Source organism: Ambystoma mexicanum, chromosome 8, assembly GCF_040938575.1.
Source record: "Ambystoma mexicanum isolate Mex_15411 chromosome 8, UKY_AmexF1_1, whole genome shotgun sequence".
In the NCBI taxonomy this organism is placed as follows: domain Eukaryota; kingdom Metazoa; phylum Chordata; class Amphibia; order Caudata; family Ambystomatidae; genus Ambystoma; species Ambystoma mexicanum.
In genome coordinates, this window is record NC_090929.1 from 963,897,339 (window position 1) to 963,969,427 (window position 72,089).

Consider the following 72,089-nt stretch of genomic DNA (forward strand, 5'->3'; position numbering starts at 1 on the left):
GCCATCTGCATTTCCAAGCTGGGAGCCTGATTTTTGCTGGATGTCCGTATCTTATCCATGTAGGGATATGGCCCAATGCAAAAGCTTAGGGTTCCCTTGCATGGCCACTAACCATTGCAGAGGGCCGTGGTCCATCTGGATCATACAGTGAGACCCAAATATGTAGGGTTTCAGCTTCTTTACGGCCCACAAAACCGCATGCTCCTCTTCTTGTACGACAGCCCAGTTACTTTCCCTTTTTGTCAACCGCCTGGTAATGTAGGCGACAAGTTACTCTAACCCTTCAGAGTTCAGCTGCGCTAACATTGCTCCAATCCCAAAATCACAGGCGTCTGTCTGGATAAAGAATTCCTGACCATAGTCTGGCACTTTCAGTACTGGGGCCCTGTGCAATCCATCATTTAAATCCTGAAAAGAGGTTTGACAGGCGGGGATCCAAGTTACCTTCTTTAGCATCGTTTTGCATGTTACATCATTCAGGGACATGGTAATAGTCCCATAACCTGTGATGAACAACCGGTAGTACCCAGTGAGACCTAAAAATGCTCCCACCTGCGTCTGTGTGGTGGGGATGTCACACTCCTTCACAGCCTGCACCTTTGCTTTGAGAGGTTGGTTCTCACCTCCACGACCAGGTGGTCTAGGTAAGCCACGGTATCCTGCGCTATCTGGCACTTTGATGCCTTAATAGTCAGGCCTGCATTCTGCAATGCCTGAAGCACTTGTTTTAGGCGGGATACATGATTCTCCCGGTCTTGCTTAACACAACAATGTCGTCTAAATAGGCAACACTGACGTTTTCCAGTTCAGACAAAATCTGGTTAACCCTTCTCTGAAAAGTGGGAGGGGGCATTCTTCAATCTAAAGGGCATCACCGTGAACTGATAATGTCCTTCTGGGTTTGAGAATGTCGGCCTGCCTTTTGTGCTGTTTGTCAAGTGGACCTGCCAATACCCTGCTGTAAGGTCAAAAGTACTCATCTACTTGGCAGCGCCAAACTGGTCAATGAGCTCATCTGCCCAAGGAATGGGGTGAGCATCTGTCTTCATGACAGATATTGAGCCCCCTGTTGTCTTCAGAAAACCTCAGTCTTCCCACTACTTGTCTTTTTAGGGACCGGTACCACTGGGCTAGTCCAGGGGCTGTGGAATGGCTCTATCACTTCTGACTTTCTAGGGACAAAATATTGGAAACTTCGTCCTTGATGGTATCTCTGACCTTATCGGACATCCAGTGAAACCTACTCCCCACTGGCTTACTATCTCCGGTGTCCACAACATGGGTGCACCAATCTGCACAATAAGGAGTCAGAGAAAACAGACCAGCAAACTGTCCCAGTAAACACTGACAGTCGGTCTGTTGCTGTTCTGAAAGGTCTGTTCCAAGGTTGACACCTTCAACTGACCCATCTGAGGCTTCAATGTGCAGGAGGTCTGGGAGGGGATAAGTCTCCTCCTCAGTCTCTCCGTCAGTCACTAACGCCATGGCCAAGTCATCCCGGCTATAATGGGGTTTTAGCCTATTGACGTGAAAGACCCTTTACATCTGAATAGGTCCTGTCACGTCAATGAGATAATTCACCTCACTGACCTTCCGAAGCACACAGTAATGCCCAGTCCACTTGTCCTGAAAGGAAGTCAGCTTGACCAGCTCCAAAATCCACACCCACTGGCCTGGAGTATAGACTGTCACTGTGGCCTTCTGGTCGTGCCAGTGCTTCATCAGCTCCTGACTGGCCTTTAGATTCTTTGTTGACTGTTCCATGTACTTTGCCATGTTAGACCGAATGCCCAGAACATAGTCCACCACATCTCATGATGGGGATGAGGATTTGCTTTCCCATCCCTCCTTCACTAGACTGAGGGGACCTTGTACAGGGTGTCCAAACAGATGCTCAAAGGGGCTAAACCCTACTGCGTTCTGTGGCACCTACCTGTAGGCGAACAGAAGGCATGGTTGGAGAATATCCCATTTCCTACTCAGGTGCTCTTCCAAGCCACCTATCATGCCTTTCAGGGTCTTTTTGAACCCCTCAACAGGCCCATTGGTTTGTGGATGGAAGGAGGCAGAGAACCGGTAGGTGGCTCCACACTCTTCCCACATAGCCTTCATATATGCTGATATGAAGTTTGATCCCCTGTCAGAAACAACTTCCTTGGGGAATCCAACATGGGAGAATATCCCAATCAAAGTCTTTGAAACCACAGGGGCTTTGATGCTCCTCAGAGGGACAGCCTCAGGCTATCTTGTGGTGTGGTCCACCAACACCAAGATATATTTGTTTCCTGAGCTGGTTTGTGGATCCAAAGGACCCACAATATCGATGCCTGTTCTCTCAAAAGGCCACCGTACCATGGGTAGTGAAATTAAGGGGGCCTTTGTGGCACCTTCTGACTTTCCAGAAGCTTGACAAGTCGAGCAGAACCAGACAAATTCCTAAACTTTTACTCCAAACTGCGGCCAGTAAAAGTGTGCAGAAAACCGGTCCGATGTCTTAGTCACTGCCAAGTGACCTGCTAAAAAAACTTGCAAATCCAAAAGGAAATTTCTGTGACATTGGGAACCACCAACCTTCTGGTGTCCTCACCCTCAGAATCCTTTGGCTCACTGTACAGGAATCCATCCTCCAGTACACTTTGAACAGTCCAGGGGCCTCGTCCTTACCCTGCTCCTCTGCCTACTTCCGCAGACCCGCCAGAGTGGGACACTCTTCAGTCTGATCTGGGTCCCAAGCTGCTGCAAACTCATTCAGCTTGGAAAGACCCTTCAGATCTCCACTCACCTGGTCCTCCAACTCAGGTTCCTGCGCTGCACCAGGCAACTCTGAAGTCATGGGGTCCCCTGCTACCAAAGTAGGATGCTCTGTGGCTACTAGCCCCTCTCCTGCAGGAGTAGGCGACTCAGTAGTCTGTGGAACTGGACTAGGGGCTACCGGCCACGCCGGTCGTTCCAACAAGCCCTCAGGAAGCATTCCAGGCCATAAGAATATCAGAGCATTCAATCTGACATTCTCTTTACCCCTTGATCGTGTAGCCACTGTGACTATTTCAGGATCAGGAAGATCATTACAAACATGGGACAGGGATGGAGTCTTTCACCACTACACAGTGCTGAATGGTTACACCTCATCAGCTGAACTCTACTATCGCCAAGGGGCACATATCCTTACCAATGAAATCCACTTACACACAAATCAGGCCCATTAATATACAGGCCTGGCTGTACCCACTGCCAGGTTACAGAGGACACGCTAGCTGCGTTGTCTCGGACCACAGGAGTTTTGTGTCCATTAATGTACACACGCTCTAGATAGAGTTGAGTATTATTGGGAACTGGGGTCTCTTCTGGAGATCTTGTACTGTTCCCAATCAGTGTAACCAATCCCCATTTGGCCACTACTTGGCCTAGCAGAAAATCCTCTTCTGAGAGGCCCACACTAATGATGGCCTCCTCCAGGAGTCCAACATTCACTGTGGCTTGCTTGGGTAAGCCCTTGCAAGCAGGATCCCCTTTCCTATGGCCCAGCTCCTTACACACGAAACATCCTTTGGATGGTGAGAACGCAGGTGTTCCAGTGCTAGGGGTGCCTACGCTCTTCTTTTCGGTGTGCATGGCAAAACTGGAATTTGGGGGTTTCCCTTTGTCGTTTTGGGGACCTGACTTTGAAGAGAATTGGTTTGGACATTTGTCCTTCCCATCCTTGTTAACTTTTTTGTCTGCCAATTTCTCTTCCAGCTTGGGTGTGCCTTTTTCTGGACTCGAGTACTCACAAACCTGTCGGCATCCTTTGCCAGCTCCCTGGGGTCTGTGATAGCCCTATCCATATATGCTGGTGTAGGTTAACCTCACAATTTTTCAACACATGCTCACAACAATTCAAATTGTACATCCCTTTAAATGTGTCAACTTTGTTACCAGTCACCCACCCGCTCAGATATTTCAACAAGTGTGTGAACACTTCAAATGTCTGCCCACTTTTCTTTCCGAGGTCTCTGAAGCTGTGAGATACTGTACTGGGGTTTTACAGAACTTCCTGAGGAGAGCTGCCTTCATGCTCTCATAAAAGGGCCTGTTCCCTTACCTGAAGTATTGCTTCAGTGGCTGGTGTTGGTACGCGACGCATCAGGGTTGCAACCCACAGCACCTCATCCACCTCTTGCAGCTGGAATGCCAGCTGGAGCACTTCAAACCAGTCAAAAATATCCTTCCCCACTTCATAAGCTTGTACTAAATCTTTGTGGATGTGCCATAGGGGCTTATGCCGGGCAATCTGGTTTGAGCCACTACTGCTGTTCTCACTAGAGGCAGACCTGTTGGCCTCTTTCTGCTCCTCAAGTGCCAGCTTGCACAGCTTTATGGTGACGTTGTCCAGCTGCTTCTTTTCCTCTAGCGCTAGTCTCCTCTCCTCGAGCAGGATCTTTCTAGCCGCTAAATCATTAACAGCCGTAACAATTACTGTGCCACTTATAGACTGTGCTGCGGCCTGGGACTTGCGGGATGCCGTACTAGCCCCTGTCCTCATTGATACTCTTGTGTGTTGAGAAACCACACTTGCCCCCACCAGGATGATTAGCGAGAAACGCTGCTCATGCCGTTGTCCTCATTATTTTCTGCCTCCGGAAGGTCTTGTCCGTTTGGGTACACTACACGGGGCCTAGCACAGCCCCTGGGGTGTTCTCCCAAACCGCCCTCACTTCTACCCAAGCTTGGAGGCCGGTCAGCAACTCAGGTTTATTAACCTTAGTGCTGTGGGGAAGTCCCCTCTCTTGACATGAGACGCGCAGGACATCCTGGTCACGCCTTTTATAGTCTCCATGTCAAGCTCCATGACTATTACTATTACCTAGCAGGGACTAAAGGTTGCCTGCAACAGTACTTTCATCGCTGGGTGACTGAGCTGTGCGCAAGGCACCAACCAGTCTAGCCACTTGCTGCCAATGTGACAAATCAACTTCCGGGGCACCAGTGGTCCAGGGATGAATATCGGTTTCTAAACCATCAATCAACCCCACACCTCTAGTACACCAGAAGGGATCTGAACAGATTGCAATACAAGTGAATTATAAAACCTCTTTGTCCATTTTGGTAACATGGACAGAACGCCAGGCTTATATCTGCAAGGTCATTAAGCGTTGTTTAGTTGTAACACAGCGAAATTACAATTATTACCCAATGATAAAAGGGACTGTCCAGTAAAAGTTATGTAAAAATATCTACTTTATAATTACTACAACAAACAGTTCTAGCACACTACAAATACGACCCATCCTGTATAGGAACAAAGAGGACAGACAGTTTCGTGAAGGAAAGGGATGCACTCTGGATACTGAAAGGAGGGTAGTTGGTAAAGTAATCCATTTTAGAGTTCAAGGTTATTGGTTTCAGTACCAAGGGGCAAAGGGTTATAACAGTCTCTAGGGGCCTTCAGAGAAGGACCAGGGGGGCAGAAACACAATGTACCTGGTGCTGAAGAAGTTCTTGGTGCTCTACCGCATGGTGGCGGTTACAGCACCCTTTGCAGCGCTTGGGACAGACTTAGTGGTGGGAGACAGTTGCGGATAACAGGCGACAGGCAGTTAGGCAGGCGAGGCTGGACAGACTTCTGCAGGCTGTACGGGGCGGCGGCTCTCGGCCAAGAATCATTGTCTCAGTGCTGGTTGGCAGATCTGGAATGCTGGTTGAGGCCTTTTGGATGGCTCTGGTGACTGCAGTGTGACAACAGTCAGCGGTGCAGCTGGATGTGGTTCGAAGGCTCGACTGTCTGGAAAAATGTCCTTAAAAGGCGGACACTGAATGATGCTCCCCCAAACCTTCTACTTCTCCCCTCTGTAAGGGGTCAGCTCTGCATGGGTTTGCCTATGGTAAATGGTAGACCCAGACATGCATTTCACTGCCTTGCATACATAGGGCTGGGAACTAGCTTCAAGTTGACACATTGCATACCGAAGTTGTGTTAGCCCCGCCTTTCCTGTTGTCTATTCCGGCAACCAAGCCCCTTCAGGCTTGCTTCAATTTTCTCATTCGTATGTACTGCCACCAGCCAGAGGACAAAAGGAATGCAGATCCATGGAGCCTTTGATATTTAAATTAGTCTGCCCATGCTGAAGGAAGGTGTGCCTTCCCCCTCCTTGAGATGCTTTGATGTACCCCGGGCTGTCACATTCCAGCTGAATATGACAGGGGAAGACAGCACCTGTATGCTGTGTCTTCCCGGTGTACATGTGACTATGTGTTTTGTGCGGGAAGCAGATGAAATGTGCACCGAATGGCCTTGCATATTTCTCGGAGCTTGGTCTCCCATCATTCATTTTCATTATTAAAAAATCAAAAGAGCCCAGGTGAGCACACTCTCCCCTTGCGGATGGTGAAATTCCTCACACATACTCTCATCAATTATGCAGCGAGGGTTGTGGTGGTGGGGGGTGCCTCACAATGCATGGACACCCACCAACACCCATCAACTACCAAACAGTTGGTGCTCTCATGTCATGCAGCACATCTGCCACTTGTCACTATAATGCTTCATCATCACATGTGAGTTTGTTTATATGTGGCTGGAGCCATCATCCATCTGCTTGGCTCACACACTCTCAGACTTCCTTCGCATCACCCCAAAACATGCCTGATCAATTTATGCTACTTGTAGGGGATTTGAATGCTATGCTTTCCTACATGGGTCCCTTCATTCATTGATTGATGTTTGCTACTATGCACTGACATTACATGTAACTTGGTCCTGTCAGGCATGTCTTGGTCTAGTGTCCTCCTAGGCAGGTTGCGGCAATTGCAATAGTGCATGGGCACAATGATAGTTCACATTGAATCACATTGCTTTACTGTGTGACATGTACATGGTGCTTTTACTGTGTAGCTGCTGCTAAATTCGTTTGTCCTGTTGCTGTGCTACCGGTTGTGATGTATCAGGGATTCATATGATGAGCTACAGACATGGATTCTGCATCAGTGCACCCGGCTGTTGGCTAAATGGGTGGGTATGTGACCTGTCTGCTTCATGATGGTGGCAGGCCCGGCTCGGTTGGTTGTAGAGGTGAAGGGAGCTGGTGGCTGGTGTCAGGACTTGAGGGGGCCTCCTGGGGTAGTAGGAGAGGTCACAGGGGCTTATTTGTGATGTCTGGCCTTGAGAAGGCTGCCTGGGGTAGTGGCAGAGGTAAGTGTGGCTGGTGGGTGGTGTATGGACCTGAATTGATGCCTGGGGTGGTTGCAGAGGTGAGGGGGGCTGGTGAGTGGTGTCTGGCCTTGAGGGGGCTGCCAAAGGTAGTGGCAGAGGTGAAGGGGTCTGGTGGGTGGTGTCAGGACTTGAACGGGCCACCTGGGAAGGTGGTGGATGTGAGTGCGGCTGGTGGGTGGTGTCTGGCCTTGACGGGGTTGCCTGGGGTAGTGGCAGAGGAATGAGGGGCTGGTGGGTGGTGTCTGGACCTGAGGGGGCTGATGTGCAGTTGGGGTATGTGCCAGCAGTTTGCTTGCGGTGGGAGTAGGGGGTATGGTTTGCCTGGGTGCAGCGATTAATTATGTGGGACCTCGTGCAGAGTAGCTGGGGGGACATGGAGCTTTGCAGAAAGGTTTTGTCAACGGCTATGTTTTTGTTTTGCATGGGGGCGTATTGTGGGTGTTCCTCACGCAGCTCGATTCCCTTTGTGGATCGCCTAAAAATGAGCATTTGGATCTATGAATACACAGACTGTGCAGATTTACTTATAAATGCAGGCTTGCACAGTGTTGTTCTCGGAGCGCAGCACTTGCAGGATTACTGCACTCTTTGCCACCAATCAGCCCTTTAGTCAATTATATGCCAGAAGCAACAGCGAGATAGCACCCGCGAAGGACTCGCAAGCATGGCGGTGTAACTTGGGAACACCTTGGAGTTTGCCTTTTGTAAATCTGTTTAGCAAGTTAGTCAGGTATAACGTGACCCTGCTGAGAAGCCCTATCCAGCAAGATTCTATCAGCATATTGGAAGATGTGAACAAGTTTGCAGTCTTCTGTGTTTGAAAGAAGCGTGAAGGTTCAAAGGCAAACGATAAGGAGTCCGTTTTTGCTGGATAAAGGTGGCTTGCTGGGTTTTGATGACAACCAAAATGTTTATGGAAGTTATAAAACACCAAATAAATACTTAATTTAAAGATGCTTTATTTTTATATCAGTTTCATATAAATGATTTCTGAAGGCAGGTCATAGAACACATAGTGCATTGACGTCAGTAGATCAGTACAAAAAAGTGGAACATAAGATATGAACAAAGTAGCAAACGTAGAGCAAAGCCAATTAAGGGTTTGGGGCTTTTAAATGAGAATCAAAGAGGGAAAGAGAGTAGGTGTTACAAAATTACAGAAAGAGGCAGATATAGAAGTTTCACAAGTTGTGCAGGGAATCCAGACGGCGATCCACAGATTCTGATTTCTGTGGAAACCTTTTGATTCCTGTAGACTGGGCCCAATTTTCCTGTGCCAGGAAAAGCAGCCACAGTCCGTAGGAATGTATGGGGGCAATGCCAACTGCTAGGTTTGTCACGGTAGCCACCACTGCTGACCTTTGCCCTGCACTTGATTGCACATTGCTCGCTACCGACTCAGCTCATTCAGAGGAGAAAGACACCTAAATGAACCCTGCTTTCCAGGGGCGTCTTTGGGACAGGGTGGGCCGGGAGACAGCCCACGGCGCCCTTAGCCCGCAGGGCGCCATTAGCCCCCCATCACGCCAGCTCAGCAGAGTCTTTCAAGGGCTCCCCCAATCTGGCGTAGTGGGAGAAGGCGCTGCAGTTGCCCTATTGTTATTAAATGCGGCTGCGGTGGCGGGCGCATTTAATAACAATAGGGTGCTGATGCGAAAACAAAAGCATCAGCACCCTATTGCGATGATTACCTCCCCACTCTGACTTGGGAGCGAGGTGGTTTTCATTAGAATAGGGCGTATTGACCAGGGGAATGAGGGCACCACATTTTTCTTAATGCTCAGGGCGCTGCCGCTAAGGCCGGCGCTGCTGGTTTCCACAGTTGGCTTACCACACGAATCTTTGGGAATTAGCCTGGACAACGCAGATGATCCAAAGAATGAGAACATGAGTTGAAAGCTTTGATGATACTTAGATGTAGACTAAGCCCAGACCCTGGCTGGATGGAAATGAAAGGAATTCACAAGCGGATCGATTTGTAAAGCAAGTTTGGTATTCAAGACAATGGAAGATATGAGACACCATCCTAATTTAAAAATAGAGTTCACTTCTGAATCAGTTTGAGACAAACGAAGAAGAAACACATGCCAACAGGGCATGATATAAAAGAGAAAAGTCATTATGATGAAATTCAAAAAGGCAGGAAAAGTAAGATTTAAGACTAAAAGATGAGTTTGAATTAATACTGATTGCCTGCAGCGATTCAACGCATGTAGGCCTTTGTCAGGAGATGGCTTAAAACCCTTTTTTAACCAGTGTTAAACATGCGCTTCTCACGTTCCCCTGTGCTGTTCTATTGGTTTTTCTTTACATTTCTCCACCTCCATGGAGTAATTTTGCTTGTGGGTGAATTTTCTGTTTTGGTTTGTTTTCTCGAAAACAAAAAAGATCGAGTGTGACAGGAACGGCAGGGACGGGACGTAAGATGGAAGTCACGGGAGTGTGAGGTGTTTGACTGTGTGCCTGTGTGTATGTTGAGGGATAATGGTTGTAGTGTGGAGGGGGCTAGGGAGAAGGTGTGCGTACGTGTGTTTGTATAGGTCGAGAAGGTGTGCTTGCTGTGTGGAAGGAACGAGGCGTGTGGGTGAATAGGTGTGTGTAATTGTGGTTGTGCTTGTCAGTGAGAGGAGAGGAGTTTTGGCAGCAGTGTTTATGGTGGAGGAGCAAAGTGCGGTTTGGGGCTTGCCGCACCCGATTTAGAGGGTGAGGGCCGGTGGGGGATTGTTTCCAGAGGGATCACCCCTCCCCACCAAAAAAGTGATGTTTGCGAATATTGAAAGCTACATCAAATCGACTAAAAAAAATTGCATTCAGCCTTCAATATAAGCAAGTATCATATAGAACCATAATTTCGGCTTAATTCAAGCAGTAACACTCAAATGAACTGATATCTAAGTTTAAAAAATACTGTTTCACGCATCTTCCATCAGTTGTCTTTCAAAATCTATGTTAATTACACTATATTCTTTATTTTTTTTTTATGTATTTGTATTTATTTGTATTTATTTATATTTGTATTACGTGTCACACGCTTGTAGGCCTCAGAGCGCTAGCATGTAATAGAAAAAATGACAAATAATACACAAAATCATATAACAATATCTACACAAATCAGAATCAAAGCATAATGAAACAATTAAGCAGTGTAAAGAATACATAGGGGTATTGAAACACTACATTTCATGACAAGAATAGACTTCCTATACGTGCACTACTATTCTCAAATTACAGGAGCCCCTTGGCAGATAATGGCACATACCAAAACTTAAAAAAGCGTGGCAGATTACTTGACCCACATCCGATAAGCACCTATTGCCCTGAGCACAACAATCACTCAACTCAATCCTGTGTAAGAGCTTAAAGGCAGAGGTTCTAATGATTCCTGGCCCAGTTCTCTGGCGTAGCCATGCCAGTACTTTATTACATGGCGTCTCTAGGTTCTTTTCCTACTGGCTTCTCTAGGTTAGTAATAATAAAGCTTCTTTGGTCCATGAAGAATTCTCGTGTGGTTTTATCTGGAATCTCTAGTGATAGAGATTTACCCACACAGAGACTTTGAAAGGTAGCAGGGTTCGTTTTGAGAGGTCGAGGTCTTAATACTTATTTACAATTGGTAATTGGAGAAGTTGGAAATGTAGCATGTATTTGTTCTTTAGTTCCTAAGCATGGAGGTAGACTCATAGCAGGGGGATCATGTATAACTTCCAGCTCTTCACAATCAATTCCCACTTGTTTGGATTGATCACCACGGGCAGGTTGAGAATCTGTTTAGCAAAAGTTGTCCCTTGCATCCAGATAATGTTTTTCTACAATTATGGGTTCTAAGTTAGTTTGACAGGCACGGTCCGTTTTGTCCAGATGGTAGCGTGTGGGACATCTATCCAACGTATCTACCCAATTGCAGAAGTCGGAAAAGCTGTTTCATATGTCTAACTCACCTTTTATGTTCGCTCTAAGTTGCAACCACTATGCAGAGGTAATATATTCTTTATGAGGTATGTTCTCCTCAAGGCTACTCATAGATGCCAGTGGAAGCTGTAATGAGGGGGTGATTGATAAAGGAATTACCAGTGGTTCTTGAACTATCATCTCCACCTGTTGCCCAGAGGTATGTGTGGACATATCAGGCAGACCCAGGAAGTCCTCAGTACTATCTGGTTGGGTTTCAGTGGTAGCTGCCTATTGGACCATGACTGAAACAGCTTGCCAGGCAAACAGTGGGGAAACGTTAAGACGTTTGCCCACTATTTGCTTGACAAGCTGGTTCAGTTATTCCCCTTTTCTTGCTTGTTATGAGCAAATCAGAAGCCAAGCACAAGGCAGACTCTGGGATGTCTATTCTCCTGTTGTGATGACTCTGGCTCCTACGTGTACTAAGTGCCACAACCTCAGACAATCGGCTGCTATCAGATGATGGAGGAGTGGCCACGGTACCATACTCTTTGGCGCATGAGTAGTTGACGTAGTTGACTTTTTTAATGGGTGAGGCTTAATATCAGGCATATTGTAAGAGGAAATCACCCTTCCTAATAATATTAATCTAGAGGGAGAGCTAAGGTATATCACGAGGCACGGTTGTTTTGCTTCTCCCCCGCTTCATACAACACAGGCACAAACTCACCGGTATCAAAAACGAGAGGCAGTGAGACAGTAGGTGCTGGGCTGCTGAAATAAATAAGTTGGCAAAGTACACCCTGTTGTATTTTAGATGAAAATTACTTAATCACCAAGGGATTGCATGACCAAACAGAGACATTGGGCTGCAGGCGTAGTGCCTGTACCAGGACACAGGACTTCAAGGCGACTTGTATTAAGCTTACAAAGCATGTCTCCCAGTCCTCACCTCGCAACAATTCCACAAGGCAGGCCCCCCTCCCTTTTACATGCTCTCCCGCATACAATTCCTTTTGACCCTTGTTGCTCTCTCGGCATGTCTCTTTTTCAAACATTGGCCCTCATTACGACCCTGGCGGAAAGGGGTTTACGCCGGCGTAAACCATGGCGGCCCTTTCCGCCTGAGTACGAGTTCCCGTAGCGCCATGGTGATTTTTACGCCTGCTTTTTGCAGGCGGAAAAATCCATGGCGCTACGGGACTTGTTGTTAATTACGCCACCGTAATTTACGGTGGCGTAATTAACGCCTTCCCCACTCCCATTATACCCTATGGGGCAAAAATGGGAATGGGGAAGGGTAAATGGGGGTTGGGGACTTACCGCCCCGCCAAGGTCGGAATGGGGCGGTAAGTCCGCCAACCACCATGGCAGAGTTGGCAGCTTAGCGCCATGGACCATGGTGCAAATTGCACCATGGTTCTCCGCCAGGGTCGTAATGAGGGCCATTGTGTCTTTTGCACATGTTTTCCTTTCATTACTCTATAATACGTTTTTCTGTTTCCTCGGTTTCTTTCTTTCTCCAGAGATGTCTTCCTTTGTTTAATCTTTCTCCTTAACTTTGTCTCTCTTTGCATGTGTCGTTTTCTGCACTGTTCACCTGCAATTCTTCTTTTATACCCTATCCACTCCTGTTGTCATAGTCTGGGGTTGCTTTTTTGCTCTAGCCTCTTTTAGACTTCTCTGGTCTTTTGTGCACCCTCTTTCGCTACCACCGTTTTCTCTAAGTATTTGCACCTCCCCTGCTGCGAGCAGAGCCTCTTCTTTTGGATGTCCACGATGTCCATAGCTGAGGATAGGCACAGATCCCATGTTTCTGCAGGAACATTTGTTACACCACTACCTCGATTTAGCTAGTTAGTTTTCCTATTACTTTTAAGGGTTAGTCACTGAGAAGTTCTGTGATCACAAATTTATTTATTTATTTATGTATTTATTGGTCATTTGTAAGGCACTCATAAATCTAAAACTAGTGTATAAACATGGACACCGTTACGATGCATTAATTGGATCACTGAACCATGCGGCATGCTCTATATTGAGGTTGATAAAATGGCAAAGGCTTTCGAAAGATTTGCATTTTTGAGGAGAGCCTTCTAAACTGTTCAAAAAATGTTTTCAAACAGCTCATTGACCTTTCAAGCATTGAGTAATGGTACGTCACATACCACCCTTTGGAGGGTCCCCCAATCTGCCTACTGGGTGTGCATGATTGAATCTGTAATACAACATTTGGGTTGAAGCATACAAAAGAAAACAAGGCAAGGACAGGAGAAGTGGGCCAAAGCAAATGCCTCAACAATTACATCTGCAAAGAGGTTTTCGCCATTCCAGGGAAATATTTGTTGAGGATCAGGTGCACTCTTGAGCCTGCTTGCTGTCTGCCCACTTGTGGCACTTTACTTATGGTTGCACAACCCTTGGGAAGAGAAGGAAGCCGCTGAAGACGCTGTTGGCATCGGAAACCTCGAACAGTTGACTATCGGCAGGACTAGCTTCCATCCACACCTCATCATTCTTTTCAAGCTCCAAGACTGTGCCACCAGAGTTCACCTGATTGTGACCCCGGTTGTTGCTATCACAGAACCCCACTTTGGCCTCGGATTTTGTTCTGCTTTTTTGCATTATTTTCAAGCATAGGTTCTTGTTAGAGGTGACTTGAAAGGTGAAATAGTAAAACCCAGGCTCTGGACAAGTGAATTTCCCCGTGTTACCATTATAAACATTTTCACGATTGGTGATAATTTTCTTGAACAGGACCACACCATTTTCCACCTTGTTCTTTATGGTTGTGTCTATGAGAGCAGAGAAGGCAGTGCGTTTTTGGGTTTTCATGTCTGCCTTTGTCCCCTTCTGGCCTCTTTGTCCCGGCTCTCCTGGAGGCCCAGGAGGCCCTTGCGGCCCTTTGTAGCCAACCTGGCCAGGATCACCAGCTTCTCCCTGGTCTCCCAAATCCCCTTTTGCTCCTGTTACTCCTGTTCTCTTGCCAGGAAAACCTAAAGGAAAAAAAGACATGCATTACAAAATAAATTGGACACTAACAAAATAAAACATGTCCAGCCACAAAACCGTTCAAGCAAGCAGACCTAAATATTTATTTTTTGCAATTAAGGAACATTGTTAAATGTTTTATAATTTGTAATGGAAACAACTCTGACGGCATATTTGTCATAGTTACCAATAGATTCATAGCAATTATAGCATTTTATACAACAATATCAAAGAAAACCCGATGGCTTCTTAAAGGAGAAGCATATCCTAAGATAAGAAGATGATGGGGGTTAAGCATTTGCATTATCATTGTTTGGTCTGCACCGGAGATGTTTAGCTCTTTACCAGACCACTTGCAAACAATGCTAAATGCAACCTGCTGTGCACCTTTGCATGGTTTTAAAATGCGAAATGTTGTGTTACTACTAAGCAGTCAGTAAATGCATTTTCGCATCAGGGCAATGTTTGCATTCATAACTGTACCATGCAAAACACATTACAAGAATATGTGTTGTGCTAAGCAAAAATTGCAGTAGGGCTTATATCGTACACCATTACACTTTTGCTGGTGCATAGTTTCTGTGATGGGATACTTGGAGTGCACAGCACAGTCAGCAATATGCCTTAGGTTTTTTCACAGGTAGACTTTGCAACTGAGTAAACTAAGACATTCTTCCACCTCCCTTCATTTCCAAAATAGAGCTCTACTCAAGTGTGTTATGTGTAGCATGCAAACCCATGCATGACTTGTCAATCACACACCTCCTGTTTTCTGATGCGACTAATACACACAAACAATTCACACTTGCAAAGGTGTTACTACTAAGTTCGTCAGCAGTTTGTATTATTATTATTATACATACAACGTTATACATCTATTGACATTCATAAAAAAATGTAAGAGAACCCATATTGCTGGGTAACATGTGAATAGATTCATATATAAAAAAGACTTCCCTTACAAAATAGAAGACTTGATATCTAAGGAATAGGTACAAATCAATTCTACTACATGATCACTTCTCTCAATTATTGTCAGACATTCTCATTTATATATAATGTGTCTAGTGCTTCAAATGGAAAAACAAATGAATATAGAAAATGAAAATATGTTCTAAACAACAAGCTACCTATAGACCTGTTTTCTTATCAAGAACTCAACAGTACGTATGTCTGCCTACTTTACTATTATGCATGTCTGCCTACTTTACTATTATCCTCTGACTCTATCTCCCACGTTAGTCACACTAATACTGATGAAGTCCTGTCTCTACTGATGAATGTTAACTCTCCTTGTGCCCCATCAGACCATGTTTCTCCTCAGCTAGTCAAGCCTATTGCCCCTTTAGTGGCCCCTCACCTCGCTGAACTCTTTAACCGGGCCTTCGACTCTGCTTGCTTTTCTGTCTGTTTTCAAAACAGCCATGGTCATCCCTCTCCTAAAAAAGCAAGGGATTGACCTGAAACTACCAGCTAATTTATGCCCTGTGTCCCTCCTTCTACACTACTCTAAAGTACTTGTAAGTGTTGTGTTCACTCATCTTATCAATTTCTTAGACATCCTCAGCCTTTAGAACCCCCAACAAGCAGGTTCCTGCTTCTGGCACTCCACCGAAACTGCTCTCCTTGAAGAGTCTGCTGCCTTTGCAGGCCCTGCCTGGCTTGAATCCTACCTTGCACCCAACAATTATCTGTCTCCTGGAGCATCAACACCTCTCAACTCACTCCTCTAACTGTTGGTGTTCCACGAGCTCTTTCTTGGGTCCATTCCTATTTACACTCTACACCTCTGATCTTGGGGCACAAATCTCCTCCTTTGTGTTCTCGTACCAACTCTTCGTGGATGACACCCACATTTTCTCTTTTCCTGAACTCTCCTGTGATCTCTCTATCAAAATTTCAATGTGTCTCTCTGCCACTAAATATTGGATGACTCTGAAATCTCTGATGTTAAACTCTACCAAAACAGTGGTGCTCTTCTTCTCTGCCAGAGGTGCTCTCTCATCTCTTCCTCGGCCTATCCACACTCTCCCCTACTTGTCTTCTGCTAGAAACCTCACCGTCATCTATGATCCTATTCACAGCTTCTCTTTCATCTCCAAAACTGGAACAGCAGCTCGCCGCAACCTCCTAAATTTTAGGAACATAAGGCATCTCCTTCCTTTCAACACTGCCAAGCATCTCTTAACCACTCTTGTCTTCTCTAAACTGTACTACTCTGCCAACATCCTCTTTGGTCTCCCCAAATATACGTTCTGTTCTCTCGGTATGATGATTAACTTTGCTACTGATACTCTCTTTGAACTCCCTCATTTCACACCTACTTCCTCGTTCCTTCACCAGACTGGATGGATGAAGGTGCAAAACATGGCCAGATTTAAATGTTGTCTCCTGGTTCACAAATCTGTCCACGGTAAGGCACCACTCTATCTATCCTCCTCTATCCAACTCTATAAGCCTACTTGAAATCTCTGCTCTTCCTCCTAAACTACCTTTGTGGCTCCTCGTCCTCCCTGTGCTTCCTCTTACTTCCGCTCTTTCTCTCTTCTTGCTCCACTTGCATGGAATCCTCTTCCCTAGGACATCCAAGAAGCGGTCCACATGGATTTGCTCAAAACCAAACTAAAGCCTAACTCCTCGCCTCTGAGTTGAGCTCTTAACCTACCTCTCATCTGCCTGCTAGCTACCATATTTCCCTCGCCTCTAGCCTCCGTCTGTCCCTCACTTCCTCTGCCTCCACTGTAGCACTTCTATGTCCACATCCCGAGCACAGCTGGCTGTACCACCCGCCTGCGCTTACAACTGTCCAATGTAGGTTGTCCTTAATATATGTATGTCCACTTATGTATTGTCACCGGTGACTGCTCCTCTTACCCTCCTCCACATTCTGGTCATAATGTCCCTTAAACTCACCCCATTGTAAGAAGCTCACTGCTTCCCATCAAATCTGATTTCGCCTCTATTGCATGTTCTTTTATGAGCAAAATTGCATTGCTCCTCTGGTATATTCATATAAATAAAATAAACAATTAAATATTGCATGGCAGTGGGTGATACTGAGGAACTGAGGCTCCAATCTAGACTTGGGCAGTGATTTAGCTCCAATTTAGGCTCAGGCCTAGAAACACTTGTGTACAGGCACGTTGTAAATTCCATATCATATATCATATCATATAATTTTATGAGTGAGAGTCATGGGATCGTCAGAGCACTGTGACAGCACCGTGATAGCACTGTGCTTTGAGTTAGGATGGATTTCGATCAGGGAACATCACTGTTGAACGTGTCATGTGCTTGGAAATGCAAGTTCCATCACTAGCAGGCTCCATAGCTATAGTGTCAAATGTATGCTACAATATGCTCCAGGAAACAGTTACACTGAATAATGACATATGTAACAGGACTATGTCGAGTGCACACCGAGCTCCATGCCCACATGGGAAGAATGAGTGCCTGAAAGGAGTGGAATAAGATGCAGCCATTTCTGTGGTCAGCAGAGAAATCTGTGAGTCATACACCCATGTTACAGTTCATGCAGAGCTGGTTGTGTGCGCAAGAATCGTTGAGTGGGCTTGCAGTGCAAGCATAGCAAACAACAAAAAAGCAAAATCCTGTGAAAACGGAACTATTGAATATGTGACTTAGGTGCACCATGAGGAACATTGGGGCACGTGAAACATGTAGCACATGACTAACCAGAAGAACAGAGAGAGAAACAGTGGGTTTTATCAAGGGAGTTAAAGACTCAAGTGAATTAAGTCATTTGAGGGAGAATCAACTAGCCTCATACATATCATACCTACCTACATGTTCACAAAGAAAGCCATGTGGAAGATACAGCCTCATGAGGCTTAATTCATTTGCCACTACCAAATAATACTCAGAAAAAGGCAAAATGAGATGGTACAACCTCTGTCAAAGTGTTCACAAGATGGTCCTGGTAGCAAAGGGATCTGTTCAACGGGCAGCGGGTCTCTAACATCTTGAATCTGACACCCATCAGGGAGATGGTGTTGGCTATCATGGACGGGGGCAATTTGGAAGGCACTCATGTTGTGGCTACATCACAAGTCATCAAAGTCATACTTTCAACGGTTGCCTGGCCATACTTTTACTCACACCTTCCGCTCCATGGGCCGTTGGTGTGGTAATGTATGTGCATTGTCAGTTGTACTTTGAAGAACATTGTGTAATGTCCAGTGTGAAATGCATGTCTTTCTAAAGGGCAGACTGGAGAAGCTGAAATATGGGAGCCAGTAGACAGGAATAAGGTGAGAAAGAGAGCACCTGCTGAAGATTGCACCACTTTAGAAATAGCCCAGGAAGAATCAGTGGCAGGCAACGAGGTAGATGCATGTTGCCAATAGAAGATCAGCCTGTATCACACTGTATACAATGAGGTTACCTGAGAGAATGCAAATTCCACTGACAATTAAGTTTGTGTTGAATGTGATGATGGCAAGGTCTGGTAGCAGGTTAAATGGAGAACGCATGTGACCTGATAGAGTTCATAGGGCAAATGCATGCAGGGTGGGCATTACACAAGAGGTAGGAGGGCAAACACATGCTGCGAGCAATCTCTGAACCGAAATAGAAACTTAAAGTAAGTCAGTCAGTCAATAACATTATTTCATCCATAAAACCATAAAAGGTCACCTAACACATACAACAAAATCTAAAATAAATATCAATAATAATCCATCCTTCCATATGATGACATAACAGTAACACTCCCAAATCCCCAATGCTCAACCATTGTCCAACGGGAAGATATCGTGGTTAGTTCCTGTTCCAATAAGCGAGGAGTCCCAGGTCTCCAGTCCTTCTGGCATAGCCCAGGTCCTAGTTCCCGACCGCACCCCATTTGCACGACATAGCACAGGATACTGGGGCCTGGTTACTGGAATATGCTCTTTGTTGTATGGAGTATGGGCACAGATTCCAATCATACTATTAAGACGTGTGCTAAGTCTCATATTGATGCTCAGGATGCAATTGGCCACTCCCTGATCCCTAAATTAAAGGCACTTTCCCCCAGATAGTGCTGTCTGGTACAGTTTACAATGTCTTCTCGAATTGTGGATAGGCAGCCAAATACTGCAAGGAACCAGTGTGTGCATTTATTTATAAGTGCGTCCTTTTTTCCAGCTGGTTTGGGGTTAATTTGGGTACCTTGTGCAAATATACTATGCCCCTGTTGTGTTCCCCCCTCACCTTGTTGTTAATATTACTTTGGCTGGATCATGGTCTGCAAGCCCTAGTGCTGGCATTATATGGGTCATGATTTTATTTATTTATTTATAGTTTATTTATACAACGCTTATACACAGGTGAAGTGCTTCAAAGTGCTTCAAGGCGGAAAGGGAACAAGGTAATAACAGTAACCATTCTTAGGCCTAGAATACTAGGCCAACTGACAATTCTCCTAGAGTAAGTGCATGAAGAGTTATTGTTGTGACCAAGCTCGGGAAGGGTAGATGAGAAAAGGTGGGGGCAAGCAGGGAGGACAGGACAGACAATCAACTGGCCCTAGAACATTTAGGTAATGCATACGTACATATATGGGTGTGGGGACAGGGAGGGGAGGGGGGAACAAAACGAGTCTGGTTCAGCAGGGCCCTGGGTTAAGTGAAGAGAGGTTGCCCCACTCATGGAGCGTAAGCTGAAAGTGCAGTAATGCTGGAAAAAAGTGTAGGGCCCGGAGGCTAGTGCAAAAGACTGGCAGGGGAACATGGAACCTGTTAGGCTCTGCAGGTGAACCAGGCAACCAGTCATCAAAAACTGAACAGAGTTGGCCCGGGGGAGGGGGGGTTCTAGGGAGGAAAGAAGGAAATAAGACTTAGCAAGGTAGAGGGAGAGAGAAGGCGGAAGAGAAAAGGAAGGTCTTGAGGAGTTTCCAGAACTTAAGGTGTTCAGACTCAAGATGGAGAGAGGCAGGGATGCTATTCCAGAGGGAGGCACCTTCAGAGGACAAATATCTACCCACAAATCTCTGTTTGTGAAAGTGGCTCACCCACAGAGAATTGGAGGAGGACGAGCAGAGGGCTCTAGATGGAGAGTATTTTGGAAGAGAGCGTTGTAGATAGTGCAGGCCCCGGCCCCAGAAAGCCTTGTGAATTATGCAGAGGATCTTGAACTTTATCCTTGCAGCCACGGGGAGCCAGTGGAGGGATTTCAGTGCCAGAGAGACGCAGTCCCAGTGCTTGAGGCCAAGGATAATTCTCACTGTTCTGATCTGGATGAGTTGCAGAGGATGAAGAGTAGAAGTAGGAAGATTGAGAAAGAGGCTGTTGGAATAGTCCAGCCTAGAGAGAACCAAGGCTCTCGAGGTGATGAGATTCTGGGGGGAAGTGATAAAAGGTAGAATATCACAGAGGAGGTGCAGTTTGTAGTTGGACTTTTTGGAGATGTCTGCGATGCAAGAAGAGAAGGAGAGAGTGGAGTCAAAGATGACCCCAAGATTGTTTGCCTCATTGATAGGTAAGGGTATGGGACCAAGGAAGGCAGGACAGTGAGAGAGTGGGAAGCGGGAGCAGGGGTCCAAATTAGCACGATCTCTGTTTTAGTGGCATTCAGGCAGAGATTGTTAGCAGCACACCATGTCTGATTGCGGATAAACAATCCGGGATAAGGAGGAGTACGAGGAGGAGGCCAAGGCTAGCCTGAAAGAGAGCTCTGTGTCATCCGCATAACACTGAAAGTTAGAGGTAAAGGTAGAGAGCATATGGGCCAAGAGGGCCATGTAGATGTTGAAAAACCAGCGGGAAAGGTTAAATCCCTGGGGGCCACCACAAGTAGAGTGAGCAGTAGAGGAGAGAAAAGTCCAGAGTTCCACCTGAGAGGGCTGGTCAGAGAGAAATTAGGCGATCCACGGCAGGTCCTGATCTGTGATGCCCAGGGTATCACGGAGACGGGTGATCATGATGTTGTGGTTTACCGTATCGAAAGCAGAAGAAAGATTGAGAAGAATGAGGACAGAGTTAGTCAGTGTCAAGATTTGAGAGCAGGTCTTCACGGGTGTACTGAAGAGCAGTTTCTGTGCCTCTGGGAGCTCTAAAGCCAGACGGATGGTCATGGAGACAACCAACAGATTCAGTATGGAGAGTAAGTTGAGTGATAGCTAGCTTCTCCAGGATTTTTCCCTGGAAATGGGTAATGGAGATCAGGCAATAGTTTGCCAGAATGGACGGGTCAGCAGAGTTTTTTTTGTTGCAGAGGGTGCACATGAGAGTGCTTGAGAGGAGAGGGGAAAACACCGGTGGCGGAAGAGAGGTTACAGATGTCGGCTAAGGCTGGAGCGAGAGTGTCAATATTGTCCTTGATGGTATTGGAGGGGCAGGAGTCCCCCTGTTTAGAAGAGGCTTTCATAGACCCAACTTGTCTAGCGAAATCAACAGGTGTGACTGGGGAGAGAGAGGAGAGAAGAGGGAGAAGAGTGGGGGCAGCCGAAGGGAGCCCAAGAGACGTTGGTGCAGGAATGGGAGTGGAAGAGAGTGAGGGCAGGATGTCCTGTGTTTTTCTGGTGAAATGTGCGGCCAGGAATGAGCAAAGGGCCTGTGTGAGTGCAGTTGAGGATGTGGCTGCAGTAAGGTTGGCCTGCTCCCTGCAGACTTTAAAAAGATTGACCATGTTGTTAGATGCTGCAGAGATGTGGGCTTGAATTTAGACTCTTTTCTTGGAGCGGATGCACCATCTACATTGCCTTTGAAGAAGGCGGCAGGCCAGTTTGTCAGAGGGTGTACTTGAAGATCCACATTTCCGTTCCGCTGACCTGCACTTGAGTTTAAAGGGCAGCTAGATTGGGTTTGTAGCAAGAGTTGGACTTTTTGGCAGGCTTCATTCGGACCCTCATGACAGGGGCAAGAATGTCAAGAGTGTTGTAGATGGAATGGTGAATATTAGAGAGGGCTATATCAGGGTGGGAGTCAGCGGCCGGAGTAGAAGGAGGAGAGTAGGTGGAGGCAATGGCCGACACTGATTCTCTTTTCATGGGTCGGATGACCGTGAAGGCAGCAGGTGGTGTAGGGTGTGCCATTACAAAAGGAGAAGATAGCTTCAAGTAAGAAGAGAGAAGAGAATTATCAGTCCACGAGAGTGGGTAGTGAGAGGCATAGAAAGTGGGATGTCTGTGGAGATGAGAACATCAAGGTGTGGCCACCAGTGTGTGTTGGACAAGAGGGTAGAATGGAAAGACCAACAGAGTCACGCAGGTTGCGGAAAGGTCCTGAGGAGTCCGGATAGTTAAGATGAATTTTAAGATCCCCCAGCAAGAGGAGTTGGGAAGAGGAGAAGAGTAGAGAAGAGGCCAGGGCTGTCCATTCCATGAGGAAGAGGGTGGACTGTCCCGGCGGCCAATAGAAGGTGGCTAGAGTAAGAGAGGAGACAGGGGAGAAGGAGAGCCTGCAGACCAGGCTTTGAAAGGAGAATTAGACCTGAGTGGGGATAATGGAAACAGGGATCCACTCAGGAAAGGTTAGGGCTACTCCGCCTCCACAAAAAATCCTTGAAGTTATTGTACTGAGTCAGATTAGTAACGATACAATCCTTCATCAACTGGCAATTACCCAAATTGTTCAACTCCTTAGCTAAATGATCTTGTAAAACTGAGTGTGATAGGTGATTTCCAATGGTTGCAGGGCCATCTGCAGAATCTGCTAATGTTCCTGCAAATGGCTCCTTCTCTGACGGATATTGCTCCTTCGACATATCATGGCTTAACAGGACTAATGTCCACACAGGTTGATTGGTCCCCCCTCTGTTAAGTCAGTTTGAGTTTTTGTAATCCGACCTCACACACAATTTCACCCCCTCCAACTTTCAGTTCCCTGATAGGCTTTTTGTGCCTGGCACTTAAATCCAGCATCTATGACAGACAATTATCTCTGAATAAGGAGGAGGTTAGAGGACTACCTGACTCTGATAAAACAGAGTTGGACTCCCTTGTACGTGGGGTATCCTGAGAGATCCCCTCATCAGGCAATCTTAAATGAGTAGCTGATTCAGCATAATTCTTATTGCCAGAGATCCCAGTAACTTTGAAAGCTGGGACCTCATCAAGCAAAACAAAAAAGGTGATGGCTAGAAGGTTTGAAATTAATCCTAACCTCTGGCATTGCTCTGGGCAACCCTCCAGACCATCGTTCTTCACCTGCCAAGCCATTTCAAAAGAGGCAAGACCATATGCAAATCAGAAGTGGTCCCACCAAAAAAGGGACAGTCCAGCCAAAACTGCTTGGTCACATCCCTTCTGCACAAGACTACAAGCATCTGAAGACATGTTCCGCCCTTATTGGGCCTCATCAGTGAGGAGTCTCTAGGGTCTCTAGGCCAGCAGTCACAGAACCCACATCTGGCCATGTCCATCTCACTTGGGGGTGACTTACACAAACCAAAAGAGGTGATCGCTGGAAAGTTTGGAATTAATCCTAACCTCTGGCATTGCTTTGGGCAACCCTTCAGACCATCATTCTTTGCCTGCCAAGCCATTACAAAAGGGGAAAGACCATATGCAAATCAGGTTTGGTCCAACCCCAAAGGGGGCAGTCCACCCCGAACTGTTTGGTCACATCTCTTCTGCACAAGGCTGCAAGCATCCCCAACATGTTTTGGCCTTTTCTAGCCTCAGCAATGAGGACTAGCTGGGGTCTGTAGGCCCAGCAGACACAGGACCCACGTCTGGGCATACCAATCCCACTTGGGGTGATTTAGGAAAAACAAAAGAGGTGATAGCTGGACGGTTTGGAATTAATCCTAACCTCCGGCATTGCTCTGGGCAACCCTCCAGACCATTGTAATTCACCTGCCAAGCAACTACAAAAGGGGAAAGACCATATGCAAATCATGCTTGGTCCCACCCCAAAAGGGACAATCACTCCTGAACTGCTTGGTCACATCCCCTCTGCACGAGACCGCAAGCATCCCCAAACATGTTTTGTCCTTGTTTGGCCTCATCAGTGAGGAGTAGCTGGGGTCTCTAGGGCCAGCAAGCACAGGACCCACATCTGGGCATAGCCGTCCCACTCAGGGTGCCTTATCAAGGGCATTGCTAACATACCCTTATCTACTGGATAAGCAACAAAGGTGAGAACAACTTCCCAGTACTTCATCCAACAAGTCGCCCCAGATTACACACAGCATTTACTATAATGTGCTACCTGCGTATACTAGCACAGGCACAGACACTGGCTGTTGAGCCAGTGGTCAGCATGCAAAGAGTGTGCCTCCTGCTTTAAATATAACATAGACTGAAAGCCAGAACTAATGTGATGTGTCACCTGCCTAAACCCTCAGATACCGTTGTTTCATCAGGACTCGGCTTGCAGGTCTGTTTGCTTCCAGGCCTCCAGAAGTTAACACCAGAAACCGTCCAACGTAACTCAGGCAATGAAAACCCCAGCACCAGGCAGGGGAGCGCACTAGGATGCCAGGAAATAGGCAGCAAAACAGCAACAGAGCACACCAGCACCAGGGAACCAAAACACCATGACCACAGCAGCCAAAGCATCACAGGGGGAGCACAAAAGAGGCAATGCCAGGTAAGCCCAGCACAGGACAGCCAGCACGCTGCATCATGGGGTCCCACGTGCACACTTAAACGGTCGCTTCCACTAAGTCAGAGTGATTCTACTGACAAGCAAATTCTTGTATAAAGTGATGGAAGTAGTACAACAATAGTAATTATATGTGAAAGAGCTATCTTACATCAAACGACCATCATTTATATAGGACTCAAGTGGAGGGAAAAACGCGGGGGGACGGAGTTCACTGACTTTTTTCAGAGGGTGGGCTCAGTCCCCCCCCCACCAGCTAAAATGAGAAACAGTGAATGTCCTGTTTGAATTTATGAATTAAAGCCGACCTCAGGGATAAAAACACAGTTGTCAGGTTTGCAGGCTGGACACTTCACCACTGCACTATATAACCTGATAAAAAATAACATAGCTAAAGGTGAAATGTCCCATTTCGGTACTGCAAGTATCAGGGAAAGCATTTGTATTGGTTCTTGGAGTTTAAAACATGCACCCCTTTTAACATTTTCAAAAACACTATTAGAAGAAAATATCCTCTTTTGATTTTGTGTGTGTGTTGATTGTATGAAAGGCAAATGGCATTTGTCCTGTGCAGTTTGGGTGGTTATGCAAAGCCAATTTAATGAAATGTGCATATTTCACCTTGATTTGCCAATTTCTGCTGACGTCACATCCCATTGCCTTTGTTGAGAAGTCCCCCCACTTTAATTTGTAGGACTTGACCTCTGCATTTATAGCAGTTTACAGCATTTGAAACAGCTGGACAGTTAAAGTGTACTGACAACATGATACAGAAAGCAAGTTGTATCATATTGACACTTGTAACAGAAATAATTATCAGAAAATGTAATTTTGGACATGATGGCAAATGATCACACATGCTTATGTACACTTCAAAATAGCATCAAGTGAAGACTTCTTAATGACATTTTGGACTAGCATCTTTTACTTGATCTTCTATTTTGTTTTAATGTGTTACAGTTTTAAAGAAACACCTTTCACAATTATTACAAGTTACAAAAATATACATAAACATTATACAAAAGGTTTTAGTTAATAAAAGAAGACAAACATCATCTAATATATTATCAGGATACCTTATATTTTATAATATAAATCTTAATATAAAAGTTCATGAATTTTCTTCACAAATCTAATAAGTGTTATGGTCAATGATGTATTAGTTCCTATTATCAAACGTGCCCAAAGATCTTCACTAAAAACCATACTGGGGCAATATACCCATTTTTCTAAAAACAGCCTTCTATAGTCTTTCGTAGTGTCACGGTAGAAAATTATCAATTTCTAACATACTCTGTAAAGATGTCATTTTCAGGCAGTGGTGTTTTCCTGTGAGTGGTAATGTTGTGGAAAATGATGCATCAAACTATTATGTGGCCAACCAGCTTGAGCGGTAAGAGTAGGACTCCAGCACTGACATGTAGATCCAGAATGTACATTTAAGTTGGCCTTATTTCTTTCAATGTTATTCCCTGTTGTGACATGGGTTGCATTATATTTCGCTTCATGCTGGCTCTGCAGTTGGGTAGGAGGCCAGCTTCAGATGGGAAGCACTGTCTCCTATTGACCATATAAGTAAAGAAAGGAGTAATTATCTGTAAGTACATATTCATGACCAACACATATACCATCATTGGTACCCTCCAGGTGATGATGCACAGATATATGCACACTGTACATGATATGTTATGAATAGCTGACAACCTTATGTATTTATTTACCTATTTATTAATTTATTTATTGGTCACTTGTTAGGGACTTATACAATTAACAACACTGTTTCAAAGCTCCCACAGGGCAAACAGCGAGGGAACAGGAGAGGAAGACAATGAATTACAGCAAAGGATAAATAATTGAATTAATAGTACAAACAAATAATGAAAACAAAGGGAAGTGAGTGTTCTGAACCTGCAAGTACAGAGGGGGAAGGGTTGAGGGATAAGTGCTTTGATACTTATGGATAAATGCTCAGGGTAAGTGCTAGTAGGAGAAGAGCAGCAGCAGGACAGTGGCTGGGATGAGTGATATGGGGGATCGAGGACCGAGGACACATAAGGGCCCTGTACATCAGTCACACTGCTGTAAGATTAGCAGAAGAACAGGGGAGGAGAAGGACGAGGTAAAGAGAAAGGTCTTGAGGCTTTTTCAGATCTTTTGGCGGTCATGCTCAAGACGCAGGTCGAGAGGGTGGCTGTTCCACAGGAGGGAGACAGCCGAGGAGAGTGATCGCCTACAAGCTCTCTGTTTAGCAAAGTTCTTCACACGCAGTGAGTTGGTGCCAGAGTAACAGAGGGGCCTAGAAGGGGAGTATTTGGTCACTAGGTATTGAAGATAGAGTGGTTCCCGGCCCCAGATAGGCTTGTGGATGATACAGAGGGACTTGAATTTAATGCGTGCTGAGACCGGGAGCCAGTGAAGGCTTTGAAATGCAGTAGAGATGCAGTCCCTGGGCTTGAGGCCAAAGATAAGTCTTGCTGCCCTATTCTGGGTTAGCTGAAGAGGTTGCAGGATAGAGGAAGGAAGATTAATTCCTATTGCAGTAGTCTAGCCTGGAGAGAACGAGAGCACGGGCAAAATTGAGTCTCTGGCGGATGGTGAGGAACTCTAGAGTCCCTTTGAGAAGGAAGAGCTGAAAGTGGGACTTCTTGACAATGTCCTGGATATCAGGGATAAAGGAAAGGGAGGAGTCAAAGATGACTCCAAAATTCCTAGCTTCAGTGCAGGGGGGCATGGATGAAGGCCAGAGTGCAGGGAAGAAGTGTGGTGCAAGGGACCAAATAGGGAGAATCTCTGTTGTGCTGGCCTGGATGACATAGAGACAGTCAGGGATGAAGGAGGGTGCAAGGTCAACATTTGGAAGTTTGAAGAAAAGTTATGTATCATCAGCGTAGCACTGGAAGTTGGGGAAAAAGGAGGAAAAGAGGTGTGCCAGCAGAGAAATGTATATGTTAAAGAGCTAGGGCGAAATAATGGAGTCCTGGTGCACAGCACAGGTGGCAGAGGAAGAAGGGGATGAGAAAGGGCCCAGAATGGTTATGGATGAACTGTCAGTTAGGAAGTAGGTAAGCTAGTCCAGTGCCCGCTCCAAGATCCCAAGGGTGTCATGAAGCCTTTGTCTGAGGATGGAATGGTTCACTGTGTCAAATGCAGAAGAGAGATCAAGAAGGATGAGGACAGCAGGGGAGTCGTTCTTCACGGTTGTTCAGAAGAGCAGTTTCCATGCCTCTGGATGCTTGCAATCCAGACTGGTGGTCATGTAGGCCGCCAACAAGTTCGATATGAATGTTGAGTTGGGGGGCTAGCTTCTGAAGTAGTTTTCCCAGGAAGGGGCTGATGGAAATGGGGTGGTAGCTGGCTGGGCAGGAAGGGTCTGCAGAGGGGGCACACAAGGGAGTGCTTTAGGGAGGATAGAACAGAACCAGTAGCAAAGGAGTGGTTGAAGAGATCAGCCAGGGCAGGGGCGAGAGAGGCATGTTTTCCTTGATGGCTCTGGAGAAGCAAGGAACAACCTGTTTGGACGAGACCTTCATGGAGAAAGGAGTGAAGGAGGGGAAGGAGGAAAGAGCTGGCTGAATCATGGGGGGCAGAGCAGGGAGGGTTGGGTTGGGAGAGTGCATGACAAGGCGTTTCAGTATGTCTTGGGTTTTGGAAGTGAAGTGAGAAGCGAGTGCATTTCAGAGGGCCTGAGAAGGAGTATGGGCAGACGATGCTGCGGATGGGTTGGCAAGTTTCCTGCAGATTTTGAAGAGTTCAGCCGTGTTGTTGGACACATTGGACATTCGCGCCTAAATGTGGGCTCTTTTTTGGCATGAATGGAGAGTCTGTAGTGTCTCTGGATCAGGCGGCAGGCCAGTTTGTCAGAGGGTGAGCCTGAGGTGGGCCACTTCCATTCAGCAGCCCTGCACAGGTGTTACGCTTGGAGGCAGGTTTCAGGCAGATCCTCATGACTGGGGCAAGGATGACAAGGGTGTTGGTGATGGACAGATAGAGGTTGCTGAGGACAGATTCAGCGGAAACATCTGAGTTGGGTGGGCAAGGGGGAATGAAGGTGGAAGAGAAGGCGGCAGCTGACACTCGTTTCATCAGATGGATGTTTGTGAACAAGGTTGGCAGAGCTTAAAGAGGAGTTGTCACAGGGCCATAGGGACCCAAGTGGGAGGTGAGGAGAGGGTGGTCAGACAAGGAGAGAGGGGTGACAAGGGGAGTAGAGAGAGAGAGAGAGGTTGGAGTGGATGATAACATCCAGCACGTGTCCAGCAGAATGTGAAGGGCCAGAAGGAAGAAAGGAAGATGGATAGGAAGGAGCCGAGGTCATTGAAAAAGGTGGTTACTGTACCGGGGGAGTCTAGGTAGATGTTGAAGTCACCTAGTAGAAGCAGGTTGGTGGTGGTAGAGTGTTGGGAAGGGGGGCATCCGCCTGGAGAGGTTGGAGTAGAGGGGTTAGCAGGGGGAGAGACAGGGGAAGGAAGGAAGTTGACAGAAGGCAGGGGCTGGTCAAATAGCAGGAGGTTGGCCTGAATGCCTAAAACCAGGACTGTGCCTGTGATGTAAACATTGATACAGCAGCGATATGAGAAGAAGCCCGCAATGAGGACTTCCCACTTAGTGCTGCTATTAATGGAAGTTGAAGGATAAAATGGGAGATTGACAGTGATGTGAGAGTTCCAAAGGTCGGGAGATGGGATGGAAAAGGGGATGTTAGTGAAAATGTGTCTTGAGGATGTACTGACAAAGTCGTCTGCAATTGGGAGGCCTCGGTTAGCAGCAAGGATGTCTTTTTTATGCTTTTTCCATCCAGATTTAGGGAGAGGGAGGATAGGTGATGGTGTAGCAGTTGGAGACAATAGGGGAGAATGAGAGTGCCATATCGGAATGAGGTAAGAAGAGAGAGGCAGAGAGAAAGTGAGAGGTGAGTGTGAGTAGGCTGCAATGCAATTTCTGAGCCTGAACTACTTGGCAGAGTAGGCCAAATGTGTATTAGGTGTTAAATCAAACAAGTAGGATGTAGGCGCAGCTAAAGACGAAATGTACACAAACAGGCAGTTTCAATGCAGCATGGAGGCACAGCTAAAAATGATTTCTACAAAACCAGGCAGTTTCAATGCAGCATGGAGGCACAGTTAAAAATGATTTCTACACAAATATGCAAATTCAATGCAGCATGGTGGCACAGCTAAGAATGCAAATCACACAAACTGACTCAGTGTTGGAGGAACGGCAAAGGAAATGCAGCACAGCAGTACAGTAGTTAGTGTCAGTGAGAATGAGTCACAGGAGAGAAGTTAGAGTGCAGAGTCACCATAGAGCATGAGTGGTGATGAGAAGCAGAGGACTTTGTGAAGTCGGGCCCCTGGTGGTGTGTGTGTGGCTCGACCTTGGGGGTAGGCCCGGCTCGGGCCTGGCTTGATGTGCCGCTGCGCATAAAAGAAAGACGCAACCACCAGCTGCGCTGCATAAACCCGGACTGGTGTTCTAACGCCAGTTCCGGTGATTCCTTTATTTCCGGTGTGTCACGTGACCCGGAACTAACTGGGCACGTGACACCACATTCCTCCCCAACTTGGAGGTGTTTACACTACTATTAACAACAAAACATCAGAACGATACCGTGCGTTCAAATTGACTCTGAGTTCATCTTGGCCGGGTTTTCTGTAGGTAAACTCCGTCCACCACGTATCCCTGGAGACGAGAGGACGGTCTCGGCCTCTCTCTCAGGAGGTATCGGGTGTTACCTCTCTCTGGCGTGTCCACTCTTGGGAGCTCAGGTTCAGTCCTACCTTCTTGCTGGTGTGTCGTCTCAGGGTCTCTTGGCGTGGCATAGATTCGGGGTGATACTTGGTCTCGGGGCGTGCAAGGTGCCATCGTCTCTCTTCTTGGGGACGTTGGGCACTCTTCCCACAGTTCGGGTGGTACTTTCCTGAAGTGTGACACATTCCTTGTCACTGTTTCGCTCCCTCGGGTGGCGGTAACCATGCTGTGGTTTGCCGCACTGACTGTCCACGGTTGGAATTCAAAATTGAGGGACATCTTCTTGGGCGTAGCCCGGTTTTTGACGATGACAGTGTCGCCTGGCGTCAACTCTCTGTGACTGGCTCGCCTGGTAATGCTTTCTCGTTCATTTCGCCTCAGTCGCATGGCATCTATGGCCGGGATGTCAGGTTCGGGGGCTACCCACTGAGGGTGTATGGGAAGCTCTGCCTGTATGGGTACCCCGAGCATGAGAGCAGCAGGGCTGACGCCTGTGGAAGAGTGTGGGGTTTGCCTGTGGGTCCTCAGGAAACGATATACCACTCTCAGCCATGGATGTCCTCGTTCTTTGGCGATGCGAATGACCTTATTGAGTGACCCCATGAATCTCTCGGCGTCGCCGTTCGCTTGGGGCCATCTTGGGGTGATTCGCTTGTGTTTTACATTCATGTCCTTAAAGAAGTCGCACAGCTCTTGGCTGGTAAATGATGGTCCGTTGTCGCTCTTTATCTTCCTTGGTATTCCGTGTGTTGCGAAGATCTTTTCTAGCGTGAGGATTGTGGTCTCCGCGTTGGTGGACGCCACGTGTTCTACCTCAGGATACCTGCTGAACTCGTCAATTACCACGAGTAGATATCCTTCACTGGCAATTGTACAGTGGTCCATGCTGACTGCATCCCACCGCTTGCTGCTTCTTGGGGCACTGCTGATGGGCTCCGGGTTCTCAGGCCTTCTGGAGGCTTGGCAGGCTGCGTAGGATTCTACCAGCTCCACTACCCGTTGTTGTATGTTGGGCATCCACATTCGGGACTTTAGGTATTCCGTGGTTTTGACAATGCCCTGGTGTCCGCTGTGAGCTAGCCGGAGGGCTCTCTCCTCTAGTGATGCTGGCAGTATGATTCGGTGGCCTTTGAGGAGTACCCCTTCGGGGGCAACAGAGAGCTCATGTCGGATCCCGAATATTGCTCGGAGTTTGGCTTGAGCTGACGTGGTGCGTTGGGCCATGGACGTGAGGTAGTTCTTCCAATTACCTGACTGGATGGCGGTGTTGGTATGTTGCAGGATGGGATCCGCTTCCGTTTCACATGCTACTTCTTGCAAGGTCAGGGCTCGTGGTCGGGCGCAGGCGACTACGTGGCACACATGTTCGTCAGTTTCTTTCGCATGGCGTTGTTCTCCTTCCGTGACAGGCCTCGGGTGACGGGACAGGTAATCGGCTGGGTTGTCTGTCCCTGGGCGATATTCGACTTCGATATTGTAGGGTTGTAGTTGCAGCATCCATTTCTCGATGCGTGCTGGTGGGTGAGGAGCCGACCCTCAGAATATCGGGATCAGGGGTTTGTGGTCCGAAAATACCTTTGCTTGCTTGCCCAGCAGGTACACTTTGAAGTGACGGCATCCCCACAGGATAGCGAGTGCTTCTTTCTCTATGTGTGCATAGTTCTGCTCAGGTTTGGTGAGTGCCCGACTGGCAAATGCGATGAGGAACACATTGCCTTCATTGTCTGTCTGGGTTAGTACCGCTCCAAGGCCAACCGGGCTGGCATCTACAAGGAGTTCGGTATGCCTTTCTATGTTGAAGAATGCCATGGTTGTGGAGGCTGACAGTGAGTCCTTAATCTGTTGAAATGCTTGTTGGTGGATCGATGTCCATTCCCACTTCTGGTCTGGTCGTTAGTTCTCGGAGTGGGCTTGCAATACTGGCGAGGTCTAGAATGAACCGCGCGCAGTACGTCGCCATTCCCATGAAGCTCCTTACCTCAGTGGCAGATTGAGGTGCCTTGGTGTTCTCTATGTCCTCCACCTTGGAGGGGTCAGGTGATACGCCTTTTGCGTTGAAGATGTACCCAAAGAAAGATAGTTTTTCCTTTCTGCGTTTAGCGTCAGGCCTGCTTCTTCCAGTCTACCCAGGACTGCTGCCAGGCGTTTGTGGTGTTCTCTCTCGTTTGACGCATACACAAGGATGTCGTCGCTGATGTTTGTGGTGCCTTCTAGGCCAGCAAGGACTTTTCGGATTTCGTGTTGGAATACCTCCGCTGCTGACGATATCCCGAAGTTAAGCCGTTTGTACCATCTTAGACCGAGGTGAGAGGAGAATGTAGTAATATATCTCGACTCTCTGGCTAGTCGGAGCTGGTGATAGCCGGATCTGAGGTCCAGTTTGCTGAATATTGTTGCTCCTGTGAGGTCCACAATGAGCTCATCTGTCGTTGGAGTTATGTGGCATTCTCTTCCGATGGCTGCATTGGGAAGCCTCATGTCTATACAGATTCGTACTGCGTTGGGTTGTTTGGGTTTTTGGGCAACCACCATGGGGGATACCCACGGGGTTGGGCCTGACGTCTTTTCTATTATTCCTGCTTCCTCGAGCTTGGCCAGTTCCTTCTCCACTGCCTCTCTCAAGTGAAACGGTATCCGTCGGTGTCGGACGGCTTTCGGCTCGATGGTAGGTTCTATGTGGAGCTTGATGGTTCGGCCTTTCAGGCATCCGATGCCTTGGAATATCTTCTGGTATTGTTCTAGTAGGCCATCAAGTTCTTTGTGTTGAAGGCTGAAGGTGAAATGTATTAATTTCAGTTTTTCCGCTGTCTTGCAGCTTAGCAGTGTTTGACAGCCAGCATCCACGACATATATGCATGCCCGGCAACTGGTGTTATTATTAGAAAAGTCTGATTTAAAGGATCCTTGCACTGGTAGGGGCTTCTTGCATCCGTAGGCATATAGTCGGACATTCTTCTCATGGAGTTTGGGCTTCGGGCTGAGCTTGCCGAATGCTGTCGTTGGCATTACATTCACTGTTGCGCCAGTGTCGATGACTACTTTTAGTGGTTCTCCGTTGGCGATGACTGTACATGAGGGTCTCTTCCGTTGTCGGGATCGATATGGTTCAACGGCCGAGATGAGGTGCACCCGGTGTATCCGCTTGTTCCCTCTTTTCCGTCTGTCTTTGTCTCTCCTATCAGGGGATTCGCTGTCATCGCTGTCATCACTCTCGCTTGTGTCCGGGGATCTTTGGGAGTGATCAACGGCTCTGGCCTTTCCTTTCTTGTTAGGCTGGAATGGATTTTCTCTGGGTGCAAACTTTTTCCGGCGCTCCTGCCCTGGTCGCGGAGTTGGTTCTCTTTCGTTTCGGTTTGGCGGGTTTAGACAGACTGCAGCGTAATGATTAAGGCGGTTGCATTTTCGGCATGTTGACCCCCATGCAGGACAGGATTCACCTTTGTGCCACGGGCCGCCGCACCATTTGCAGGCTTTTTCCTTCCCTTGCGGCATGTGGGCCTTTTGCTCAGGCTTCACATGAGTGTTCCGGTGTCTGGATATGGTTGCAACGTCTTCTGTTGGTCTTGGGCTGTCGAGTGGAAGTCTCTGGATCGCCGCCTCGATCACCGCTACCTGGTCTTCCGTCTGCTCACGAAGGCACGCCATTTCCAGGATGCGGGATAGGCATATGTTGCTCTCTGAGAGGATAGCTCTCCTCAGTTTTTCTGAGGATATGCCGTTGATTATTTGGAGGCGGATGGCGAACTCCTCGTCAGGGAACTTGCAGCCGACCGCCATCTCGCGCAGGCGTGCATGACATTTTTCAACTGTCTCGGTGTCTCGCTGCCTGGCCATGCAGAAATGAAAACGTTCATAGTCCGGGTTGAGGTCAGGTTTGAACATGTTAGTGAGCGCAGTCTTCGCAGCGTCGTAGTCATTTCCGTCTCCGCGGTTTGGGATGGCGTTAAACAGGCGTAAGGCGGCAGCCACGATGTTGAGCTAAAGGAAGGTACGTTTCCTCTTTGGTACTGTAATATTTCTTGCGTCGAGGTGCATTTCAAACTGTTGTAGCCAGATTTCCCAGAGAATGGCTGCTCCAGTGGTGAATGGGTCAAACGGAGTCATGAGCGTGGTGAGCGCTGGGTCGGGGTGATCTGTGGAGATCCTCCTTCTGGATGACGAGCTAGTGTTGACCCTCGAGGGGCTAGACTCTCTGCTGGACATGTTGCGTTACTGGGGTGATGGCGCAGCCAAGATTTGCAGGCCTGTAGGGCTTCACTCACCCGTGTTGTGATGCAGGTGCCTGCATGCTTGAGTGATGTTTTCCGTTGACTTTGATAGCTTGGTTGTGCCTCCTGATATTTTAACTGTTCAATAGGAGAAAAAAAAATGTGTTTTAAAAAAAAAAACCTAAATTGTTCTTGGGTGAGGCAGGACTTGCTGCAGCCACTTTGTGTCGAGCGTGATGCTCCTAGAACGTTGGGGGGCTGAGAACGAGGCTTCCAAAGTTTCCGTCGGGCCTGCGTGTAGGTTTGGAATGTTGGGGGTGTGAAAACGAGGCTCGGATGCTGCACGTGTTGATATGCAGCTCCGCTCGCGGGCTCTTCTCCTTTCCCCTCGTCGCCAGTGTGAAGTCGGGCCCCTTGTGGTGTGTGTGGGGCTCGACCTTGGGGGTAGGCCCGGCTCGGGCCTGGCTTGATGTGCCGCTGCGCATAAAAGAAAGACGCGACCACCAGCTGTGCTGCATAAACCCGGACTGGCGTTCTAACGCCAGTTCCGGTGATTCCTTTATTTCCGGTGTGTCACGTGACCCGGAACTAACTGGGCACGTGACACCCCAGACGTGAGTTCAGTGGAGCCAAGGCAGCCACTAAGTAGCTGTACTCATGTGATGGCACAATTAGGGAAATCACAGTCAAGAGGATCCTTGCATGTATAAGTAACATTCAGGGGCATTTTGACTGTAGGTTTCAGGAAGTGGGACCCGCAGCACAGCCAGGCACTGGCAGGAACGGACAGGGCCCTAGATGTGGGCCTTTGCAGAGGGGGCTGGTTTACACATGCCGGTTCCCCAATACGCCACTAATAGGACGAAGTAGCCAATCAGGGTCAGGGGAGGCGAATGAGGAGGATGGTGGCCATAATGGAATCGCCTCGTGGTGCAGGTAACAAAGAATCAGCAGACTGCCACACTGCTCCAGAGTAAATTCAAATGAAATTCAAATGTAAAGCAAGGCGGCGGGAGCACAAATGAATTGGCCTTTTGTAAATGATAAAGCACTTTGTTTTTTTTTTTAAATTGACAAATTCGAAACTGATATTCTTTCCTTGTTTTTCTTTTAAATAAGAAAAACACTCATATCGCATGTACTGTTAGATGGCATAATGGCAGCAAATCATTGAGGCAACAGGGATGATAGGTGCAGCTTCCAGGTCTGGCAGGCAAGGAGTCCACATCCTCATCACTCCAACATCCGTGAAGAAATACTACCTTAAAACTACTACCAAGTATATCCAACCCCAATACTTACCAAGAAGCTAATTTCAATCAAACTACAGTATTTTAATTAGTTGTGATGTGATGCTAATTCTCAGAATACAGGTCTCTTGTGCCAAGCTTGGCAAGTTGGCATAGAAGTGACTCACTCTTGTTTGTAAGGGAAAAATGTGCACATGGGTTCCCTCAACACATCACACTACATTAGAAATTGTTGTGAAATCTGCACACGCCTGATTTGAACATCTTCAGTTTGCCATGAGTGGTGCAGAATTGTGTCTACTCTTGCAAATTAGAAAAGATGGCATGCATTTATAAAATGTACTGCTGCTGTGTGGACCTCTCATCATCCAGGTGACAGGCCGTGAGGTAATTCTCTCCCTCCCTGTAGCCTTGCTTGGTATGCTTTGAGTTCTGTGCTATTATGTTTGCCTGTAAGAGGGGAAGAGGTCATCCTGCCTCACCTGATTGGAAACATTCTGGGTCATGAAACCTTAGTCACACGATCTAGACTGGCAAGGAGTTATGTATCTCTATGTCTCCCCCAGTATTTGTAAAATCTACCTACTGCTGTGTGGATATTACGTTATCCAGAGGAATAGCAGGGTGTAGCTCACCTGCACCCTGTCAGTGCAGTCTGCACTTCTCTTCACATCATTGTTTTGTAGTTTATAGCACACTTGGATGCTCTCGGCGAATGGGTGAAGGGAGGAGGGTATTTTGCCTCACCTGATTGGAAAATTGTGGGTCATATTTCTTTGATCACATTCTACTCAAAGGTACATAACAAACTTTCTTAAGGATGTTCATAGACAGGAGTGCAGCACGAGTAAGGTACAGTTTTCACCCTGCCTGTTATGTGGATGTTGAGTGACTGTTAATCTGTATCTGTTTGTTCGTCCACTGTACTGTGTAGGCACTATGTTTTGTTATACCTCCTCAATACCTGTGATTATCACCCCCTTGCTAAGCAAGCAAATAACCACAATCAGGCAGCCTGTTAGGGCTCCGAATTCCCCAGTCTTGTCAATAATAATTTCTAGTGGAAGGTATTTAAAATATATGCTTCAAACATCCACGATTTTCTAATGCAATTGCTATCCACTTCTATTTCAATTGTGATAATTACAGAAAGTTGGTTACATGACAGTTCGGTCCGATTTTAGAATGTTTCTTTTCAGGCAAATAATACATATTTCAGGTCAACAGTTCTGTTCGCTCAGTCAGGGGTTTAGCTAGACTTCGTTTATGTTTTATACATTTCAGATTTTTGATTCTACTTCATTGTCTATGTTATGATCTATGTCCATTGTTTATGTCCCCTTGCCCATCCCCCTCATCAAGTGGTTACTCAAATGCATGTTTCCTTAATTTATTGTAAAATCGGGAACGCCTATATATATATATTTCTGGTCAAAAACAGACCCAAACACCATCAAAGAAAAATGAATAAAAAATTATATTAATTTGTCAATCTTCTCCTAGGTTATCTCTATATATTCAATTGTTTTATGCCACTCATATTTTTATTGTGGATTCTTTTTGTGTCTCATCATTTCAGAATCGATTTTCACATTCCCACGATGTAAGTGATTATCAATGTACACAACTTCACACACAAACCTAGCTTCAGGGATAATTTGACTTTTTCTGTATCTCCTCAGCCACTTCTTGTCCATGGCTCTCCGTTGTTGTTAAATTGGACTCATAATTTAGCTATTCCTTTTATTTGCTCCCTTCCTGTTAGATCTGTATTTCTCCCTTGCTCCCATTTCACAAGCTACACTGTATATTTAAAAAATGCTTCTCCTTTTATTATGAGCAAAGTTCTGTATTCTTCCTATTCTGATCTATTTCTTTCTCCATAAATAGAAATATCCTAACATGCAATTTTCTATCACGTTTGTTCTAAGTAGCTGAACACCTTGACCCAGTTTGACTATTTCCCTCAGCTCCCTAATGTACTCCCAAATTGTGGAAGGAAAAGGAGATTATCAGACATTGCTGTTTAAAATCTCCATGGAACCCCTGGGAGATGTGTCTGTCATGCTAGGAGTAAAGGTTTACAAATATGGCGATGACACCCAAGTCTATATTAAGGTGTCACTTCCAGCTGACATCCTTTGCCTAAAGATATGGTTCAGTGTCCTCAAGGCCTGGGGGCCTTCCTTTTCACCAATCCCTGTATTACTCTGGACTTCTCTTCTTCAATAACACTTTTTGAACAGTGGCTTTACTACTCGCTTTACTTTTTACCAACCCTAACCAGATGTCCAATGTGAAGACATGTGGGAATATGTTCATTTACATCTTAACTTTATGAGTCCTATCTCCTTATTGTGACACTTGCGTTTTTTTTTATGTGTCTTTGCTCTGGAAGATGAAATCTTTTTTGCCACCCTTAGATTTTATCTCAGGTTTTCATAATGTAATATAAGCTCTTGAATTAGTTTACCTGGCTGGCAGAAAAACTATATTCATGGGTCTTCCAACTTCAACTTTAGCTCCACTTGATTCAGTATTACATTCAGCGACCCATGTACATTCTGGAACTCAAAAATGTGAGCACATTACCTCGAACTTAGTTTCTCTTCACCAAATTCCTCTTCACTTTCATGCACATTTCAAGATTTAGTACATTAACTACAAGTTAGTGGTTGTGGGGCCACTGGTTTATCTAGCCGCTAATTTCCAAACCTCATTTCGTGCTTCCCTCCATTGTTTGCTCCCCGGACCTTTACTGGTTTTCTGTAAAGCCCTTAAAACTTGCCTGTTTTCCTTTGCTTATGCTCAATTAGTACCTGGCGTGCCGCAAAAAGAAAGAAATCTTTGCACCAATTTTTTTTGATGTTTCCGAGCCTTAGCTCACGTTGCAGCGTGTCCCTCATGTCGGTCTTCTGTTTTGCTTATTTTTTCCAAAGGCCTCCATGAAAAGTGAGAAGGCACTACACGTAGTCCCTTCTTCCTGTTCCGTGGTGACAATTTTTTTTGTTTACCTTTTTTCATCTATTTCAATGGCTGCCATGGAAAGGTGAAAGGGACTGCAGTCCCTTCTCCCTTTCCATGGTGGCCATTTTTTTTGCTTACTATGGCCGCTATGGAAAGGGAGAACAGACTTCATTTCCCACTCTGTGATAGCCTTTTGTTTTGTTATTGCCTGTGAAACTCAGCACGTCTAACAACCAAAAAGACACCATTAATACTCCAGTCTAATGGGCCGGGTACAATTGGCAAAAAACCCTCACCGCAGGGGCATTAGCGTGTCAGGTAATGACCCCAGGGCCTTCATTATTGCCCTCGCTACACTCAGGCCTGTAACTATGGGCCCCGCAGGCATTACCTGATGCAGTAATGCCCCTGCAGCTAGGGGCTTATTGCCTCAGTGTCCGAACACGGATATCTGATTTAACATCTGCTCCTCTTTTCCAGTATAATTGTTATTTGTTTTGTTGTTTAACACTGCTTACAATTTTGTGTTATTCTTGTTTTCTTTGAACCTTATTGATGCTATGTCCACATTCTGTTTGTAATTTTATTGTACAGTGCTCAGATAACCTTTACAAAATGTATACATATAAAAAAAAAAGGGTTACCATCACAAGAGCAATATCATGGTAAGCATTTAGGTATGTCCTTCCACCCTATCTCCCTTGTTGTCCCAAGAACGGGAGTCCTGAAAACAAAAGGCTTTTTGAATGTACAGAAAGGTGCTCATGGCCTAATGATTGCAGGGATACACAAGTGTGCATTGACATTAGGCCACCCTATCTATCAGAGAAATAGATTCTTGAGCACTGATTCCAGGAGCCACCATGACTCAGCCTGTATCAATTGCCTGGGGTCCAAGGTCATGCAGGGAAAACCAGATTTAATTGATCAGGAATAATGTAGTGGCAAACCTGGGTGGTCCAGCTTGGAGTCGGGTATACAGGAGGGATGTGCTGCCTGATTACAAGGTGGTGGATAACAATGTTTTAACCTTGATGCACATTAAGCTGGGCTGTCCACCACACAAGCAAGCTCACATGGGAAATAATCAGCTTGCCAAGCCTATACAAGTCAGCAAACTCTCCTGAGCGGTACACAACTGCAGCAGATTTCATGATCATAATGCCAAACCCTAACCAGGCCGGCTGTGCAAGGAGAGCAGGTCACGATTCAAATGTAGCAGTTAGGGGACAGTTACAGAGAGCAAGTGGGAAGCAGCACCAAGGAGAGCGTATAAATGAGTTAGGAGCGGAGTGGGGGAATGAGTAGAAAGAGGAGAATGATCGTAGAATGAGGAAGAAGCAGAAAGAGAGAAAGGAGCAGAGAAGGAGGGACCAATAGAGTGCAAGAAAGAAGCAGAGGAGGAGGAAGGAGTAGAGAGAGGATGGAGAGGATGATTAAAGAGAAGAGGGAAAGAACGGATGGAGGATGAGACCACAAAGCACCTAGAAGCAGAGAAAAGGGGGAAGGCAGAGAAGGATCATCATAGAAGAGAGGAGAATGGGAGACAGAGAGATGGAATATCAAAGGGAGAAGAATGGGGAGTAGATGACCAATGCACACCCATTCGGAGGGGAAGAAGAGGCATCATAAACAAAGACAGCATGGAAAGGGGAAGGATTGGGGTGGAGTGAAGGCGTGACAGAGAGGAAGAGGTGAAGAAAGAGCTTGAGGAGAGCAGAGAGTGCTTCAAGGGAGAGAGAGTAGTGGTTCAGGGAACAATGGGAAATGGGCTGCAGTTTTTAAAAATCTGGTCTAGTAGGACAATCCTAAATTGATGAGCAGGATTTTCATCTAGGGCTACATTTACAAGAGAAACAATAGCCTGAGAGTGGTGAGCTTTAGGGAAGCCTCCATTTGGAAGTCTGTGTTGTGAGACAAAGCAGGAGAGTCAAAGGTAAAATGTCTGCTCTCTCTGTCACCTTACCACCTGATGATGTCTTCAGCATGCTTGAGTCATGGTCGTAAGTAGATGATACCCAGACGACCAAAACGAGATCTGGACAACCCCTACACAGCCGAAATAGACACTGAGTCAAAGATACATTGTTTGGGACATTATAAAACCCCACAGACTGTGAGTGACTGTTTGAACTGCCTGAAAGGCGGCCTTGAACCAAAGAGGGTGGAAGAACTAAGGCCTGCAAAAAGGAGTTCATGTTTGGTTGTGTACAAGACTTTTTGCAATATCATTTCCAACACCCTAAGTATAAAATACTTTGAGTACCCCAAGCTGATCTTAGGTTGACTGTTTTTCCCTGCGCTGAAAGCGCATCGGTATGTGTTTGCTAACGTGTATGCGTTTGGATATGTAGGAGGGCATACTTATGAGTGCCTGTATGCCTGTGTAGATCTATGAAAATGTTGTGAGTAAATGATAATATCACATCAACTAATGGCATGTGAGAGGACTACCCGAGCATGAGGGAATGCCTGTTCGTGAGGATGCATGATCAAAGTTTCACCAAAACATCCTCATGGCACAGAAAAACTTCAATTGATTTTTTATCCTGATCTGGGTCTCATTGTAAATCCAGTGGATAATCAGGCGTTGCACATCTGGGGGAAGGAGTGTTAGAGGTCGATCATAATCCTCAGATCTTCTTAAAGTGGTGTGAGGTTCAATACAACGGTGCAGCTCTTGTCCTATTCCTTTATGGGGTTACCCTGTGCAAAGATTATTTATAGATGAAACTCACATTAGGTGGTGGGACCAGGTGGATGTTGCTTTGTTTTGAGAGGTTTTTCTTTTATTGCTTTTCAGGCCATCATTTGAAAAAAGTAAAACTAAGAACAGAAAAAGATGTTCCATGTCCTTGCCCCAGCTGCATTCTCTTTGTTTGCCAAACATACATTAAACATGTTTCCTGTGTCTTCCTCCCATACACACACACAAGCACACTCTCTGTCTGCACTCTTTATCTTTCTTCCTCTGTCTCTTGCTCTCTTACTCTATGCCTCTGTCTCCAATGTGGGTGAGCTTCGGGGTGCATGTTTGCTAGAGAAATACATCTTGAAGGGGAGATGTGTTTCTCTTCGTAGAACAGCTATTAAAACAGGAACATATTTAATTGCACTAATATTGCAAACTGTTTTAAATGTTACAATGTGTATTTCGAATGATAATTTCCTGTATGAATTGTAGTTATGATGAGAATGGTACACTTGTCTTACTGCACAAAGTACGTTATTCAAATCTAGATTCACCTTGTAAATTATTTCGTGATAGAAGGTTATCATTCCAAGATTTAAAATCTGGAGCAGTCCTATTGAACTCTTTCAAAATACCGCATGAGAAAAGAAAAGGGATCACGTAGCATTTGCAGGGTTCTAGGCTTCTTTGTACAAAATCAAACAGAATTTAAGGAACATAAGAAAAAACATTGATCTCTATATTTGAAAAATATGCCAGTGGTTAAAGGGGTGTATGTTTTTGTCATTGATTTTGCAATGCATCCTGGGAGTGGAGTTCATTTCATATTTCCCAACACTCACCCTAACAATAACATGTTTGTAATATTGAAGCCACTGACATCAAGATTCTTGTAACATTGAATCATATATACTGATTCAGATAGCATCAGATCTTTTATCTGTGGCAACAATGTCTATGCAATGTGTCAATCCATTGTGATTGAAGGGATATTTAGAGGTAGCAGTTACATTCCCTCAGAGTTTTAGCCAGGACTAGGGGTAAGGATGGCTGTGCACATGCTCAATTCCCAAAGAACAGACCTCCTAAGAGAATTGCATATATAGCTTAATACAATAATATAATGTTGCATTGTGGCCGATATGTTTAACTCATCCAATGCAAAATATTCAATTTGTTCAAGATATTATTAATCCACAATGTTTATTAGACAATTTACATTATAAGGGCTTGCGGTCTAGCATTGAGCACATACTCCAAGGTGCCCTCAACGCCCGAGGAGCAGTCTTGTATGATCAGTGATGCTCCCCATCATCTGGAAATCGCTACTCCGAGAAATCACACTTTTGGTTGACCATCCAAACATTTGCCAAGCTCTATAAAGCGCCTGCCCATTTCACACCAATCACTCCCTTTCTGGTCTTACACGGATGCGCACAAAGACACCATTTTGGGAACAACACACATTTTTCAGTGAGTGTGCATTGTGCAAATAAGCAAATAAGGCTTTTGCTTGACAATGAATCTCTCTTGTATTGCAGCAATGAACTGTGAATTCGTGCCTTGAAGTGGTGACAAGCAGTGCAAGGGATTTTCTGTCTGGTTCATATTGACTTTGACTGAATTACCTGGTTCTCCTCTGTCACCTTTCTGTCCATGTCTCCCAGGACGACCAGGAACTCCCTGCTGGCCATCCTTCCCATTTGGCGCAGAGCACACATTTTCCTGAAGCATAGCAGTAGATAGAAGCATAGTCAGGATTAGGGCAGGTACCCATAATTTGTGCGCCATACTGCGTCTGAAAAAATAAATCACATGGTTAGACATTCTCTGCGCTAAAAGTGATCACAGTACCACCATGGGGTCTCATTGTAATGTGTTTTGGTAGATGGGTGAACAGTCAACCTGAGGCTAAGAAAATGTGATACAAAAGGAATTAGTTTACAATAAAATATTGTGATGGGTTAAGTGTGGAATAAACTTAAGTATAGGAGGTTATCAAAGAAACAAAAGATGGACGATGTCATTTTACTTAGAGACTGTAGTCCATCAGCCCATCCCTCACTTTCCATGGGGTCTGCCTCATGGGGGGCAGGTAAAGGTCCCACAGCCTTTGAAGTCTCAAGTGTTCCCTGAAATTCATTCAAGTGCACGTGGATTGGGCTCTCTGTGGTCGACTCCTCAAGATTTCAGGTTCACAGGTGGACACACTTTGAGGCTCGAGGAGCTATGGGTTGCAGGTCAGGGTTCATTATCGGGGAAGGTCACGGTCCTGCTCCCAACCCATGCATGAAATGGACATTTGGGAACTGTCGCTTAAGCGTTCTACAACTCAAACCATTGATGAAGGCTTGCTTGTTCTGTGTGGCAGTAACCAATGTTCTCTGGCTATCATGCAGGTCCTACTGCCTTTGTGTGCAGGTTACTTATTTCAGCAAGTTCCTGAGAGACATTTCCCTGCATCATGCTAATCGGGCACAGGCGGCTGAGGAATGACAGTGGAGTGACTGATCGCCATTGAAATCCTGTGCAGCTGAAAAGAAGTGTTGAGCTACAACGTTGCATCAATTTTGGGGGTGCCATGGAGTGATTCCACTCAGACTGTCCGACAAGTCCCACTCGCTGTGAGCATGCATTGCAACTCCGGGATTACCAGTTTTGGTCCCCAGCTGGCAGAACTCCATCTGCAACACTAGGTTAGGTGACACACTGCCATTTTAGATCTGCCACAGGTTCCCTTAGCTCAGCCTTCACATGCACCGCACCACCACCTTTCATTGTTAATTTCCATTTCCAACTGGCAATGCCTTTCAATACAATGATTGCTCTAGACACTCCGCAAATCTTTACATAATTCAGTTGCAAGAAAGGCAGCCTTTTAAGTGTCTACTGCTATATTTTGGTAATCCAGGCACTGGAAAGGTTTGATAATTTGCATGAAACAACAATAAAATAATCAATTGCCAGTTAATAACCTATTTGACCATGGTGTTAGTCAGTTAGTCCACTGATGATTGGCAAAATGGAGATATAAGATGTTAAGGCCTAGTAGTGTCTAAAGCAAAAGCATGTGCATCAATAATCAGAGAGGTGGTTCTCTCACTGGTCACACATACCATTGGTCGGGAGTAGCCGTAAACGAATATCCATGTGTCTCACATACACTCTATACTCTGTGATCCCCAGAAACAGCCACCTTCAGGCAGTTGCACTTGACCACAGCGTAGCAATTCTCAGTCCGAAGCCAGCGAGAACAATGCTGTCATCCAGCACCAAGTGCTAGTTGGACCTTCCGAATTCCCAGAAGAACAATCTCATATTGAACTTATGGTGGAGACAGCATCACTGCATCCCTTCTGGCTGCAATCCACCAACAGCCTCTCAAAGGTATAGCGAGACATCATTGATATCAAAGCCTGCCTGAGTACATTTAAAACACAGGCGGCTGCTTCAGAAAGCAGGTTGAGGGCATGCGTCGACAAAACATTCAAATTAAGCAAGCTAAGAAAAATGACATCCTGCTCGAAGTAGATAATGTGGAAGACCACATTTGCACCATATCATCATTACTTTGCATCATAAATCTATAGAATTACCAAAATAAGCGAAACCCCGCCCACCTTTGTATCCCTCTTCTCTCTCCATCTCTCCACCTTTCTCACCTCCCCATCCACTGCTATGCCTCTTCTCTCTTACCTCCTCTATCGAGCTCGCAACCATCCTCCACTCATAAAACCTATCCAACACTCATAGTGATCCCTTTGTACACCAAATTATCAAAGACCTGTACCTTATCTACCTCACCAACTTCTCTCTCTTGCCACTGCCATCTTCCCAGCCTACTGTGAATTTGCCACGGCCATGCTCATCTTGGAAAATCCACTGCTGACCCTTTTAATCCCTCTTTCTACAGATCTAATTATTTCCTGTCTCAATAGTCTGTGGAAATATGAAAGGGGCAGACTCATAGAGAACTAACTTGAGGCCTGATGAAATGGGGCAGGAGTATGGGTCATTCTTCTTGGAGCAATGGAAAAAGAGTGGTGGTGTGGGACAACCTGGCAGGGTCAGTATGAAATAGGACACTTGCATGAGACAATCTTATAAGGTTGATTAAGAAATGGCATGGGACAGTATTTTGGAGGCAATTTTGAATGGGGCAGATGTATGTATGGGTGATCTTCCAAGTTCAATGTGAAAAGATGCATGTTCAAGGGTAATCACCTGAGACATTAGGAAAGTAGGCAGGCGTTAGGGAAATCTTCAAGCAATGTTAAGTGTCATGGGGACATTTTCTGGTGGTAATATAAAGCAATGTGGTGCATAGGGTAGACCACTGTGTCAATGTGAAAGAAGCAAGGACATTGAAAAATGTTCTGGGTGACATGGAAATGGGCCTGGGCATGGGGCAATCTTTTGAGGATAAGTGAAATTGGCATGATGCAATCTTGGGCAACACGAAAGGGGCATTAGAAAGGGGGTAATAGAAGTGGTATATACAATATTTTGGTGACGATATTAAAAGGGCATAGGGGCATGAGTCAATCTTCAGGGATCAATACGAAAGAGGGTGAGGCCATTGGACCATATTTCTCAGGGAGATAGAAAGTCCCATGGTGTAGTCCTCTCGGTGCAATATAAAGGATTTGGGGCGCATGGCAATTTTCTGGGAGCAATGTCATAGCACCATGAGACAATTTGCTGGGGCAATGTAAACTGGCGTAATAAAATATTCTCAGCACAATATAAAATGGGAACAAAGCACTATTCTAGGGACAATGTGAAAGAGTAATGACAATTTGCTGGAGGCAATGTGAAGGCATAGGGAATTCTACTGGGGCAGGATGAAAGAGCCTGTTGAAACGTTCTGTGGCATGAGACAATATATACTGGTATGACACCCTTTAAACTGGCATTCACTTTACCTGGGCACCCCGTGAAACTAGTATGCCACTGCTCAATTGGTGTAACACTAGGAAAGCACTGCTGAACGTGGACGATCATTTTAAGGGTAACATTAAAGTGCCATGGTTTTTTCAGAAGGCAGTGCTGACAATGGCCATGGCATTTTCTGGGGCAATGCCAACACTTTGATGCCAATGTGCATAGATTGGGAAAGGTGGCATGGTACTGCTGAAACTGTCATGATGATGTAATATCAATTGAAGAAGCTTGCATGCCATGGATCCACTGCAGAAGCTATCCGGGAAGTGTGTGTGCATGTGTGACACTGTTGAAAACAGCAAAGCAATATGTGATTACTGGGCAGATCAAAGGTAGTTTGGCAACTTCTGTGGGTACCCTTATACTGATCGTTTCTCAGGTTCAGCTGATCTCGCTCGGATTTCAAAGTGGGATCGTAAAATGGAGCAGCAGCCTGAACGTTTAACCCAATGGGCATTCTATTGTTGCAGGCGCCTTCGATTATTTGAGCAATACTCAAAAATACTTTGGCACGTACCCATTGGTGACAGGACCCTAACATATACACACCTAAACAAATATATCAAATTGTCTTTTATTTATAACCAATTGCGATTTGTAATTTATTAACTAGTGCAGGAGCAAAGGTGGCCATTTGATTTCCTGGCAAAGTATTTAACACGGGACAATTCATTCTCATTGCACATTATTTAAAACAAATGCATTTCTCATTAGCGTAGGGATTGCGATTGCCATTTCCATCATGTGCTCAGGGCAGACTGCAGCAAAGCACTGCCTCTTTGCTACAGCATACATGTTGTCTGTACTGTGCATCAAGTCGGACACACAGCTGTCTGATGGGCACATACGTGATTCATGAAAAGAAGGATTCCTGTGTAATGTTGCAGATCACGCATGTGAAGTATTGGCGCATCCCATGTATTCCTCTTCGGAAGTATTAGTCCACCTGTTGACTTTATATTACATTTTAACTCATTATTTTAGAAATGCGATTGTGACTGTAACCCCCACGACCCCACCCTTAACCCACCCCACTGTCTTGTTTCTCTTGCTCTTTGTTTGGGACGCATATTTACGTCCCCCCTGTGTGAAATGACCAATGTCAATGTTGAGGTCATGTCATTACTTGACATAGTCTGAGGGAGGTGTCATGATCGTGGGACACTTTAGTATAATTACCCCTACTGTGGTCCATATGGATATTAGTCCATGCAGGTGTGAAACTAAGAAGCAAAGTGAATAATTGTAGGATTCTCCTCAAATCAGGATGTTTAGAATGAGGACTATGCCAGAGATAGTGTTCAGAGGATTCAGATTGGCAAGTAATAGGTATTTAATGGAATGCATGTGCTAGTGACCAGTGTAGCCATGGTGAAGCCAAGGGCCTTGCATTGAGAACATAAACACATGTTGCATTTATTCAAAATAGGGCTGAGCACTTCTGCCAGCAACACTTAGCTTAAGAAACCAACAGAATAACGCAATTACATAGAAGGGCCTTTTTTCAACGGGAGGGGGCACTTGCCACATACTGCCATAATTGTACTACCTTGCCATTAGATGGCAACTGGTGTGAGCACCTGGGCACATGTTAGTAATACAGAGGGGTGGGCTGGGTACCTAAAGAGGCGCTGGACATCATTTTTTAAGTGGCCACACATTACACATTTTCATCAAGCCTTACCCTTTTCCTATGAGAACATTTGGAAATACCACAAAAAAAGAGGCCCTGGCTGCAGAGGCCTACTGGGAAAATGCAGAGTTCCCTATAGGCCAGCCCACCCCTGGTAATGGGAAACGCCGAACACCTATACAGGAACAACAACTGCTGGTATTAGCAATGCTGGTTTTTAAACAGGACTTCAGTGCTTATAAATCAAGTGGTGAAGGAAAATCGGGTCAAGCCATTTTATTTTTACACCTGTAGCACATTTACAGCTGTAACGAAACCATAACCTTTCAGCAGAACGCTTCGAAATAACGCTAGCTGGCCACAGTCTGATATTGCTGCTGGTTAGAGCTAGGTCAAAGAGGAACATGAAGGATGAGCTTTGGGTAGGCAGGGACAGTTAGTGGGTGGGAATAGCCAGAGTGATTAGGCATTGGTATAACACCTGAGGCCAATACAGGTAACAAAGGCCCTGTTGGCTACTACTGTGACTGGTGACCCAGAAGCTCAGTAGTACAGTGAAATAACATGGTGTTCACAATTCATCACAAATGTCAGAGGTAGATCAGGGGCGAAAGAGCTTAGTACTGTATTATACAATCTGTAGTCCAAACCAATTGCCCTGAAATGCTGTATAATGGAAAAGCAAACGTTAACAGTCAGTTCAACAAGACAACACCTGCTTGCCTGAGACCAAAACCGAAGAAGCATTTTGGAGTCTGCTTCCAACGTTATATTGCCTCAGATACCAAAGACTGCAGGTTCTCTTCTATCTGTTTGCGAAACAGAGCGAGACCACGATACCCCGATAGGCTCATCTCAATAGTGTTTTGGAGTATCCAATCAAAAAAAAACGTTCAGCCTGAACCCTAGAAATCACTCATGGTTAAGATGATACGTTACCTTTTGGTATCACAGCAAGACACGTACGAGCCTCAGGTCCAGTTGTCGCCAGGAGATGCAGCTTGAAATAAAATAAATGTCTTGAAAGACAGATCAATACAGATCCACCTCTGTCTTGTTCCGTAAGTTGACCCTAGACTTATTCTTCCCCATTTCATTTCCCCTTTCACACTATGTTCATATGAGTCATGGATATTTGCTGACAATGCAGCACATTCAGAAAACATCCAGCTTAACCGAAGGACAGGATGAGCAAAAACACTGGGTAAGCAGTTTATAAATAATAGAACTGGGGAACTGCCAGGAGACAACAGGAAATTCGTATTTTACTGCCACCCAAATTATTTTCGAACTTCCTTGTGTTAACCCCGAAACAATAAAATGTTCCTCTGTCAGCACAAAGAACTCAAGCAACAGCTTGCAACACAGAGGCGTTGCTAGGGGGTGGCTAAGGGGGCTATAGCCCCTGGTCTTTTGGTTGTAGCCCCGGATAGAATCTCAGGAGCTACAACCAAAAGACTAGCTAGCCCTGAATCTCAACAGTTCTGACAATAACGTAGCCCCGGGTCTTTTCCAGACCTAGCAACACCCCTGTTGCAACATAACTTTTCATGTAATTGTTTTAATTGTGTCATTTTTTGAAGAGTGGGCCTGGTCCCATACGCTGCCAGAGTACTGTACATTGAAATCGCAGATACATGAGAGAGATGACTTATTGTGATCATTGAAAAACAAAAAAAGGCAACACCGACTAGAAACAAACATTATAGCATAGGAAAACTGCTCTACTGGATAGGCAGGGTTAGGGGAAAAGACCCTCCAAAATCTTGTGGTTAAATTAAGGCAAACTAATGCAAGCATTTAGCCCTGCTTAACGCTCTCACTGCATCTGCAAACTGATTTCCCACTTACTTCACTTAACTTTACTTTACTTTTCTTTGTTTCTTTTAATGCACCAACACATCTAAGGGCCTCAGGGCACACACACACACACACACACACAAAAGAAACAAGACTGACAGGATACAGATACAGCAAACAAGTCATAGTCAAGGAAGTAGTTCATTGGACTAATCGACTCCTTTATTAAAGGATAAGGTTTTGATCGCTTTCCTAAAGGGAACCAGGCACGGGATATCTGTAGGACAGGATGCCTCTAAGAGAAAGAGGGAGCTCATTCAATATCTGGGGGCTCGGAAGTCAAAGCTGATTCCACCATATTTCTTCACATTATATCGGGGAACAGCCAGGTAGTGATGTTCATTAGACTGAAAAGTCCTTCTAATCGGAGAACCCTTATGATAAAATCTCCCAAGTGTAAATTACGCCTGGCTGCAGTAACATGCTGCTGTTTCCCAAGAACTGAAACAGCCCTAACTGACCCATTCTGGATAGTCTGCAATAGATTCATATTAGTAACACTGGTACCCTCCAGCAAGAGATTACAGTAATCAAGTTTAGTATTGATTAAAACTGATGCGATGACCACTTTGTTCTCCATAGCGAAATACAAGTGTAGTTGCCATAGCGTATTTGCCATAGCATTCCATCAATGCCTGATTGTCATCAGCATAGTTAGTATAGCTGACCCCCAAACAATCAAGCAGATCAAACAATGGCTTGGTATATATATTAAAAAGCGTGGGGGAAAGGCATGAGGCTTGAGGCACACCATAGGTGAGTTCAATCGATGCAGCCTAAACATCCTCAACTGCTACTCTAGCCTTCCGAGGCCCCAGGAAGGAGTGTATCCAATCTACAGCAGGTCTGGAGAATCTGCCTATTTCCAAAAGCCTCTCAATAAGCAGGGAGTAGGCTCCCAAATCGAATGCTGCAGTCAAGTCCATCAGCATCAATACTTCACATAACATAAGAAACAGCGGGAAGGCAAGAGATGGACTTGGCCAGCCAAATGGGAATGGCGTGAGAAAATATTGGTGTTCCCAACAGTGAGATGAGTGGGGATGAGAAATCCATATAATGGAGGACAAAGAGCTAAATAACAAAGGGGGGCTGCAAGCGTGTAGGCAAGCATGGTTCAACGAATGAACATGATATATGAGGAATGCATATGGGGTTAGCATTCATTGGAACTACAGCACCAAAATGGGAATGCGAACAACTGTAGAGGATGTAGAGATAAAGGGTGAAATGGCAGACGACTAAGAAGTAAAGATGCAAGTAATGACCGAGAGAAATATAAAGAACGCAAGCAATGTGCTAATGACATTAAGGGATGATAAGGACAAGTAAAGGGGGGATGAAAGCTAAACCTCACCACATTCAGTTTCAGAGAAGAGAATGGAAGCCATATAAAGGGAAATGTAGCTGAATGACATTTATATTATGCCAAGTGTGGGGAGGAGGTGTTACCATCAGAGACAATGCATTTGCAGGGATGGAGTAAAGATTTAGGGTTCAGAGAAGGACTTACATCTGCTTTTAGCTCGAGTCAATCTGTCCCCTGAAATGTTCAGATTCAGCCCTAACGATGCAATTTTTCCTCGCAGGTCTTAGAGCTTGCACTTTTGTTATTCTGTCTTTTTTCTCCATCGTCTCACAGTTATACACAACGATTTAGTTTCTGCTTTAAGAGTTTCAGAAAAGCAATAGGCAGGCATGTTAGGGAGAATTCTCAAAAATGTGCTAATTCCCTTCACCTTAGAGACCCCCAGCAACTTTGCTGTATTTTGAGGACTTGTTTTTTTTACCTGGAAAGAGTGTGAGCCTTTTTTCCCACTTGTTCATGTGTTTTGATGTGTGTTTTACACGTGTGTTCTTTGAATATGGGGTTTTAGATAACTCCATAGGCATAATCTTTTCATGTGTGTTACACAGCACCTTCAGTGCAGTGACACAGGGATGTCTTCGAGACTTCCCAGAGGTTTAAATACCTTCTCTGGGATAAACTACTGTTTCCCAGAGTATGTAAAGTGAAATTGACTTTACTAGTCTTTCCACAGCACACACCATCTTACAATGGAGTGCTGGAGGTGTTACATACTATCCATAGTATCCCCTGTGTCTAAATACTCATATAGCAGTCAAATGCTACCCTTTCCTATTGAAAAAGCTGGTGGTTGTGGTTTCACAACGAACTACCATGATTTTTGTCGACCGCGAACACCGGTATCTAAAAATCACTGGAGCCATGTTTTTCAAGATGACGCCTTAAGCCCCTTTGTTTAAACATGTCCCGGTCTTCTTTTTTCGCCATTTCTTTTTGGAAAGGTCCTTCTAGTGTTTGTCTCTGCGCGCCAAACCAGGTTTGGTCCCTTCGTTTGTGTACCTTTGGCGGGCTTCAGGAGTGAAGACCGCCTCTGGCATCTGAGTGTCTGGGGTGGGCAGGAAGTGAGGGAGGTGCCCGAAACTCCCTGTGCTTAGTCTCCTAGGAGACCCAAATACACTCTGGCATGATTGGTTGGCTGACTGTCCGGCCAGGACAGCCACCCTGCTGGGCGAGTGACAGCTAGGCTGGAATGAAAGGGAGAGAACTGTTTAAAAGGCGAGTCTCTTGGACTGGAAAGCAGAGTCGACCACTAGAACGAAAGAACCGAAGAAGAGCTGGCAGAGGACGGCTGCTGCAACTCCTGGACCATAGGTTTGCCCAGTGAAGCCCTGCTGCAGGTCCAACTTGCCAAACTCCATTCAACAGAGAAGCTCTACTTCTTCCTTTGAGTTGGTGGGACCAATCAACTCATAAGACACCTGGATACCATTCTCAAGGCTGGTTAGGATTAACCAGAGAGAGGGGCACCAGCTTGTGGTCTTGAATCTACAGCTACTGGAACTGAAGTGACTCCATCTTGTTTGCTTTCTTCAACGATCCTGTGCAGTGCAAGAGTCCCCCGACGTCCTCCCTCTTATTCCCATGACTGAGGCTCAGGAACAGTGAGATCTGCAGGAACTGCCAAGAACCAACGACTTCAGCAGCATTTGTTTCTTCAAATTAAGGTACTGTACCAACCCGATTGAGAGAACGCCACTCTCGCGGTGAAAGTTTGTGAAACTTTCCCAGCTTGCAGGCCTAATCAGCTTGTGAATTTACATATGATTCTTTTTCGCCTAAACTACTTCTGAGAACTTTTGCAAAGACTTTACTGTGATACCAGAACTGCTCTTTCCTATCCAGAACACTAGCCCATTGACTTTGCCCTAGGCATATTGACTTGAATTGAACTCTTCTGGTGAACTGAAACTATTTGCACTGTCTAACAGGTATATGGGATCTATTCTACTTATCTTGTCCCTTTTTGCTCACTTCTAAGTAATTGAACTGCTATTTTGCTCCTACTTCAGGGGAGCTCAAACTGTCTCAAATCTTAGAGTTTTGTGTTGAAGTATATCAGTGTATGATATTAAGTTGCCTCCTTCGAGTGAAATGTTTGATAAATGATTGTGTTATACATTAATAAGTGTTTTACCAAGAAACCTTGAGTATAAGTGTCTACTTGAAGCACTGTGATTGAAAGACCTCTGTGTAACCTCTTGTACGGCTCACATTCACTTTTGAGATAAGTCTGGCTGCTCAGCCCTGCTACCACTAAACTGTGCAGTACAGACTTATACCAAAGGTTGGTTTGGCTTACACCTGTAGTCCTAATTGTATGTGGTGGTCCCAGAGAGTACTGCATGCAGTTCTGCCTATCAAGGCATTTTGTTCCTGTCATAGTAATGGGCATCATCAATATCGAATAGATTATTTTGGTGTGTGAATGAGAAATTGTTGTTATTTGTACGTTTTTCAAAAGGTCCTAACTTGATGTTAAACATAGTTCAAGCTTGGGCAAGTGGATGTTTTTCGTGTTCCTAAGCAGTTTTGCAGTTGGTTAGCCCCACAGCATTTTTAATTAACAAAATAAATAGTGAAGAGGATTCAGAAATGCTAAAATAGGCGCAGTTCAATTAAGACTAACTGTGTGTGTGTAGTGTGGTTTTGTCATAATAAAAGTGAGAATGGATGCTTTTTTGTTGGTCATTTCTGTGCACTATTGGATGAGGCAGTTTTCACAGTTGAATGCAGTGAGGATTGATATTGGGCATCTGGGCCTCCTCCCCAGTGGAGATAGAACCCTTATTTGACACAGTTTCAATCATTTCTGTTAGCATGGTGGTGAATTGATTGATAAATGTTTGCATACATTAGGTATTGGCTTCATGTAGAGTACATGACATTAAAGAGATCGAATGAGATGACTTCGACTTGATTACACAGCATTCAAAAGCAAAGAAGAAATGGGAGAAATGTTGCCTGCTGTTCAGGTCCGTTTTAGAAAACATTGCATCACTGCTACCTGCTCTTTCTTCTTGATCAAGGTAGGAAATATAAAACGATTGAGTGTTGGGTAATAAATGATGGCCTGAGAATGGAGCTTGAACCATCCTTTAGAGAAGCAAAGGATGTCAACATGTTCATTGTTGATAGTGTTCACCAGTTCACTATCGTAGGTAGAGGCTAATGTTGTTGTGGAGGGGGTAACGGTGAGAGGTGAACATTATTGAGCGGGGTGCGATCAAGACCCCAACCAAGATGGCAGTGTCTCTGCAAGCTCTGCTCCTGCTCTGCTATAATTTATTTGAAAAAATCCTTCAGAATCCTTTCAAGTCCAGCCCTAAATGGTTGCAGTCAATCTCGAAATCTGGGTGAGCCCTTGGAGCCCAGGAGGTGCCAAATGGAGGGCTGGTGGCTAGAGTGTGGAGCTACATGGTGTTTAGTGTTGGTGAGAGCTGAATGTTCACCCTGGGTGGGATAGCACAAACCAGTTCAGGGACCAAGGCAGGGAGTCTGGGTGCACTGGTGGTGTCCATAGACAGGTGGTGGTCTCCCTGCCTTGAATGATGGCTAGTGCAGAGGTATGTGAGGAGTAGTGGCTACTTGATCGAGCAGTCCTGGGTGACATACAGTTCAGGCACCTGATGGCCTGGAAGTGATAACCCTTGGGGAAATAACAGAGCCATGCACCTAATGGAGACTCCTGACTCGGTTGACACTGGAGGGCTCGGGCCCGGCTGGGGAACCTGAGTGCGCTCCCTCTGCCTCACAGCTCCACAGAAATATTAGCTTAGGAAGGTGCCACCATTTCGGGGCAGAACTGCAGCAAGTTCTTGTGAGCTGACTGGTGAGAAAGGAAAGTGATAACTATTAATGGGAATAGAGTAGGTGGCCCGTAACCATGCACAAACCAGATGTAAACAGCAGTGATATCAATTATTAAGTGAAAGTTTGACTGCAGATCAGCAGTGACTCTACAGGCAAACTGCTAAGCAAGGGTAGCCATATGCAAACAAGATAGACAACAGCATAAGCTTCATTTCAACCTTGGAGGGGCCTCAAAAGCACCCGAGAGAGATGTCAACACATGCAAAGAGTATTGAAAAATACAATGATGCTCTTAATGAGGCAACCCACCAAAATAAGGAAATACAAGAAATACTCTTCAGCTTCAAACAGGCAACGCTAAGCTCGATGCAAAAATTGATTCTCTGGCGTGCAAAGTGGATCATCACAGGGTGAGAGTGGCCAAACAATGTGCCAGGCTTGATAAAGCTGAAAATAGGATCTCTATGAAGAAAGACACCTCTGATACATTTGCTACCAGAGTTCGGGCTATGGAGACCACCCTGTAACATGTTGTCACCAAAAATGAGGACCTCGAATGCCATCCCCGGTGAAATAATACTTGTATTTTGAGAGTAGGCGAAACCACATCGCCAACTACCATGCAACTATTCATAGAAACATTGTTGTGGGATCTATTCTCTTTCTCTGCTATATTGGTGGTGAAAAGAGCACATTGCTCTTTTATGCGTATTCCCACTCCCAAAGCTGATCATCGCCGGATTGCTGAATAACAGGGATCAAGGTTCTTTTTTCTGTCTGTCTAGGAACTTGGATCAACTGCAGTACAAAGGCAATACAATGCATATCTATCCGTGTTTTTATCCTTCGGTCCAGACATCTCGAGTGGTGTTTCGGTAGCTCAAGAAAACCCTGGGAGCCAACAGCATAACATAGTCTATGCTTTTTCTGGCTAAGCTGTGGGTAGACAAAGAAAAAGATATGTTATATTATGTTATGTTAGTGTGACTTGTACCATGCACTGCTGCCATTTTTCATTGTCTCCATGTGCTGAGGCATATCTGAAAAGTAAGGAGGTTGGGATGGTTTAGTTAGTTAGTAGGGTTGAGAGGGAAAAGCGCAAGAGAGCTTTGATGTGCTGTTGGTAGTTTAAGTTCAGAAAAAACGGTCACTGTGTGCTGGTTTGATTTTAGTAGATTATCATTTGTGTGATGTTTTGTGGGTGGTTGTATGCTGGTGTTTCATGTACATGTTGGTTGTTGGAGAGAGTTGGTAGCGTGCCTTTAGTGTGGGTGTTTTGTGACGGAAGTATGGCTGTGTGGTGGGTATGCACAGTGTTAGAGAGCGTTTAGCAGGGTTAGTCAGGGATGTCTGGGTTGTTTCTATATTGGGTTAACTCTTTGACATAGTGTTATTACTATTGGGTTTGGGGTCTAATTTTTCTTTGAGTGGTCCAATTTCGTAGTGTTTTGTTGCATTGCGGTGGTGGGTTTTCCCTCTACGGTGTTTTCTTCAGGTTTGTGTATTTTAATAACTTCCTGAATTTTAGGTGATCTTCTGTTGTTCATATTTCCTTTGGGAACAAGTTCCAGAGTTTTACCACTGTGCAGGAGAATGTTGATCCCCCCTAATTTTTGTTTTGTGTATTCTTTCAGTTCAAAGTGGATGTTGTTGCTGGATTTTAGTGTTTGTGTAGGTTTGATTATCGAGATTTGCTTCTTGTATGAATTCCGCTTCTTGACTATGGATAGTTGTGTTATGCAGAGAGTTTTGAAGAAAATATGTTTTTTGACTGGTAACCAATGCAGTATTCTTAGCTCTGGGTTGATGTGTTCTCCTCTAGTGAGTCTAAGGAGTTTGTCTTGCTGCAGGTTCCTGTATTTGTTGTAGCTTCTTCATAAGGTGTTTTGGCATTATGAGGTAGATGCTGTTGGCAAAGTCTATTCTTGACATGATGAGAGAGATGACAGCGAGTGTTCTGTGTGTGAAGGATAAGAAGGGAACTATCGTCTTGATGCGTGTAGGCGGAAGAAGCATTTCTTAACTAATGCGTTGACTTGTTGTTCTAGTGTTAGTTTGTTATCGTTTATGTAGGATAAGGCCCACAAATCTGTTTTAATAAATAATCCAATGAGCCAATAAAGTGCACAGAAGCAAGGAAAACAAATGTTTATTACATGCAACCACAACTGTGAACAATTCACAAATGATTCAGCAATGCATCATTAAATTACAGTTTAAATAGTGAGAAGTGGAGGTTGATTCGTACACAATGTTTCAAGATGCATGTAAATGTACTTTCACTGATTGGACAGTCATGCTTGTGCTATAGGTGATTCTATACAATACCTAGCCCTATTGGCCTATCCTATCCCTTGTGACCATTCTAAGGATGTCCTCATGATAATGATCACATGGTGAGGTCATCTAGATTCAAAGCATTTTGATTGGACAGTTGACTGGTTAAAATGTTTCATATACAACATAGTTGCTCATTGGCTATGTCTCTTCAAATGTTCTGGAGTGGGCTGCTTGCATAATAAATAGTCAATCATATTGTGAAGTGTACACAGTGTGGCAACACAAAAAGAATACTTCACATCCTTTCTCATGGGACTCAAAAGTTGGCTCCGACTTACCATGTTCACCCTTGTGTCTGTTCAATGGTCAGCTAGTATTGTGACTTCTCATTGGAAACTCTTCTCCTTCTTTTCTCATGATGTGCCTACATGACTTCATGGGGCGTGCTTCTTGACCTCTTTTTACCCCGGGACCATGTGTACGTCTAAATAGTGTATTTATCTATGCCTGAAGGTGAATGGCCCTATTACTTATGAATACCTATAATTCAGGGGTTGGCAGGAATCAATATGTAAACTTTAATATATTCCCTATGATGTATGAGGACCTCTTGGCGGCACTTGGTCCTGTATACCGATCTCTTCCTTGTTGGGGTGTTCACGTTCTGTATTTGTAATTTCACTCCTAGGTGGATGTTTTCCTACACTGGGCATTATGTGTCTTCTCCCCAATCAACTGGTCTCCTGGATCCTTCTACTCACTTTCTTATTCTCAACAGCTGTGACCTTTGTCTTAATAGATTGTAAAGCACAGTATAGTCATGTTACATGGTAATAGATGTGCTTTAATAGATTGTAAAGCACAGTATAGTCATGTTACATGTTACTGTTACGCTCACCTGGTATCCACGGGGACACCACCCAGCCCTGGTTGGATGATTTGCACTCTCAAACCCTCTCCCGGTGCCTTGGTAAGGCCTCTGGTTAAAGATGGGTCTGCAATATAGGAGAGCTGGATTCAATACCAGATTGTCTTTATGTTTTCCCACCTCCCTTGGCCCCAACTCCTTCTTCCCCCTTGGGCCCTCTCCTCACCTTAATATTGTAAAAGGTGGATTCTCCATCCTGCTCCTTGTGGAAGGGGCACGTAGATGTGGGGGGGGGCGAGCAGCGACCAAGTTACTTCACTGGTGCAATCCCTCCTGTGGGAATCCAGGCCTGCTGTGACTCCGTAGGTTTGCTGCTTTACAGTCTTTATATGCAGTTCTTATGTTCCTCTTAGTTCGAATAATAATGTCTTGCTTCTTTCCTTTTAGGTATGGAAAGGTATTGTGGTGTTGTCATGCAGTTTGAAGATGAGCATGGGCCGGTAGACGAAAGAGCGGTGTGCGCGATGCTGTCCGGTAAATAATGTGCAATGCGTGGTGCTGTTTTGCCTTTTATATTGGTAACCTGTGTCTTTTCTCTCCTTGCAGGTTGCGATGTTCCTCGCTGAGCGCCGCAATGTTCCAGCAATGATACTGACCAGGAGATGACTAACCAGGTAAGAATTGTGTGGCTTTCTTCATTCTGGAGGAAACGTGAGTAAACGCTTACTAATGCTGTCTTTCTTTCTCCTCTTTCCAGGTTATGGTATTCCAGGCTGCATGTGTTGCCGGATGATGGAGTTCGTACCTTCAGGTGAGTAGAACTGAAGTTGGCGATGGATTGAAGACAGGATACTGTTCCAGGTAAGTTTCGTAGTGTTCTTTCTCTCTCTGCAGGTCCTTGGTTTCAGGTAAGCTGGCATCAAAGAACTGGACACTGTGAGCATTACGCTGCCCACAGCAGAATAACGCAAAGCATGTTCTGCTGTTTGGGTGCGGTTTAAATAGTCTCAGGTAAAGTAGTCCAGGTAAAATAGTCCCAGGCCTGCCACATCCAAAGTAGTCCAGGTAAAGTAGTCCCAGGTCTGCCACACCCAAAAGACTAGACGGCATAGCTCAGTTCCTTGTAACTGAGCTATGTGTGTGCCTCCATGTTGGCTGACCCCCCCCCCAAGTTAAATAATCCCAAGTAAATAGTCCCATTCTAATGTTGGTCTTCATGATGGTTATGAGCCTGGCGCCAAAGGCGCCAGGACTGACTCCAAGAGAGTCTTGGATGAGGTTTTAAGGCCTTTGACCTGGCCCTGACTAGAAGGCTGACTTGCCAGTGAGGATCAGGGGCAAGGGCCATGACAGCACTCCCCCCCAAGGCCCCTCTAACGGTGGCACTTCTGCCTGGTCCTGGTTTGGCTGGGTAATTCTGATGGAACTTTTTAATTAAGTGAGGTGCATGGATGTATTCACTAGGTTCCCATGATCTGTCTTGAGGGCCGTATCCCTTCCAATCAACTAAGTAGTATAGTTTGGATCTGGTGTATTTAAAGTCTAGGATATCCTTTACTTCAAACTTTGGTTCTCCGTCAACTAATACTGGTTTCGGTGGTGTTGTAACCCGAGTACCAGGTTGTACCGGTTTCAGGAGTGATACGTGAAACACAGGATGAATCTGCATAGTGGGTGGTAGGGCTAATTTAACTGCCACTGGATTTATTATGGATTCAATAGGATAAGGTCCCAGATATTGGGGACAAAAGGTCTGAGTCCCTTTTATGGGCACATATTTTGATGCTAACCAGACCTTGTCTCCAATTTGATAGTCAGGGGCTTTACTACGATGTTGGTCAGAAAATTTCTTTTGTCTGTTCTTGGCTTGGAGTAAATGTTAAGCTGCTTCTTTGAAGCCCTGGGAAATAGTCGTATGTAGGGTGTTAACCGCTGGCATTTCCAAAGGGGTTGGGAGATCCAATTCTGAAGTACGTGGATGTCTACCATATATAGTGTAGAAAGGGGTTTGTCCAGTGCTGATGTGTAATGAATTATTATAGGCATATTCAGCTATCCATAACAAGTCCTTCCAATTTCTTTCCACTTGATGTACCATGCAACGTAAGTATTGCTCGAGGGTTTGGTTTGTTCTTTCTGTTTGGCCATCTGTTTGAGGATGGTGACTTGTGGATAGTTGAATGTCAATTTGGGCAATTGAACAGCATTTCCTCCAGAAGTTGGATACGTCTGACTACCTCGATCTGAGATCAAGACCGATGGAATGCCATGTAGCCGTACGATTTCCTCCAGGAATACTTTTGCTAAATTGGATGCATTTGGAAGATATTTTCGTGTTGTCATGCAGTTTGAAGATGAGCATGGGCCGGTAGGCGAAAGCGCAGTGTGCACGATGCTGTCCGGTGAATAATGTGCGATGCGTGGTGCTGTTTCGCCTTTTATATTGGTAACCTGTGTCTTTTCTCTCCTTGCAGGTTGCGATGTTCCTCGCTGAGCGCCGCAATGTTCCAGCAATGATACTGACCAGGAGATGACTAACCAGGTAAGAATTGTGTGGCTTTCTTCATTCGGGAGGAAACGTGAGTAAACGCTTACTAATGCTGTCTTTCTTTCTCCTCTTTCCAGGTTATGGTATTCCAGGCTGCATGTGTTGCCGGATGATGGAGTTCGTACCTTCAGGTGAGTAGAACTGAAGTTGGCGATGGATTGAAGACAGGATACTGTTCCAGGTAAGTTTCGTAGTGTTCTTTCTCTCTCTGCAGGTCCTTGGTTTCAGGTAAGCTGGCATCAAAGAACTGGACACTGTGAGCATTACGCTGCCCACAGCAGAATAACGCAAAGCATGTTCTGCTGTTTGGGTGCGGTTTAAATAGTCTCAGGTAAAGTAGTCCAGGTAAAATAGTCCCAGGCCTGCCACATCCAAAGTAGTCCAGGTAAAGTAGTCCCAGGTCTGCCACACCCAAAAGACTAGACGGCATAGCTCAGTTCCTTGTAACTGAGCTATGTGTGTGCCTCCATGTTGGCTGACCCCCCCCCCCAAGTTAAATAATCCCAAGTAAATAGTCCCATTCTAATGTTGGTCTTCATGATGGTTATGAGCCTGGCGCCAAAGGCGCCAGGACTGACTCCAAGAGAGTCTTGGATGAGGTTTTAAGGCCTTTGACCTGGCCCTGACTAGAAGGCTGACTTGCCAGTGAGGATCAGGGGCAAGGGCCATGACAGCACTCCCCCCCAAGGCCCCTCTAACGGTGGCACTTCTGCCTGGTCCTGGTTTGGCTGGGTAATTCTGATGGAACTTTTTAATTAAGTGAGGTGCATGGATGTATTCACTAGGTTCCCATGATCTGTCTTGAGGGCCGTATCCCTTCCAATCAACTAAGTAGTATAGTTTGGATCTGGTGTATTTAAAGTCTAGGATATCCTTTACTTCAAACTTTGGTTCTCCGTCAACTAATACTGGTTTCGGTGGTGTTGTAACCCGAGTACCAGGTTGTACCGGTTTCAGGAGTGATACGTGAAACACAGGATGAATCTGCATAGTGGGTGGTAGGGCTAATTTAACTGCCACTGGATTTATTATGGATTCAATAGGATAAGGTCCCAGATATCGGGGACAAAAGGTCCGAGTCCCTTTTATGGGCACATATTTTGATGCTAACCAGACCTTGTCTCCAATTTGATAGTCAGGGGCTTTACTACGATGTTGGTCAGCAAATTTCTTTTGTCTGTTCTTGGCTTGGAGTAAATGTTCTGCTGCTTCTTTGAAGCCCTGGGAAATAGTCGTATGTAGGGTGTTAACCGCTGGCATTTCCAAAGGGGTTGGGAGATCCAATTCTGAAGTACGTGGATGACTGGGTGCCGGTATGTTGCTACCAGTACCCTTAATTCCAGACCGCCACATTCATATAAGAGGGCCGTAATCTTTGCATTTGGAGGCATTTATGTGCAACATGTCGAACTAATTTTCTTGCAGACCCTGTCCTTCATGGCTGCGATGAGGTTAAGTACCATACGAATCTGCAATGTCATAATTCGAAGCACTGGCATCTCTTCTCGCACAGCATTGAGGCCATGTCACATTAGAAAGCTGGACAAGGTTCCACTGAACAGTTTGCAGTCATTTGACATTTGTAGCTGCCTGTATTTTGGGGACTAAATAAGATACAGCAAATAGTTCTGTTTTCGTGAAAAGGCGGTACTGTGACAGGACCTCCTCCAGGGCTTCGTCTGCTTCTTCACTAAAATAGTTTGATATCTTTCTGAACATATTGTACGTGAGTTGTTCTGTTTTTGCACTGTTGAGGGCACTGCAGGGGACTGGGGTATTCCTTTTGGGATCGAAAGGTGTTCTTCTGGGATCAAATGCACTGGGGCATGAAAGTTTGCTAGGGAAGAATTCCTGTTCCATGATGATAGTAGATGGAAGTAGTCTTTGGTTCCACAACTGCAAACATATGTCCATTACTGTTGCTGTCCTATCTTATAATGCTGTCTTAGTGAGAGTTACTGCATCCGGTATTTTGACCCACAGGTACGCCACCTTTGACTCAGAAACAAAATGAAGATCAAGTGAGTTTCTGCGCTTTTACTTGTTGTTCATGTTGCTGCAAGCTCATCATCTTGCTGACATATGATGCCCATACGTTTTCGCATTTTCCATCTACATTCTTTGTGACATGTTCTGTAACTCTGCGTTAACACTGCTCGCCCCTTCACCCATTTTTCTATCCACATCTGTGGTCTTACTGCACACCTGTTATAATCTGGTCCTTTTTCCCCTTCACATTTACTTTTGTCCACTTCTTCAAGCCATCCTTGTACTGTGTGTCCCTGGAATGACCCTTTTAACTTGCAAATTAGTAAATGTAGCAAGCACTGTGCCTCTAATATCGGCACTTCCGTAGGTGTGAACAGTCTTGGGGTGTCAACCGCATGCAGGATAAGCCTGCACACATAACATGAGTACTTATACTGGGCTCTGCCTATTTCTTTCATGGTTGTTTGGCAATATATGGTGTAGGACCCTTTGGGTGCACTTCAACAACCTTGACCTCCTGGCAATATGAACCGAACCTTTGGTATACGTCTGTACCACACAGGTTGGCAGTGTGGCTGAGCAGCCAGGCTTATCTCAAGAGGGGTCAATGTGAGCAGTAAGGTTGTAACACAGAGTTTCAAAGTGACAGTTATTCAAATAAACAGTTATACTCAAGGTTTCTTGATTAGACAATTATTAATTTATTTAACAGTCACTTATATAAGCCTTCTTCAGAAGGGAGCAAAACATGAAACAATTATAATATACTTCAAAACACACTCTTAGTTTCTCTAAATCAGATTAAGTGTCTAGCACACAGACACGTCCTACACCCTCAGGTGACTTAAATATCTAGAACACTGTGGACTTTGATTTATCACTGGTACATTTAGAGCAATGCTGAGTTTGGTGCAAAGGTTACATATGGGAATACAACAACAGTTAACAAATAATTAATAAAGAAGTAAGTACTTTTTGAACCTTCCAATGTCAAGTAAATGTAACTGTTTCCTGGGGGAAAGGTAAAGGCACCGAGTCAAAGGTAAGAAGAGTCTCTCAGGGAACGAGGACAGCCAATGGTAGTTGAACAATGTCTAGGGGAGGTGAACATCTTCTTTGCAGGTAAGTAAACGTCTTGCACAATGTTTTTAGAAAATTTGTAGAAATAAGATTCACTTGAAGGGCCACAAGCTGAGAGGCCTGTGAGGGGCAAAGATTCAAGCAACTCTGCAAGGTTAATCAAGACAAGTCTCAACTGAGAGCAAGTAAGGCTACACCACAAGAGGTAAGTTCTCTTATACTTTACAGTACCTTTGGTTAGACGAAATGGTTCCAGCTGGCTTCTGTTCCTGTACAGCTCTGCAGATCCTGGTGTTCTTGGACCTCATTGGTGGGGACCAGAGGGAGGACGTCTGGGGACTCTTGCTCTGCAATGGGAAGTTCAGCGGCAGCAATCGTCAATCTTCAATTCAGTGGCACTTTAGCGTTTCAGCTCCTCGCGTCTGACAGCAAATAGAAACACTGCGGTTCTCGGATAACACTTCAGACATTCCTCACATCTGGGGTCCAGCACTCTGTTGAGGTGGCACAGGCTTGGTCAGTCCTACTTCATGATGTCAGGCGGATCTGCCTGGCATTCGGGTCAGATTTAAAAGCGATCGACTCGGTTTGGTGTTCCTCTCCCTGGCACTTTGGTTCCAGCAGCAGCGGAAGTACAGCCAGCTTCAAGAGGATGTCCAAACGAGTTCACTTTGGAGTTGATTGGTCCCACCAACTCAAGGGGAGAAGTATTCCTTACAGGGCTTCTGTAGTCAAAACAAATTCGGAGCTTCAGCACAGCAGCGGGGCTTCACCGGGCAAACCAACGGTCCAGGAGTTGCAGCAGGCGTCTCTTCCAAGTTCTTCTTCGGATCCCTTTGTCCAAGACTTGACTTTTATGCAGGTTTCTCCAATTCATTCCAGTCTAGCTGTCAATCACACATCAGGGTGGCTGTCCTTGCCAGACAGCCAGCCAGCCAATCACCTTTGGGTGCATTTCTGTAACCAAGGGGATTAAGCACAGGGAGTTTCGGGCAGCTCCCTCACTTCCTGCCCCTGACAGACATACTGGAGCCAGAGGCGGGCTTCACTCGTGAATCCCCCCAAAGACAAAAGAAATAAAGAGATCAAACCTGATTTAGAGCACAGAGTAAATCCCAAAAAGGCCCTTTCTGACATGACAATGGGCACCCATGTTTGTCTTACTGCAGCAGCGAACACAGCCTGCTGTAAAAATAAACAATGGTAGTATAAAGTAAACCACTGCCACCATCCATTAATTGTAGAAAGGGTAACATAACTATGTTACATGAGAAACTAGACAAAGGGGATTCTAAGTAACCCCTCCAGCACCCGATGGTAAGATATTGTGTGCTGGGTCTAGAAAGTTACAAAATGTAAGTAAAGTCAATTTCACTTCACTGCTCTTGTAAACAGTAGTTTTACCAAGAGAAGGTGTGTAACCCTTTGGGAAATCTATAATACTTTCCTGTAAAACTGCACTGAAGATGCTGAGTGTCAAAATGGAAAGATGATGCCTATGGAGTTCGTCAGATTCCAAAGTCAAAAGAACCACTGAGTATAAATCACAAAAAAATACATGAGAGATAAACAGTCCTAAAGTCCAGCAAAAAGAGTTGGGGGTCTCTAAGGTAGAGCAGAATTGGCACATTTCTGAGAATTCTCCCTAACAATGGTATTATCCCAAATGTTAGTTCTTTCAGAATGATGTTCATCTATAATATTGGCATATATGCATTCTTTTTTTTAATATCTCTTTCATGCCTGGTCACAAGGTTACCTGTTATATTCATAGTTTCACTTTCATTACTCTTCCTATGTCTAATCCCTATGGTCATTAGTTTCATCAAAGAATAAGAAGGAAGAAGAGAGAAAAACAAGCAACATATCCCTGTACACAGATGTGTCATTAATTTGCTGTTTTCTGCTTGAATCTCTAAACTCTGTGTTGACCTCTCAGTTCTTGCTTACCCAAATAGCCATACTCTTCTAAAACAAACTTTCACAGTTTCTAATCTATTCAGCTTTGTTTGATGGTGCTCCTTCCAGTGTCTGCTCCTCGTTGGAGCTCTGTTGTGCTAGTGTCTCCTTGAACATCTGATAGGTTTACCCAAGCTTTTCGGTTTTTGAACTTCACTGCTGCTTGGGTCGCATAGATGACATCATGGGGACCGGTGAACTTGGATTATCTCCAGGTTCTGTTGTGCTGTCTGGTGTAAACTCTGTCCCCAGGACTTAGTTCTATGGGCTGTGTCATTTCTGTGTTGATGGAACACTCGGGCCCCTTGGTGTGCCTAGATGGTTACCTGATGAGACAGAATATTTGTGCATGTTGACAGATTCTTAAGGTATACATTAAACTCTTCCCCAGGGATATCTGCGCTCTTGTGAGCGTCTGTCAGCGGTCATGTTGGGTCAACTGGAAAATGCATCCGTCTACCCATCACTACCTCGTGCGGTGACAAGTGGTTGTCCTTGCTTGGATGGTTGCACAAACTGAACGTTGCTAAAGGCAGGCAATAACTCCATCTCCTCTTTAGCTTCAGACACATTTTTGCAAACTTGTTTTTCAATAAGCAATTCAGTCTCTCCACTATCACATTGGCTTGTGGCTTGTGGGAGGTACGCTGCACAGAGCTTGTGTTCGATTCCAGATAATTTTGTAATCTCATTGAAAACTTATTTTGCAAAAGAAGTGCCTTTGTCGGACCACAGGACACTGCACATTCCCCATCGTGAAAATACCTCTCTGATCAGAAATGTGGCTGCATATTTTTTGCATGTCTATGAAATTGCCATGGAGTTCCTTGAAAGGCACTGATGGGCGAGGCAATGTTGCCCTTAGTTTTTTCACAATGTATATATCCAGGGTGGATGGTGTCAGCAGCAAAGTGCTGCTTAGGTGCATGTGTTTGATGATGGAGTTGCTTCAAGGCAACCTTTAGAAGTTCCAGAGGCATTACCACTTTACCTGGGCTGATTTGTCTCCATAACATTTCAGTCGGTGCTTGTTCCTGCAACTCTCCAATATGCACCATGGACACTGAGCTGTATAGTTCTGGTAACTGTGCCTGTTGTACTTCTATGACAGGTGTGTTGTTTTCCATTGGAAAGGGCATTGTGAAGAATCCCGCGGATCCCTCACTGGAACCCTTCCTAAAGTTTCATCCGAGGTGGCCAGGGCAAGGCAGATGTTTCCCAATCCCTACCCTGTGGGTGGTGTACTGTGGGAGGATCAGCTGGGGGGGAGACAAGGACCAGGGAGGTGAGGAGATGCCGTGGCAGGAGACACTGTATTTTTCCTTGAATGCAGAGACTATTACCACTGTGCCAGAAGAGCTCAAGATTTACTGTCATGTTAATGTTTCGATGGAAATTAAGGTGGTAAACCCAAAAATTGTAACACCAAAACTTATTATGCCAAATGAAGGAATCTTTTTGGTACCTAAAAATTAAAAGCCCTCCTCAATACCAAAGGTGCACTACACAGAATGGTGGAAATGTCTTCTCTAAATCATCTTCCTCTAGCCCAGTTAAAACATACAGCCCCTCTTTTACAATTACTAAAGGAATTAAATATGCCCTTAACCGTATTTCAGAAGTAGAAAAATCAAACTTTGATATAGTAAACTACATCTCCCAGAATACTATAGGGACTGAGACGGAGAAGACAGCTAAAGAGGCATGTAGATGCAGTAGTCAGGCAATTAAGACTAACAGCCTTTTCACAGGTCAGGCAATTGAAATCAATGGCTCACACCTGAAGCCAATTGCCAAACCTGTGAGGCATAAAAAGGCTGCACCAGGAGAAGAGAAAAGGAAGAAGCTGGAAAAGGAGTTGGATGGCTGGTAACAGAAGCATTAGTAGAAGAGCATGAGACTGTCAATTCACAAGGAAGCATGATCACAGAAAGGACGCCAGAGCATGGAGACAGAAGATTTTTCATGCAAGTTCTGAGAGGGTCCAGTGGTCTCAAACCCTTTGTGCTGAGTGTGGAGCTTTCCCCATGTGTGCCTAATAGCTTTGATTGCAGAGCTGTGACCATGCTGAAGCCTGAGGTCTATAGCAGAAGGTAAGCCTAGGGACTGAGGAGTGAATGAGACTCCAAATTAACGTGGCCGGATCAGAGACACCTGTGCTGCAGAAGAGTGTGGGTCCCAAGAGTGCCCAAGGTAGTAGTAACAGTGGAGGAAGTCAGAAACGCGAAGCTGCTCGCAACCACAGTGTTTCGGGAGCTGGTGAGTGAATCTCAGCATTCAGGTTCACTCAGAAAGGCATGCTGGTTACTGTTACCAGCTCAGATGTTTCTCACATAAGTTCTAAAGTGAGTATAAACTGTTTGTCATTGTGGAAGTTCCTTTCATTAATGGAAATGTAACACACACACTATTAGTGACAGCAATAGTGCTTGTGTAAAAAGAACAACCTATTATTTCCATTGCCAAGTACTTAACTGTTGCCGGTGTTGTCGCGTGCCTCTCATTAAAGGGGAACGCCTGTTCTAAACCATTCTGAAAACATAACGTTGATTTCCACAAGTGTTATAAGAAAGCCAGCATCAGAGGAAGTTCATGTCCAGCCAATTGTATGTATTAAAGGAGTCGGGAACTGTCTCCGTGATATTGAACATGAATACAATTAGTGGTAATTCTTTAAAGTTACAAATCTACTTGCAAGAGTGGTTAAATATATTTAAAACTGTTTTTCCTTTGAAGACTGAACCTTGTAATATTTGGAACATGTATTCTTTAGGTTCAGAAGTTGTTAAATTGACTAGAAGAACAACCAATGCCTAAGCCAAGAGGCAAACCCTTTCCATAGTGAAACCAGTCCTATTAAGAGCTATCCATCTGACGTACAAGGTTGTTAAGGATCCAGTGTCCTCTGATACATATGTACCATTATTAACTGAAACTGGAAGAGTGGCCCTACAGCTTTAGGGTAGCAACTGGAACCAAGATATTGAACAAAGCTGGGGAATGGAGCTGGGTACTTGTAAAAGAGTGATGTAGAAGAAGATAATCTGTAATGCTGAAGACTGTTGAAGTTGATGGAGCAGAGGCAAGTTGGCAGACAGAAGAGGCAAAGAGGTTACCATTTTCTTGGAACATATGAAATAAGAGTGCCCTGCCTACCTGTGGCGGTCAAAGAGTCTTGTCTTTATATGCCTAATCATTCTGAAATCCACAATTGTATAAGAAGAAACAAAAGTACCCGAACTGTGGTGGTGTATAAACTGTCAGTGGATGTCACATTGAAGTTGGTTGAAGTAGTAGTATGCTATGGAAAAAAGGAGATTGTTCCCATGGTAACAGTAGTAGAAGGGTGGTTGTCACATTGAAGGCAATTACCCAAAAAGAAGCATCCTGAAAATTATACCAAATGTGCTATAGAGGTCCTAAACAATTGTAAAGTTGTTGAAGCAGAAGTTGTTCACCTAATCTTTGAACTGTGGCTATTAATCCTAGAAAGAGGATGCCCAGGATTAACATTGGTGCTATTTTCTTGGCAGGACATGGAAAGAAGTCTTTTCAACTGAAAGCTGAAGAGTTGTTAAACGTGGATTTTTGTTTGATGGACTTTTGCTTTTTATTTATTTTGTATTAATAATGTGCCTATAAAGCAAATGGTGTTTCATGGTGCAACAAAACAAAAGGGGTGGGGGACATGGATGAAGAATAACAAATAAAACGGTCCTACTAGGCGTGTGTCATTCGAATAGTGCAAGTGCAGTAACAATAAGTCCAAGGGATTGGGGAGAGGAGGGAAGTGCCTGTCAGAGCGCAATGTGTGCTAATGCTAAAGAGGGAGAGGAAGTGCAGGTTTGAGTGGAGAGCATGCAAGTACAGGGGGGAGGGGAAAGGGAGAAGAGAGCCCATGGGTTAGGCAAATGCTAATGGGAGACCAGGTGGACAAGTGGCAGAGAAATTAAGAGAGTGCAGGGGAAGAAGGTCCACATGCTGAGTGTGAGGCCGGGGCTGTATGGGCTCAATAGGAGTGCAGGCCCAGCCAGGCTAGTACAGGGGGATGGAGCCCGGCAGGGCAAGTGCAGGTTGGGGGAGGTCAGGGGAGACAGAGGTGCTGGGGTAGACTGGGCGATGAGGGCCTGGTGCCCTGTATCAATCATAAGTATCCAGACAGCCAGTCAATGCGGCAGAGGGGGACATTAGCAGAGAATGGGAGAGTGTAACGGTTTATTGAGAAGCCACCCGCAATACAGGGAGTTCCTCCCCTTCCCACTCAAGGTGTGACATAACAAAGTGTTTAACAGATTCTTTTATTCAGCCCTACTTCAGACACATATCATGCCCCTTGGATCCTCTCCCCCCTAGCTAGCAATGAGCCTAGAACCAGGCCAGTGTACAGGAAATATATTTGTATTTATTTAAATTAAAAGTAATAGAAATTTGCACGCAAAATGTCAAACACCACTGTATCCGTGGCACAACACACTAAACTTCTCTCAACATAAATAAATCACAAAAGTTGGTTGAAAAGAACACAAATCACAATTCTTTAAATTTTACAAATTTCACTTAAATAAATAATTAATGCTGGTCAGTTGACACATTAATAGATGTAGTTTTGGGCAATTTTGATTTTCTTCTGAGAAGGCTAGCGTCAGATTTCAAGATTAGTAGAAATACATATGGCAATTACAATTTCACAGACACTTTTGGTTTCAAATAAACACAAGGGGCCTCATTACGAGAATTACCGGCATGGAGGAAGTAGCAGGTCCGTGCTCCTTTGATGACACTAATAGTGGCTGAATACGAGTGCGCGAGCACGCGCGAAACCCCATGCCGGTAATGGCCATACCGCCATGCCGCTAAAGGCCCTCCAACCGCCCGATAGTGCCATCACTGGACCCGCCTATACCACCTCCGCCAAGGACCAACCCCTTAATACCGACCCGGTAATAACATAATGTTAATACCGGGCTCGTAATACCAGACCCGGAAGTAACGTCATCGCGTTGGAACGGTAATGCGCCGGCGGCCATATTTAAAATCACAATCCATTGCCATCCTCCCAAACCACCACTGTTATAGAGGAGAGACCAGGGACATTGCAAACATCATGTCCAAGGCTACTAGAAAAACCACCTCCCGCCTGCGCAAGAAGCGCTTCCCAGATGAGGAATTGAATGTTGGCAGATACCCTTGCTGCCGATGCCGATGAGATATTCACAAACAACCTCAAACGGGAGGTGCAGTTGAGGAAGAAGGACATTTGGGAGGAGGTAGCACGCAAGGTGTCTGCGGTAGGCACCACCCCCCGGACAGTCAAAGACTGCAAAAAAAGATGGGATGACCTCTGTCTCAGGGTCCGGAACATCCTGGCCAGCAATCAGAGGGAGGCCATGGCCACAGGTGGGGGTGCGCACTCACCGGTTAAACTCATGCGCTGGGAGGAAACCTGTAGCACAACCATCCAAATGGAGTCGATAGAGGGATTTGGGGAAATGGAGATGGGTGCCGCAACATCTGGAGAAGGTGGTGAGTGACCCTGCAAACCCCAGTAGGCCAAACCATGACGTATCACAACTGATGTGAAAGTGAGCCGAGCCAAGGCAATGCACGGCCCATCGTACACACATTTACAGATCCATGTCCAGACGGAGGCCCAAACCCTGCCACACATAAATGCATGCTGTGTGCCAATCCCATTACCAACAGACACCCAACACACAGGGACCATTTGCATGTAACACATCACACAAACCCCAATACAATGGCATACAACCTGGTACGCATCAGTGCCGAATGGAGATGCCATGGCTAATGTCAATATGGCCCCCCCTAGAAACTACCCTGTGTCATACACCTATAAGATTCCAATGCATGAGAAATGAAATACTGTACAGCACCAACTCATGCTTCTTGCATGTAACACCATCACTGATGCCCTGCATCTCTTCTTCCCCCACAGGCACTGATGGTGAAGGTTGTAGTCAGGACCCTGGTCCAAGACCATCCACGTCCAGGGCCAGACCGCTGTCCACTGGCCAATACGCCTCCGGGGCAGCTCCGCGCCCTACAGTCCAACCAAGGGCAAGTGCACAGGCCATGCAGGCACCTGAGGACACCAGAGCAGTGGAAGAGACTGCTACCACAGAGCTGCCAACAACAGCAGAAGGGGAAGCTGATGGCACCCAGTCCGCTGCCACAAGCTCAGTGGGTGAGGCAGAAGCCACAGCCTCACTTAGTGATGTAGAAAAAGGAGTGGAGGAGTATGT

General features: G+C 45.4%; 1 protein-coding gene across 1 annotated transcript; it reads right to left on the reverse strand.

The window, feature by feature from the left end:
• Positions 1-12,977: 12,977 nt before the first annotated feature.
• On the reverse strand, positions 12,978-49,141 carry C1QA (complement C1q A chain). The gene is made up of 3 exons (XM_069610874.1): positions 49,003-49,141; positions 43,115-43,284; positions 12,978-14,076 (listed from the first exon to the last, which is right to left on the reverse strand). Exons 2-3 carry the CDS (start codon positions 43,275-43,277, stop codon positions 13,484-13,486), a joined length of 756 nt encoding a protein of 251 aa, XP_069466975.1. The 5' UTR covers positions 43,278-43,284; positions 49,003-49,141; the 3' UTR covers positions 12,978-13,483.
• Between the last annotated feature and the right edge of the window lie 22,948 nt (positions 49,142-72,089).

Bases quoted from the DNA above. Each gene is read 5' to 3' on its own strand.
- C1QA (XM_069610874.1), bottom strand. From the start codon at position 43,277: ATGGCGCACAAATTATGGGTACCTGCCCTAATCCTGACTATGCTTCTA. The intron at 14,077-43,114 runs GTAATTCAGTCA...TTTTTCCTTTAG, and splicing joins AGGTGACAGAGGAGAACCAG to GTTTTCCTGGCAAGAGAACA.